Source organism: Ptychodera flava, chromosome 16 (assembly GCF_041260155.1).
Source record: "Ptychodera flava strain L36383 chromosome 16, AS_Pfla_20210202, whole genome shotgun sequence".
Taxonomy (NCBI): Eukaryota; Metazoa; Hemichordata; class Enteropneusta; family Ptychoderidae; genus Ptychodera; species Ptychodera flava.
This window is the reverse complement of record NC_091943.1, coordinates 29,683,380-29,755,468: the sequence shown is the minus strand read 5'-3', so window position 1 is coordinate 29,755,468 and position 72,089 is coordinate 29,683,380. Positions and strand designations below refer to the sequence as shown.

At 38.1% G+C, this 72,089-nt stretch overlaps 4 protein-coding genes across 7 annotated transcripts; 1 reads left to right on the top strand and 3 right to left on the bottom strand.

Moving 5' to 3' along the window:
• Nucleotides 1-21,338: 21,338 nt before the first annotated feature.
• On the bottom strand, nucleotides 21,339-47,397 carry LOC139114509 (axonemal dynein light chain domain-containing protein 1-like). Of its 2 annotated transcripts, XM_070676294.1 has the most exons (26): nucleotides 46,708-47,375; nucleotides 45,588-45,757; nucleotides 44,980-45,092; nucleotides 44,588-44,708; nucleotides 44,353-44,438; nucleotides 43,711-43,767; nucleotides 42,952-43,060; nucleotides 42,274-42,348; nucleotides 41,622-41,716; nucleotides 41,310-41,402; nucleotides 41,079-41,145; nucleotides 40,904-40,941; nucleotides 40,251-40,371; nucleotides 39,465-39,733; nucleotides 38,271-38,342; nucleotides 36,714-36,798; nucleotides 36,114-36,296; nucleotides 30,227-30,278; nucleotides 28,643-28,859; nucleotides 28,038-28,131; nucleotides 27,074-27,264; nucleotides 26,524-26,620; nucleotides 25,988-26,125; nucleotides 24,874-25,095; nucleotides 24,305-24,417; nucleotides 21,339-23,569 (listed from the first exon to the last, which is right to left on the bottom strand). In XM_070676294.1, exons 1-26 carry the CDS (start codon nucleotides 46,865-46,867, stop codon nucleotides 23,131-23,133), a joined length of 3,477 nt encoding a protein of 1,158 aa, XP_070532395.1. In that variant the 5' UTR covers nucleotides 46,868-47,375; the 3' UTR covers nucleotides 21,339-23,130. The 2 variants fall into 2 exon arrangements, with proteins under 2 accessions (XP_070532395.1, XP_070532396.1); XM_070676295.1 differs by lacking the exon at nucleotides 38,271-38,342 and having other exon boundaries at nucleotides 46,708-47,397.
• Nucleotides 47,398-49,627: 2,230 nt separating this feature from the next.
• Nucleotides 49,628-58,587, bottom strand: LOC139114507 (cryptochrome-1-like). Of its 3 annotated transcripts, XM_070676292.1 has the most exons (12): nucleotides 58,386-58,587; nucleotides 55,834-56,053; nucleotides 55,255-55,449; nucleotides 54,632-54,750; nucleotides 54,078-54,232; nucleotides 53,395-53,538; nucleotides 52,554-52,721; nucleotides 51,694-51,834; nucleotides 51,109-51,260; nucleotides 50,484-50,716; nucleotides 50,011-50,136; nucleotides 49,628-49,907 (listed from the first exon to the last, which is right to left on the bottom strand). In XM_070676292.1, exons 1-11 carry the CDS (start codon nucleotides 58,552-58,554, stop codon nucleotides 50,039-50,041), a joined length of 1,794 nt encoding a protein of 597 aa, XP_070532393.1. In that variant the 5' UTR covers nucleotides 58,555-58,587; the 3' UTR covers nucleotides 49,628-49,907; nucleotides 50,011-50,038. The 3 variants fall into 3 exon arrangements, with proteins under 3 accessions (XP_070532393.1, XP_070532392.1, XP_070532394.1); XM_070676291.1 differs by having other exon boundaries at nucleotides 49,628-50,136; XM_070676293.1 differs by lacking the exon at nucleotides 58,386-58,587 and adding an exon at nucleotides 56,833-57,022 and having other exon boundaries at nucleotides 49,628-50,136.
• A 3,603-nt stretch (nucleotides 58,588-62,190) lies between these two features.
• LOC139113979 (uncharacterized) lies at nucleotides 62,191-62,979 on the top strand. Its single transcript, XM_070675452.1, has one exon. The coding sequence runs from the start codon at nucleotides 62,191-62,193 to the stop codon at nucleotides 62,977-62,979; it is 789 nt and encodes a 262-aa protein (XP_070531553.1).
• Nucleotides 62,980-68,778: 5,799 nt separating this feature from the next.
• LOC139114506 (perlucin-like protein) lies at nucleotides 68,779-71,903 on the bottom strand. Its single transcript, XM_070676290.1, has 4 exons — nucleotides 71,871-71,903; nucleotides 71,043-71,418; nucleotides 69,701-69,780; nucleotides 68,779-68,978 (listed from the first exon to the last, which is right to left on the bottom strand). The coding sequence occupies exons 2-4, from the start codon at nucleotides 71,375-71,377 to the stop codon at nucleotides 68,947-68,949; spliced, it is 447 nt and encodes a 148-aa protein (XP_070532391.1). The 5' UTR covers nucleotides 71,378-71,418; nucleotides 71,871-71,903; the 3' UTR covers nucleotides 68,779-68,946.
• Between the last annotated feature and the right edge of the window lie 186 nt (nucleotides 71,904-72,089).

Sequence of the window (72,089 nt, the reverse complement as noted above, 5' to 3'; positions counted from 1 at the left end):
ATGCATCAAGAAATATGACCAGAATACTTACGTCATCGTGATGTTGTCTTCACTCGAATTACCCGTCTGAAATGAAGCCAAACACGTTGCTACGCCCAGTATATAATGGGAATCAGTTGCCAGGCGAACATACAGACCTGACCCAAATGAGAAGTGGTAGACGTTCCGGTATTGGCGCACGAAGTAATACCAACTGCCAATAAATCATACACAGTATACATGGCAAGGTTTGATTAATAAGCTTTGCAACCACACCTACATCTAATCGTGGTTTTATGGTAATTTCTGCCAATACTTCGGTGGACCTCTGACGCCGAAAAGAATTATTTACCAGCCTCACGCGGAACTGATCACGCAATAACCAACGAAATACTTTTCGAACAGTGGAAAATGTTTAGGACGCCCTCAGTGGCATTGTTTGTTGAATCTGAGGTCTCGATCTGATGTAATCAATGATACGTGCGCTATCAGTTTGTGTGTGTGTGTGTGTGTGAGAGAGAGAGAGAGAGAGAGAGAGAGAGAGAGAGAGAGAGAGAGAGAGAGAGAGAGAGAGAGAGAGAGAGAGAGAGAGAGAGAGTAGCTTGTGGCAATATGTACAATGCATTGTTTTCAGTAATGTTCACATGCATATAGATAATTCATCATATTGTTATAAGTTGGGCCCTACCAAAAATGACAATTATATTCATAAATGATGACTATAACGTTGCTTTTCCTTTATTGTTAGTCTATACGATTCATTTTCGCACATTTTTACATTTCAGGAGCAATAAGGTGACGAAGATCGGACTGCAATCAGGTAGAAATTGTTTGAACATCTACATATGTTTCATCCACAAGATTACTTCAAATAACTTGACTTTGAGAAAGCTATGAACAGAAATGAAGTGTGTAGCACGTTTTTAAACTTTTACTGAACTTCCGTCATACATTCTCGTCAGTTTCTTTGGCAACGTTTCAGATACCATGAGGAAGATGCTCTAAATTTAGATTGCAGCTAGCAATTATTTATGTATTTACATGTGTAGCACCTTTTGACAGAATTAATCACAATACTTCTGTTTATTTCAAAAATAGCAGCAAGAAACCGTTCCTGTGCCATACTTTTTTGCCAGGAAATTGAGAAATTCACAAAATGCCAATGTCACATTCCTCGCGGCATACGTCAGCATCATCGGGGACCGGGCGTGATTACGGGTGACGCAGACGTCACTCATTGTGTGCCGAGAACATTCAATGTAATCTCGGCGATTTTCACAAAATTTTGGGAAGTGTGTTTCTCTTGTCGGGCAAATCTTGTGCGGACTTCGTTTATGAGTTCATCTCATGAACTTTCAAATGACGACACATCTACGATGAAATTTGGAACAAAATTGCGCAGGATTTTATTAATACAACGGTATGAACGAACTTGTACAAAGAACAGAATGCAGAACCTCAAGGCATGATAAATTACAACTCAAGGTCGTCCTCGATTTTATCTGTATCACGGAATGAACTTGTACATGTAATCGGGTACAGAGTCTTTGAAGACAGACTGATAAACACTCTGTTTCTCGTCTAAAGTACCTTCATGTGTATGTCCAAAATGTCATCTCGTGTACGGCAATAAAATCCAAGTCCTTAAAATGAATCTTAGATATCCCTCTCTTCTGGTGGGCTAAAGATTTCATAATTCAAGTTTTGAAGACGTGTACTTACTGCACAAATCATTATATCTGATAAAGTGAATGACTGAAAATGACGAGAAGTTGTCGGCAGTTTATTTGTCTTGTTCATAAAAATATTTTGAAATACAAGGTATTTTAGTGTTCTCGATTAAAGAATCATGATCTATTTGGTAGAGCTGCGTAGTTCAACTTTAAATACGAGTTTAGATGATACTTTAATTGGTGAATGTACCAAAAACCTAGTGTTCTCACAAGCTATATTTGGAATGACCAACTATTGAAAATCAAGTAATATACTGTAAGATTTACAACTAAGAAAAACACTTTGAACAATGCATCAATGGAAAGATATTGATGGTAGCAATTGTATCCGGCTGCTTTTGGCTTTCAAGAGTCCGGCATAGATATTGGGAAGCGTGACACGTATTGTGTTAGAAACATATCGAAAGATCAATTGTAATTTCAAAACACTGTACATGCATTTGGCGAGTCGGGTATCTTGTCGCGAGAAATCCAAAACTTGGCGTCGCTGATTGTTGGCAACTACTAATACTAAGATATTGAAAGCAATTCAAAACATGACATGGCAGTCTGGGTACACGTTAACACCATGCATTCTGAGTGGACACGTATGTCGTGCTCAGGTGGCCGTCTCTCCATAGCCTTGGTAGCTTGTGGTCTGGCATCCTGCTCTATCGCTGTCAATAACAACCGACAAATACAAACGAAGTTAATGACAGCCATTATCACGCTTTTCCTTGTTCGATTTTCGTATTTATTGAGTGAATTATGCTTACTTCTCACCAATTACCAGGATGTTTTCCCGATATGGAGACTACTGCATTGTAGTGTGAACAATTTCATTCTGTACAATCGTTGCGACTATACCTGATAGGCATAGGTTATCGTCTGCTCAGAAGGAAAGGAACTACATGCTGTAAATATACAACTCAAAACGGCACACCTGCAGCTGATATTTTATCGATGAGTCATTTTAAAAAATGCCAAAATCTATGACAAGTTAAGATATGCAATGCAATGTAATGCAATGCAATAAGTATTATCATTGTTTAGCTCATTTTCCCAGCATCCTTCTGTCCTTTTGAAATCTACTAGATGCGCAAAACTCGGTTGCGAGAGTGCCAGGATGTGTAATCTTCTAGTCCTTAAAATAAGTACCATAAAGTGATAATGATGTGCAGCCATTTTTGAAACCCTTTTCTTCAGTTTCGCTAATGCTACAGGTTGTTTGATAAAGGTTGATTAACAGTCGTGAGCTGCAATGCACCCAAGTTTAATTCGGGTTCGATGTGTGAAAGCTTGTACCGTCAGGAAAACACTCAACAACCCGAGAAGAAAATCTACACTTCTAAAATCCCACAAGTTCACCATCCTGCAGACAGTACTATTAAACTATATCACTCACCTTGTACGTGTTCGCTGACATTATGCTTTAAGCAATATTTCTGGCTAACAGGTTCAGAAACATGGTTATGGACGCCAAAGCCGTACAACTTTTCACTCCATTGGCAGAAGATGTAGGTTTCGCTGTTGAATTAAAGATAAACCGTCCGTCATTACAACAGTTATATAATTTCCTTTGATAATATGAGATACACGTATTTGCCTCTTATGAACGATGTCACAAATCACCAGCACAACATTGAATGTGTTATTCATTTCAAGCCATAAAAATAATACTCATTGGCTCAAGATATTTTCATATCCGGTGTTCATATACTGTAGCTAAAGTTATGCCACATTTATTTCTGTCTTTCTGCTAGTCCTTGTCTCTACCTTCAAAACCTCAAAACGGCAGATCGGATGAGAATCAAATGTACAACAAGATTTTTTTGAAATGGTAGGAACTGATTAGATATTGGATGGTATGGCTTGCATAATTAATACTTAAACTGATACGTATACGGCTCTTTCATGTCGATTGACTTATAATTTGTATACTTAATTATTTTTAAAATTTAACTATCATCAAATTTGATCATCTTTTTAGTGACAAAGATCATAACAAAACATAGACTTATTGCAAGGAAATACAAAGGTGTTAATATACAGACAACAGGGTGTTCTGCTTTTCGTGAAGCAAAGAAGCATTTTCGTTTGATATCTGGCCTACTTTACCTCAATAAAATGTATTTCAGATGACTTACGCTGTCATTTGGTGCCGATTCCTTTACAGAAAATCGTTTTCTGGGCTGGGCAAATCTTTCAACAACCAAACCCTACGTTTACATTCATGTTCGGCGTATGACCTAAGGCTGCGTTCACAAATAACGATTGGGGGGGGGGGCTGGAGGAATCTCGATTGAAATCTTATTTTTTTTCAAATTCCCCCCTAAGTACCCTAAAAAATTTTCAAATACCCCCCCCCCTCTATATGGTCAAATTTTTTCAAGTCTCCCCCACTATCACAGGCCGCATATTTGTAAAGGATGTGAGCGCAGAAAAAATTAACATGTATTGCGCCGTTCTGCTCACAGGTGTTCAACACTACCTGTATTAGCACTTTGTATAGTCATATTCCCAAGGCAAGTTCTTTAATGCATTAGTTATTTTTTAGATTTATTGGTCTAAAAGCCACTTGAATTAATCCAACTCTGGCCAGGTCAATTGCTCCTGTTGAAGAGCACACAAAATGACAATCATGAGAGAGTAGGAAAATTGTGAATTCTGGCTAATTGGCGTATTGCACAGTGACCTACCAAAAAATTGTTTCAAAACTACAAGACCTATATGAATTAGATGCTACTCAAAATTGACAATATCGGAAGGTGAAATATTCCATGAAATAAATGTTTTAATCTCTGAAATTTGGGTGTGATAATTGCAAATTTGGTTAAAAAATAAATAATTCCATTTGGTCACATATTTTTTCTTTTAGTCTTTACTATTCAAAGTTTTACTTCTGTATCATTTTATAATAAGAGTTTGAAAATTTAGAAAATAAAGCATGGTGACCCCATCTTTTTTTCTTTAATATTTGATTATTCTCGTATGCCAGAATTCAAACATTTCTCTGTTCTTCCTTGTGTTGCTCTCTGGCCTGATCTTATGTACAAGTGAGTTTCACATGAGTGTCATTTGACCAAAACTCTTCTTCAAATACCATGTACATCAGAGTCAGAGCTGTCTCTGTCACTGTTCAGGTATGTAGTGACAGTGACACTGCAGTAGCATGGTAGTATCTGATAGTGACACTACCCGTAGGCAGTAGCTGTATTAACTTTGATAATTTGGCAATATTTTTGTTCAGTTTTACAACTGCGTTCTTGTTCTACTCCCTACAGCATGTTGGATTGTCCAGTATTCAGCTTGCTATCACAGCCTATGTATGTGTACCATGCATTTGTATCACTGACAACTGACTGTCAGTCTGGACTCCAATTAAATTATCACCAAATACATAATTATATATACAGAATTTGTCGATAAACTAAATATTGTGTGTTTGAGCATGCTGTAGGGTGATAGCAAGAAACTGTAGTTGTTATATTGCATAGAAATATTGCAGAAATCATTAACAGTTGCAGCTTCTGTCCTGTTACGAGGCTCAAGTTTGTTTTTTACGACAAATAACACGTTAAGATTTTTTCGAGATAAAAGTCATGAAATGTGACAAAATGGTTCTAGATTTTGTTAAATTAATTATTACTAACATTACAACATTTTGATGACATAAAAATGGTATTCATTTTTCATTGAATTACCTACGAAAACTTGGAATTGGAAAATGTAAAACTCAAAAGGGACCCAAAAATTTTCAAGTCCCCCCCCCTACAGGTAGAGCAAAATTTTCAAGTCCCCCCTCCACTACCCCAAAAATTTTTGAATCCCCCCCTGAATCCCTCCAGCCCCCCCTAACCATTTTTTGTGAACGCAGCCTAGCTTCATAGGGTGATCGCTAGAAATTTAGTGACAGTCCCCATAAAACATTGAAAAAGTTCTAGAGCGGGAATGAAATTCGTCTACGTAACACATCACTTCATTCAAATTAGGAATGGTAGCTCTCTCGGAGGTTGTCCAATTGTGAAACACCCAGTCTTGTTTGACCTAAACATATAGATTTAACCCAAGCCATATTTGGTAGGTTCGGACTATAACGGTCAATTAATGTGTCCACAGATACAGTTTCCAAATGTCAACTTTGTCATGAACGGAATTTCTTCGGATTTTATTCAATTCTATTGTAAAAATTGTCAATTCCTGAACCCGGTAGTGGAGAGTCAACAGATGTTAAAATACCAACTCACTGGCTCCAGTCGGTTCATTTTTCATCTTTGTACTGGATGATTGTTTATGCTGTATGGTTGGAGTAGGCTTCTTCGTAGCTGAAATAAAAAAACCAACACACACACAAAAAATAAAACAGTGTCGAATAGCCATCCGAGTTCTACGACAAATCTATATTCTTACTACTTCAGAGCAAAGGCAATGCAAAGCACAATAGAAATATTTAACACTGATGTGATCACTGAAAACGCTCTGCTGAATGTAATCCTGTATCAGTCAGGAACATGGTCATGCGTGTTGATGTTGCCAGGTATATCATCTTTTTCAGTCTATTTTTTAAATTTATGCATTTCCTGATAAACATGACAAAAATATTATATTAGTGTTTACAAGATATTTTACATTAAAAATATCTCGCATAAAAATTGATGCATGGAAACAGAGAACGAATATTAACATTGTTCTTGATGACAGAATATTTGTACATGATAACGTGTATGCAACCTTTCGTTTTTATAGATTCTAGAATAAAATTCCACAATCTATGTTACAATACTAGTAAACTATGACACTAGAGCTATCGTGATACATACGCCGAGCCTTGGTACTTTCTGAGTAACTCTCTTCTACCAACGATAGTGAGATCAAGAGCGCCGCCAATACTCCAACAAGAAGATTACGCCTAAAATATGAAAAAAATGTATGTAAAAAGTCACGAAAGATTTTGTTTCACCGGGGGAAGCAATTCGCTGGCATGATTTTATGTACGTTAACTGGGGAAGTAAAAAACATTGAAGGTTGATGAGCTGGATTTCCTAGGAAATTCTCGAAATTTCGAATTCTCGAACTCACCATCCCCCGACAATTGGTCTGTTACCCTGGACTTACGGGTCTCGAACTCACCATTCTCTGACAATTAGACCGGTACTCTAACCATTGCCCCACGCTGCCTTCTCTTCTATACTTAAAACACAAACCGACGCGGTTCAGATTTCAAGGATTGGCATGAACTAACGACGGTACCTAATTCATGGGAACATTTCGGCTATGTAAAATACTCCTGCATGCTATGGCTTAGGCTAAGCCTTACAGATATCCACGGTGTATAGATATCAATGGTAGCTGTTGCTACTGTTGATAATCCATGGATACCTATGTCTGACTCAAAGCAACACTGAAATCTGATTTACCGGGTATAGGCTTGAATAATAAAATAATCTTATCGCTTCAACTGAGCATACCGAAACTGTTCTGTTCAGAAATAGGAGAGTGGCATGGTGCATGGCGCCGAGATCCTAATATAAGAATGAACCACCGTCAACTTCAAGAATGCAAACCCTTGGAAATTAACTGGTTTCCAATTTATCAGCAATGAACCGCGATGATCGCATTTACTGTAATAATCCGCGATATGCATGAAAAGACTGCTCTTTAAAGAAATTAACTTTTTAAATAAAGTCAGTGACTACAGCGCCTGTTCAACCACCAGTGTTTGCTCGGAAAAGAAGTATAACATTATAGGCTTACACACCTCATCGTGTCGTAGTCGTGAGTTGTTTGCGTTGACCAAATGTGACCAGCAACTGTTAGTAACCAGTTCCAGACAAGAGTGGTGGCATTCAGGTTCTCAAACCGAATTTAATAAGTCTGCTCCCCGGGTCTGCTCCCATTACGCCCGTTTTTTTACATTTATTACAGTGAAAGTAGCGAAAGTGGTTGGCTGATTTATGCTATAATTTCACCAAAATGCCGTCCAATTGGTTGAGTTTACTTTAGTGCAAGTCTCATTTCGTTATTTTGTGAGCGGCATGTAATCTTTGCATCCACACAGACACCATTAACATCGTCAAAGTTTGATCACATTGAATGAACGCCCCCCTGCAGAAGTCGTTAATACATTTGAAACATAAAAAATACTTCTACATCGTAGTTATCTACAGTTTCACAGATGCAAAATGTTTCACATCTCATCTGAAGAAAGCCGCCATTATTTGAGTTTATTACAGTGTCGTTTCCTGTTCAATGTAAAAGTTTCCCACGCTTCACGAAAATTTGGAAATGAACACTTCAATGTTACTTCTATATTTGTTTTTGCAAAGTCCCAACTTGGTGTGTGGTCATGTGACCAGATGAAACATTTCTCGTCTCAGTTAAAAACCACTTTCCTTTCAGAAATGAAGAAAGTGCTTAGTGTTCCAAATTTATTTGTTCTGCGTCAGTAAATATTGTCAGATCTGGTTCCTATGCTCGTTTGTAAATATCGCAATTCATATACCGTCATTGGGCGTATTTGACGGGTTGACGTTAAGCGACAAGTGCTGTCGATTTCTGACTTAAGTTATGTGAAACTATGACTAAATGTAACGCATTAGATACATTAGAAAAATGACTCAAATATTATTTAACGTTTCGCTTCTGTGCTTTGCGAAGTCTTTTACAATTCAACTTACTAGTTTCGTCTGGTAGCATCACTATGTTTGCAATTTTAGATTGAATATTACTTATTGTATGCACAAGGCATGTTATCTAAACGGAAAACAGTACTAATTTATTGCACCAATTTTAAGTACAGAAGTTTCATGACGTCACTTTTTGGAAGTAGTTTAGTTCTGAACGAAATATTATGGCGGGGAACAAGATACAATTTACTGTGGTCGTAAACAGTAGTGTTATTTAGAAACAATGGGAAGTGGTTTTCTTGTTTGGTTTTGACTTACTTAGCACAATTGAGTGTTATTATGTAGGGTGTTGGTTAAATAGTTTTTTTTTTAATTTTGAACAATGAGAGGAAGGTATGTCGTGTTGCAATTATATCTTACCACAGTCGCTTGTGGTTAGGCACGCGGCAGAATAGGATTGCAGTGTGAATTTAGACTCAGAATGGTAGCCGTCTATGTTGATTCATTGAATAAATTGGGCCTTTTTTGTGAGGAAAAACAGTCTGAACTTGGCCCCACTTGTATGTCGAGGCGATTCTGTTTCACAACTTCCACTGTTACTGCGTCAGTGGGATGTTCGCTATGCATCTAACCATGACCGACTTTGGATCTTCCGAACAACCTCCATAGGGTCCATTTATTAGCCGTTGATTGTACCACTTACATTGAAATACCATGTGAAAAATACTCTGCCTGAGAAGTGTTTTCACAAAAATCAGCCTGATGGGGTTTCCCAATGACAAAGGTGTGCGTGGGCGAAATCTCTAGTTCTTTATCATCCATTTTTGTAGGTATCAGTAAATCTTAGGCACTGACAATGGACAATGGGCGATAAATCAGCTACCCTGTAAATATCATAGGCTTACCATAGGTTGATCGTTCGTGGCATTTTTTTGATAACCTGCCAGCATTTGATGTGGTATTGTATGCAAAAACAATACTTCGAGCGATTCCTGACAGACATGGTTTGCCTGAAATTATTTAAGTCAATCGAGGATTCCCATCCTTTGTCTAAAGTAACAGTGCGTCAGTTGGCTACGCTGCAATTCTACTCGATGACCGTGGATCTATATAGGCTGACAGTCACAGAATTAATTTCCTAATTGTTGTCAGTCGACTGATTTTCATACCCATTCGCGCATTGCCAGCTCACTCGTCAAGCTCTCTTTCGATTTCAAAAGGAGGAGAAAGTGAACAGTTCTCATTGAACACGGTTTCAAGAAAAACATTTGGCATTGGTAGAAACCTGGAGATGTCTGACCTTTTAAGGACCAGCTCTTCCGAATCGCCGCTACCCTTGGGATTTTCACGGCCCACAAAATTGACGTTTGTGCAATGGTATGGCCTATAACGTATTTCTAGAACTGGTACACACATGGGCATTCAAAAAGAAAACGTTTGCGGTCTTTGACACATTTCATCGCACTCACGGGCCGCCCCTACTGATATGCAGCGTCCTCGGAAGGTTATATCTCATTGGTCGATTCTTACTATTCACAGCAACTTAGGGAAATTTTTTTTCTATTATTTAATTATAACGGTATAATTCAGCCATCCAATTGGACATCAACTTCCTCCCATACGCAGAGACGGCATCTTCACGCCATTTTTTGATTACTTTTATAAATTCACCACGTGTGGAAGCTTATTATACAAAAGGGGAAGACAAATCAAATTGTTCTATTTTAAGGCTGCAAGCTTTCACCTTAACGTTGAGTATACAACACATCAAGTTCAGGAAACTTAAATTCTGTTTCATTTCCACTGTTTTCCTGATATCAATCATATAATGTCACAAGAAATCCTTTCACGAAAACGAATAAACGCCAACATATTTTCCTTAAAATCGATTTTGGTGAAGAATTTATTCTGTTAATTTAATACTAAATTATGTTTCCAGTGTTTCAACCGTTGCTCAGTCTCCATTCATTGCTATTGAAATGATTTTCCAGAGAGTGAAGTGCTTTACAAGCCACTATATGTCTTTATTCTGTGATTGGTTCAACGGATATTACTGCTGATAGATCTTTGTCGTCGAAAACTTTGTTTCCTGTATGATAAACTTTGACAGAAAGAAATTACAATTTGGAAACATCGCCTAACTTCTTTTCCGCTTTAACGTACGTAACGTATAAAGTTTTTGGGGTCGATGTGTTGTTGTATATGAAAGTGATGTATCGTATTGCAAAAATAATGCGGTATTGAAACTCGTTATCTCAAAAGCCAGCTTAGTCTATGCCGACCTTAGCAGAATGGAAATGACACAACTAAAGCTCCATTAGCTGTAAATTTTTATTTTTCTGTGTTTTTATCACAGTTTTTATGATACCGTTCCTTGTTCCACCCCCTAAACCACGTAGTAGTTATTTGCTTTCAGTTTTTCAACCTAGCAATGTACTTCATGTAATGTCAAATGTCGTTGCCGAAAAGTGAATGTTATGGCGGACGTCGACCTGAATTCATTTTCAACACAACAGTAATCTGGGAATTTGTATAAGGCGAATACTTAGCATTTTCGCGAAATTTTCAGCAGAAGAATAAAAAAGTGTGACCAATGAAAAAGAAGGACCAATTTTAAATTTCCGGATGGGGAACAGCTGTTCGCTTACTTCCCTGACCTTAAGGGCAGGCTGTGCTCATGTTTTTGATCGTCATATGAAAGTATTAAAGTGCAATCAGGGAACGTTTTGTTGGATTTTTTTTTAAATTTTAAACCAGCATGCCAAGTCTGGCCGGTAGGTTCTGACCTGCCTGATACGTGAATTGTTTGTTTCCAAAGGTTTTATTACGATGCTATTATTTGCAGCCTTTATTTGGCTCTTCTCCAACTATAGCTATATTGCCCGCTGAGATTATCCTTACACAAAAAACATGACTGTGATGTGTGTGTGTGTGTGAGAGAGAGAGAAAGAGAGAGAGAGAGAGAGAGAGAGAGAGAGAGAGAGAGAGAGAGAGAGAGAGAGAGAGAGAGAGAGAGAGAGAGAGAGTCAGAGAGTCAGAGAGAGAGTCAGAGAGAGAGAGTCAGAGAGAGAGAGAGAGTCGAGACACGGAAGAAGGGAGCCAGACCGTAGTAGACAAGCAGAGACAGATATACTGCGGCAGTCGCTTTTTTAAGGTTAATCAGAAGTTAAAATGATCAAAGTACCCCAATTAACAAATGCACAATATAACGAAATTAATGTACACCTTGATTTTGTGAAATGTAAGTTGTTCATAAAACTGACATGCTGGAAAAGTTGCTACTTTTCAGAATAGTCGTCTACTTGGACATGTATGAGAAACAAACGATGTGATTTTTAAAAATTAAAAACAGCATAAGATCAGAGTTACTTCAAAAGACAGCTTTAATAGTCTTATTAAGAGAAACACCCTGAAGACGAAATCGGTTTAGTCACCCGTATTTTCATACAGCAAACATTCGAGTCTATGGTTGTAGTCAGCTGACTCTTACAAGAGTCTCATAACCAATTAACATAAGTTAAACTTTTAACTTCACATTGATCTCTTCCCATTTCTTCGCAAAGGAAAAGGATGTCTTGTTGGGTACTTCTTATACCCTTGTAAAAATCACATATTCTTGTTACTGCAAAAGCTGCGGATTTCGGACCACATGTCAACTATGATAAGATATCTAATGGTGCAATGTAATGCCTCGTCCATCTCGCCTCATTTGCGTGTTAGGTAAAGATAAGCGGACACTGACACAGTTTAGCACTAATTACGAGTAACCTAGGGAGTCGCAACAGGGTTAGGGATGGAGACAATTGAAAATCAAGACCCGTTGAAAGGAGCCCCGGGACAAGTCCTCAGAGTCATTATTATATGAAACGTGATTGCAACTAATTTGGGATAATTGGATCTTGATATTTTTCAAATTTCTTAAAAGTGTTAGGTGCTTTATAGCTGAATGTTGCAACATTACAATTTACTCATAAAAACAAGTCTATAACTTAAAAAATGCAGATGAGCTTACATTTGCAGATTAAACCGATATTACTACACCATCCAATTATCCCAAATTAATTCCAATCGTTTTACGAATAGCGTCCACTAATCTCGACCAGCGAACCTCCATAACACTTTAATTCTGTTTTGTCTACATGTTCTTTGTAATGGTAGAATACTGAACTGTGAAAATAAAAAAATAAAAAAAAAGTCGAAGTCTGAAAATTCTTCATAAAATTGTTATGTTAATGAAACATCAAAGAACTACATCAACGGAAGGAAACATGGGAATATTTTTCAGATAAAAGTACAAATGTTTGAAATCCCTTTTACAACTTGATATCATAATGTTAATGCCTGTCTGCTGTTGCTGTAACACTCATGTTCCAATTGTTATGTGAAATGAGTAGTATCGAATGATGTACCATTGGACGACTTCTAGAGGCGAATCATGTCAAAGAAAGTGGTTCGATGGGCAGTTGAAGAATCAAGGTCGCTACATTAAACTGCGTGCCCTGTCAGGACTGGTCCGAGTCGGTGGTGGGGTCATATCGAAACTAAGTCGACACTAAGCTTACTGTTTAAGGTATTTGAAAACACATTGTTTCAGAATGTTTAAATATATTAACTTAAAAAATTAACGAAAAATCGATCGAAATCAACATGACGAATGATCATGGTCGATGCTAGACCGAAATGTTATACAGCGTGAAACAGTGAGTTCGTAAAGAAGGTACACTGGTTGACCAGGTTTATAGCGACCTCTAGAGGTAATATTGAGTTATTATTTTGTCATTCAATAGCGGGACACCGTACAGCCATAACTTCACAATGCATTGAACCGATGAGAACCCCGAAATCTCCTCGGTCCGTCAACCACTCAATGGCGCAACATGTTGTAGATGATGAAAAGTGCTGTTGCCATGACGATGGCAAGGGATGCTCTAATTGACGCACCTCCTGCTTCGGGCTCAGATTCTCCTTCAGATCTTGGAATGCGTTCTCCCGCCAACACTACGAAAAGAAGCACAAAGAATCTCAATACGAGAAGTTACAAGCGGAAACCACTCAAGATATAGGATATTTGATCTCTGTTCGTAAAGTTAACACATAATCAATCCATCTCTACTTTCTCGGAAACACGTCCGTCTCTACCATTTTAATACATCCGATTCGTTGATACAGGAGAGAGAGAGAGAGAGAGAGAGAGAGAGAGAGAGAGAGAGAGAGAGAGAGAGAGAGAGAGAGAGACAGAGAGAGAGAGAGAGAGAGAGAGAGAGAGAGAGAGAGAGAGAGGATGACTACAAGTTATCAAGGAAAAGTAGAGCAGAGTTGAGTGTGTCAAGATCACTAGGAATAGTCTTGTCGAAAATGTTCCTGAGAGTACAATTTTGTGCAAAAATGCGATATTCATTATAGCTGTGACGAAGGAAATATTTGTCGAGAAGTGTGAATCCAAGTATCATGGGCAGTCACTCCCTGTGTTTGATACAAAACGTTTACAATTTCTTTAAAGGGATCATTTGAAAGTTGTGCAACAATATGCGACGGTATATGTACTTGGTTCTACTTTGACGTCTGTTGACCTTTACGTAGGCACACTGCGTGGATATTGAGTTCAGGTGTGGGTTGAAACTGCTCTGGTATTCGCTATACCCCATACATGGTTAGAGACGAATCAACGATTTCTTTAATGATTTCTATAACACCAGTTTCTATGCACGTTTGACTTGCATAGAGGCGGTACACCAATGTATTCTACTACAGAACACCGCGGGCGGTTTACGTTAACCTCATTGTGTGAAAAAGAAAAACATATTGCTTAATGCGGACCTGTTGAGGCGTATTGGTGGAATGATTGGCACGTTCAACGTAGTCAAGCATCAAAGAATCCCTGTAAGAATCTAGTAAAATGTGAGCAAATAAATGACGGAAGAAAGAAACTAAAGCACGCCATGCCCATAGTGATGGCGATTTCGCATCTAACAAGTAAGATCTTGGGGGCAATAACTGAAGACTTTTACGACAGAAGAAATCCTAACCAACTGCACTGGTTATGGTGTAAGAGTTACTACCTATCACTTGGAATAACACAACTAAGTTTGTTGGCGACCTAAATATGTACCACTGCCAGTATTCTCCGCTGGTGACTTTATATTACTGACACTGAGAATGGATCCTTGCCATTGCAGGTTGACTCAAACCCCGTGATATAAACAGGTAACACGATTAGAACTAATTTGGGAGAATTTGATCTTCATATTGTTCAAATTTCTCAAAGGTGCTCTATAGCTGAATGTTGCAATATTGCAAATTACTCATAAATAGTGTGTAACTTAAAAAGAAAAGTAGATGAGCTTAAATTTGCAGATTAAACCGACATTACTTCACGATCCAATTATCCCAAATTAGTTCCAATCGTGTTAGGTAGACATAGGGATGTATCAACGCTGTTATGCCGTTCGAAACAACATCGCCACGCAATTTGTATATGTTTTGCGTTAGAGGACACAACACTCACACAAATGTCACAGAGCACATGTGTAGAATTCGGGTCGTATTTATTGCCATGCATCGCCGCCATGCTCATACTCGTCATGCACACATTGCCATGCACGTACTCAAAAGTTCTGCAGCTCTCCCTCAAATGAACAAGCCAGGCCAATATTTCACGTCCGGGAATTTATAGTCGGGCATACAAAAATTATACTGCTTGCATTGAATAAATCTTACGCAGAGTGTGTATACTGTGTACAATTATTATACGCATCTTGAGCGACATAGTTTATATGGCCAAAATTTAATTGTTGCATTGTGATCATCTTCATAGATAATGGTGTTCGGGTCTGAATCTTCACACAGGTGGGTCTGAGGTCGGAAACGTTAAGTAAAATATATATTGTTCAGGAAATACGTGGATCGCAAGGATTCATTCCTCACAGAAGTGTGTCGTTTGGTCAAATAGAAAAGTCTTCCCATAATACCTTTTTCGAACAGTCTGGTAATCAACTTATGTTAGATCTGTACTCTTATAATAAAAGTGTAATCTGGGATGATTCGTTTTCAGGGATTTTGGTGAATGCATGTTCTAAAGATGGCTACAACAAACACTCCAGCTACTATAGCAGCTACATCTATTTATAAGTTGCGTCGTTTCTTTGGCAAACTCTCTAGAGGAATCGCTTTTCGCATGCGTAGACGTTTTATCATCACGATATCTCGTAATTGAAACAATTTCAAAAGTCTCTGCATCTTTCACTCTGCCATTTTAAAGTTATTATGCTGCGATATATAGGCTCAAGTTCGACCAGAACCTGTTCAAGGGCTTTGTGCAAGTTAATCTTTCTTCTTAATTTTTTTTAAAAAAATCTGCATAGCATGGAACACACATTCACAAAGTGTTCAAGTTAAAAAGACTCGCTTACCGACTAAGGATCCAAATGGGAGAGATAAGTAATTACGAGGAAAAATCTTTAGGCATAAACGACAGATTACTAGTTGCAAAAAATTCCACTGAAAGAAAATTGAAATTAACGAAATCTTACCTGTCACCAACTGAACAGCAAACACACACACAGCGAAAAACATTTCAAGTTTGCCCATCGTAGGTCGTTTGGCTCTGAACTTGTTCAGCTCCAAATAGTGTGAATTTCAGTTCTTTCGCTGCAGTGCTTCAAGTCTTTCAGCTTCACAATTCTGTGTGCAACGCCTTTTTATTCAGTCTGGAAACCAACGGAATCAATAGAATGAGAATACCTCGGTGGCGCTGACAATAGTGAGGTTACCTCAAACACTTTCGACATTAATCGTGCCTAGCGGGTTGTAATAGAACATTGTTTGCCAAGGAGAATTCATGAAAATGTATTGGATGTAAGGGATCCTCTTTCAAACAAACTCATACCTTGCCCGAATCCATTTTTGTCGTGCCACGGAGCTACCTTCAGGACCCTGCCATTATATTGCGGGGAGGACCGATGAGTGTGTGGGGCAAAGGCGTTGGTAATTTCATATCAAGTTATATACGTTTGAGTATACTTAGAATTGTTCCAGCTTGGGCTATGGATCACCCAACGAGGAAGATGACTAGAGAGACATGATTTTCATGGCGATCGCCAGTCGATTACTGCAATTTCTTGCGACGGGTCAGCACCAAGCTCATCCGTGAAGACGTTCATCTAGGTCGCCTTAGCACCGTGGTTTTAGTGGGATCCATTATCCATTCACATCAGGCGACATTTTTATATCAGGCACAATTTTACAAATCGAGAATGCAGACCGTATAGCTGAAACAAACCATAACTTCGTAGATTATTCTAGGAGTGGTAGATTGATCTAATATAGCAAAAATTGACAAGCTTGTAGTGTTTATTTAATATAAGAATCAATTGAATCAAACACAGTATAGCTGAGAAGCTTTCAGGTCTCTACGCAACGGCAGCAAACCGATCAATTTTATACCAGGAAGAAAAAATAAATTGTTCATCGGAATCGCCGCTTCTACTTTGGCGTATTTGGAATTTTTTTTTTTTTGATCGCGGCAAATTCTTACTTCCGCATTACAAATATTTTTAGTACTGCCGCTGGTGGCGCCCTACACTTTGTCGGGGTTTTCGCGGGCACGGGATTTTGAATGAGACTTCCGACGTAGTTGACCGCCAACACGTTGTTGTGACGTCTGAATTTGGCGAATCACGACGCAAAGTGGGTCGATTTGGCCAGAAATTTCCTCGTTTTGTAAAGGTTAGTACATGTCACATCGTGAGTATTAATTTGATCGCCAACATTCGACGTGATGGCCAACAGTTAGTTCCAAAGACGCTATTCAGTGTTTGTCCTGATATTACGTTTGGCGATTTATTCAACAAGATCGTGACAGCAGATGGACGGTGCGTCCGATTGAATGAAAATTGCATCGAAAGTATAAAAATTTACGGTAATGACAAAACACATGGTTGCGTCGATGTTAAAGTACGATCTGAAAGATGACTATGTAACTTCACTCCGATCACAGTACAGTGTTGTTAGACCATTGTGTAAAATGTGTAGAGACAGTGGTAAAGAGGCCAAAACATGGGGCCAAAGTAAAATGAAAAAACTCAGATGCTAGGTCCCACCAGGACAATATTAAAGGACAATACTGAATTGTTGGATTTCAGTAATTTGCTGTACATTTCAGTTTTATTCTGAGAGAATGTTGAAATTCTTGACGGCGGAGTGACGTCACTTTCACCTATTGCTAGCGAGTGAGGTGAATTGGGATTTGACAGTGAACAGTGAACAATGCAGAAATTATGTGACAAAGGACAGAACTTAGTGTTTATCATTGACATAATGTTGAAACTTTGAATACTGGTGTAAAGGTTGAAAAATTCACACTTCAATATTTTGTTCTCACGGCAGTGTGATGCAAAAATGACGTAAAAATTTCGCAAGTTCCCGGATGTCCGCGGTCAAGAATACTCAGAATATGTTGTGCAAACACTAACTGTGAATGTAATGGCCTATGTTATTGTTGGGAAATATAGTATTGAATTCAGTTACCAGTATCAGTGTTTCTTGTCTGAGATATTTCTGGTAAAAAGGGAAACAATTATCTTGCCTTGTCTGCATCTGTGCAAAAATGCCAGAGAACCGCGTTTACCTTCGGCCTAAAAAAAAAAAAAAAATTTTCGCTCGCCGCTCCAGGGACTTGGTCCAAAAAATCCGATGAACAAGATTTTTTTTTTCTCTGGCCTTATACCAAGAAACTCACAGTTGATATTAAGAATGGAGACACAGGCGTACCATACCATACCATTGACTTCTACATGTTGTATACTTTGTTTACTGCTGGCTTTTAAATTTTGCTAAGAACTCCCTAATTTGTTCAATATTCATGATCAAGCAAGTAAAACAATTAGAAGAAAACATGCATAATTGCATAGTGATAAATGAAATAGGAACATCGGCAAACAAAATATTTTAATCGATTTAACGTCGGCAATTTGTCCTTACTGCTTTTGGAAACCATTGGCCTTCATATGGTTATTTCAAGGACAGTCTTTCAATCATTCAATACTTTTGGTACTGAAAGCAAGTTAAAGGATCGATTTATCTGTATTCTCAATGGATTTTTTAAAGTACGATGCTTATTCTCCTTAGTGTACAAAGCGTGAAAGTGTCCCTGGTTTTGCTAACCTCAGCCTTTGATCTGTCTTGATAAGCAGAGTGTTTCCAGTACTTACCCTACAGTGGTAAGTATTCTGATAATAGGTGGTCTTACAAAGTGCAGAAAATGCCAACCTTTGTGACGTCATTGTATTATGGTTGTAAATTCATTTTGACTTCTTGCATGCTCTCATCAACTGGGACCCCATGTACGCAAGCTAGGTCATTTCTGTTTTAATTTCCTTGACAGATGAGGGTGTGTTTGATTAAAAGAGGTTACACTGTACAATAATCATGCACGTCTGGTATGTATCCCTGTTTCGAACTTTCTGAACAAGTTTTGAGTTCGAAACGAGGGCTCGACCATAAGGTGTCTGGAAATGACGACTTCATCTGTGCGCCAACCACACTGCAATGCCAGTTTACCAGTAACCGAACATGATTATAGAGTATCACCGGATAACGCTTCCGAACAACAGCGTTTTTAGATTTGCCGCATCATGTTTTGAAACTGACGATGCATGTTTCGTTTGTTGGTCTCTTGGTAGAGTACACGGATACAAAAGGTATAACTGCAGACCAGAAGAAAGTTTACTAAACAAACAAAAAAAATACAAACTACGCTGTGCCCATTTTATTTTTATTTCAAACTGTTTTGTTATTTTGGCTCGTGAAGCTGAAAACAGATTTGTTTCTGGGGATTTTCTTTGTAGCTATGTTCCCTAAAATCCTTAAAAATTTTCAAAAAACACGCGGCTTACAGTGCACTGGTCCATGGTGGTTTCGTACCATGTAGTTTAACAAACTTGAAGTATGGACCTATCTTACGTTGAAATTAATGTCCTTAAATGATTACAAGGAACTGAGTGTATAGTGTATTCATTGACAATAAACATAATTGTTGCTGTAATAGTATCGTACAAAAGTGGTTAGAAAAAAAGGAAACTAAATAAAAATTTGAACATCGCATCACTCTTTGAAGGTATCGAGGCTCAGAAAGAAATCTTTCTTAAGTTTCCTCTCAGCCACGTCACATGTTTCGAATTTCTCCTTGCGACTGTCCTTTCAGAACATTTTCGTATTTTCGTTCCAAAGTGGTGACCACTTTCAATGTTTTGAACTTTTTTCACGAACACTATCGCTGTTTATTAACGGCTGCTGATATCAAACCAACTCGTATAAGCTTACTTGAAATCATGAACTATTTCACCACAGACAAACGGTGAACTATTTTTAAATCAAAGTGCAACCAAAAAGTTCTTAGAAGCGTGACTTGAAAATCGTTTCAATTATTCACATCGCTCTCCTTTATTGTTCTGTTGGCAAATATCGTCTGCAGTTAATTATCTTCACGGGCAAAACAGCATTTTCAAAAGTTTTCCAAAGATATGCATCTTTTGTTCTCTGTTATATTATCAAATGTTGACTTGTGATATTTGAAGCAAGCAAACGTTATTTAGGAGTTTTGATGAGAAAGTCCCATGAAAAAGTCTCTATGCCTCTGACGTAACTGTTCAATAGAGTCACCATCCCCTGACTTCGACCTAAGCTTGCGATTCTGACTTTTCAGATTTACTGTTTTCTGATTGTTCCTCAGCTCTGATGCTGTATGGAAAATTCTAATATGCAGGGTTTTTGTTTCCCTCTTTCTTTTTTTGTAAAATATTTCAAATGTCCTTGAAAATCGATCTCTTTCTTACCTAATGGACCAGGCGTTAATCTTGCGAGTCCTCGTTGACGGCACTCTAGTCGATCGTACAGTTTGTTTGCCTTACAGGTCTTTTTTTTCCTGCCGCCTTCGCGAACTGTTCGCTGTACAAAGTTTTAATTCTTTGCGTTTGATCGATCAAGGATCTTGGAAAAACTGTGATTGGCGTTCCCTTCTAGGAATCGCAGAACCACTATGTCACGAATTGATATAGCCTTCATTACATATATTCTAAATGAAGTTATCAACAATAATCCATCTATTACACAGATAAATATTGTGCATGTATATACAGGCTGAACACAGGGCAAATCAACATGCTATTTACCGTAGAACAAAAAACTACTGTGTTTTTATTTTTTGAAAATAGACTGGGCAAAAATTGCAGCCACCGTGTGAAATACATGCATTGGCTAAATTACAGGTTCATTTTGTTGAAGTGTATGCAATTACATGCTTCATTACAATTCCTTTTATACAACTATCACATGTAAAACCCTTGTTCTCACATTGATGTAAAAGAGGTCATTACATTTAATTCCTGTTTGCGCGCACTTAAAGTGTTGAAACGGTAGCAATTAAGAATTAACAAGTCGCCTGTGATGAAATAAGGTCCATGCAGTGAGCGACTGATAGTGAATAGACGAACGAATGGATTGGACGAACGTGGTATAGGATTACGTTGCCTCACAATGGTGTTCAACATAGGTTCAAGCATAGGCTGTTCAAGCATTCGTAAAACTTAATTCACATCGTCTTGAATCTGGAGGGCCTTTCTCACGAAAGAAAAAACAATCCGTTTTCAAAACCGAACTTTCCTGCAAAAATCGCCTATTCATCTTTCATTATGACCATACTGCCAGAGTAGGAAATAACTCTGTATGTGGCAGGAAAAATCTCTCTTCAGATGTGACCTATACATACAGAAACACAGTATGCTAGACATAAATGTCAGTACAAAACTGTTTTCCTCGGGCCGGTTATATCTTTCAAGTTACCTGCCAACACTCCCTCTATCCACGGGACTGTGTAGGCATATTGTTTTTCGATATTGTATAAAAAAGCCTCACTGCCTGGTTAGGAAGAGCAGGAAAATATATAAGATGTAGGTTTCACCCAGGACATAAACATGGCCATGGTGTACCATAGAAAAAATACAAACGAACACAGACTCATAAAACATTACATGTATGTTTCACTTTATTGTTTCGAGGTTTCAATAGGTTAATGCTTGGGATATTTACAAATCATTTCAACTACAGCAAGAATGTACAGAATTTACCAGTAAAGGCCTCTCTTTCAAAACACTGTCATCAATTCTTTTCATTTACAAAAGGATATAAAACATACTGGGGGAAAAAATACCAGTAGAAAATACATGTACATGAATATTGTAATGATGCTCAAACAATATAATACTCCTATTTTCCTTTTTTATATTTGTGCGAGGTCTCTGTTCATCATACTCTCTGTACCCTGTACTTGATTAATGATGTTTTCTTCAAAATCAACAGAAACAATGAATTTCATAGGATGTAAAAATTTCCTCGCCAAAGTAAACAGAGGCATACACAAAACACTTGTCAAAATCTCTTAAAATAATTCTGATTTCACAGAATCAAGTTGATCTCTCCTGGTGAATGAACAGTGATAGAATTCTTTTTCTTCAGTTTTACATTTATTTGTTTGATTTGACTCTGCAAATAATTATGACCATTTTACATGTAACCCCTCTTGATCAAGTTGTGGTAGAATTTCATGGTTTTCCCAGAACACAGAGGGGACCTGTGCACCAGAAAAAGGGGCGGAAGGGAACTTTCCTAGAACCAAACATTCACAGCCAGATGTTGGTGTGCCACTTTTCGCTTTTCTTGTCAGAGTTAAACACAGAAGAAAGTGCTGGTGAGATAAAGTGTGCTTAAATTACATCTTGGGAAGTGAGAAAAACAGCACACATATTTCAAACACGAAGGAATGTATAAGCATTGCTATGTAAATCAGCAACAATTATGATAGATTTTTTTGTGATCAGAAATGTCTTCTCTATGAATTGAATACATAGAGAAATTTGCTCTCTTTCCTATTTCTGTACTGTTGTTACCATTTACACAATAATCTCTCTGGAAATTCTCTTTCTCCGAGGCATTTTCTCATCAGATAGCGGCCTCAACTGCAATACCTCTTATGGTCTACCAGGCAGAAAACATTCCCTGGGAGTGTGTGATTTTCTTCGGTTTTCTCAAAAGACAAAATTCATGGATTTACTTTCAGTGACCCACTTAATAGTGCGGTGTGAAGCATGTTTGTACCTGTACTGAGGTCACACTGATCGCTTTAACACTGGTCGCTTTAATGCTAACCGGTTTCACAAAAGCTGCACTTTGGGGGGAATATGTTTTGTAATTCTGTCAAGGCAGAGTCCAAGATATACAGTACATGACAATAGAATGAAAAAAAAACCCTGCTGTAAGAACAATATCATATTGCCTAAGGGTGACCTGCTTTAGAAACCACCCTCTCCAAAGGCATACCATGAATGGGCCAGCGTGTTTCCGTGGAAATGTCAAAAACACTGTAGGTCAGAGAACTTTTGCCAGTGTGCCCCTCTTATCAAATTTTTTTTAGGTCGTTATTCATTAAAAAACAAAAATCTGTTCTACTCTACCCACATTGCATTTGTCAACAACAGACACACAGAAAGTACAGATCACAATGAAGTTTTGCATTTCAAGCTTGATTTTAACCACGTTCCATGTATCAACAATTTGTTTTATTGCAGAAAACAGCTTAAACATAATGAATGGATTCCTGTGGACGGATACATTAGAATTTTTGGCAACAATATTGTAGAGATACCTAGCCACAAAATCCTAAAAAGTTTCACAAAATCTCTCCTTTGCTAATATTCATGTGAAATAAAATATCAGTCGAGTTCTTACTAGTACAGGCATACTATTCTCTCCAAAGTCAACCATTAACTCTGTTTAGACTTTTTAGATGTCCTAGATGCCCTTGAACTTGCGGCAGATCTGTTGGATGCCTGTGAAGGTGACCTTGACTTCTCTCCCGTGGACTTCACAGACTGTGACGAGGTTGGTCGTTTGGCGGACGATGGCGACGGAGGCGGCATGTGAGTCGGTGTTGCTGGAGCCTTCTCTTTCTCTTTCTCCTTTTCCTTTTCCTTTGTTTTGGTTTTTCCTTTTGGAGATTCTCCCTTTGGAGGTTCTTCCTTTGGTGGCTCCTCTTTCTCCTCAGGCTCCGGCTGTGGTGGCTCTTCCCTCTTGCCCTCAGAGGTCTGCGGGGGAGTTGCACTCTTCCTTTCGTACATTCGCAGTTTCTCCATGGCCACCCTCAGGTCCTCTTCCAGTAAGACGGCCTTTTCTTCAGCGTTCTGAGCCCTTTCTTCTGTGTTACTGTGTGTAATAATAATAATGAAAGAAGTTTTGAGAACATCGTGCACATCTATACAATGATACTGACACTTTCTCTCATCAGAATACCCTTCTAATATATGCACATTTATAAGAGGAAAGTTAAAAGTTGAGTAGAATTTAAACTCTCTAAAACAGACACCTATCAATGCTGAATACTGTTGTAGTTCAAACTGATGTCCTTAACCCTTTGAACCCGGCTCGGACAGAAATGTCCGATGACGTCATAGAGTACCAGGGGGTCAGGGTGCAAAGGGTTAAGGTAGCATGTGCCTCAAAATTACAAGACCTAATGACCAAGAGCTTCAAAACAAGCCCCACAATGCAGACCAGAAAAGAATTGTACGAAACATGAGAGTACAAATATCTGTCCCTGAGGCGCACTCTACCTTAATTGAAGAGTTCAAGAAAAGTCCTGTGATGTTACACTATCAGTACTGTCAGGCTCATTTCATGGTTTGACTTGATTCATATGGATCATTCAAATAACACTCTGCACTCCATACAGGCTCATGGTTCAACCAATCCAACTGAAAACTATGTGCTACACCAAGTCACTCACCGCTACAGTTAGTGGACACGAAAGTTTACCGGTCTGCCAAAACTGACCGCAAAGAGTGTATACCCTTTGCAGACTCACAAAGAAAACATAAGCTATCTCGACAGATTCCATTACACAAGATTCATTTGTTTTACAAGACAAACATTAAGACTTACAGCAGCTTTTCTTGTAGCGCTTGAACTGCAGCCAGTGCCTCATAAGCTCTGGTTGTGTTGGGAGTATCTGGTCTCTCTCCATCTGATTTCAGAAGTGCTTCCACATTGATCTCCTAAAAAATACACGTGATAAGTGAGTAAGAAGATGTAAATGTATGCATTCCGAGTTTCTGTTGTTTCATCACTGAAATTCTTGTTGTTGAAAGTCTTGAGATCATTCATAAATGTAGCAACTGCATACATACTGATCATGATGATAACAGGCTGTGTTTCTGTTTGGTTTTAACATGTAATCCAATCTACCCTAGACATCATAATCAAGATTTCATTCTGGCTACATCTAGTGTTAATCCCTAACAACATTAAAATGATCACAAGAATACTATTCAAGTATTTATCCATAATAACCATGGAAAAAAACAAACACATACACACGTATGTACAGAAGTTATCATTTAACAATGGGACTCTACTAGTATTACTTGAAGGCACACAAACAAAGGTCAGGTCAAAAACACAAGTCTTGATGTTGGGGGCAGTATAAATTTGAAAGAAAATTTGCCGCTCACTTTTGGTGTGATCACCCGCTCTTGATCCAGTGACTGTACTCTCACATTCTTGTCATATCCGATCATTTGCATTTCTGACGTGTTGACGGTGTCTTCCTGTTTGGGCTCGGTTGTCGTAGCAACTGTCTGTTCTGATGGTGCTGGAGTAGGAGCCGCTGTGCTTCCAGCCTTTTCTTCTGCCTTATCAGTTGTTGGTGTGGGAGCCACTGATGGATCTGGTGTCTGTACAATGAATGAATGAATGAATGAATGAATGAATGAATGAATGAATGAATGAATGAAGAAAAAAAAAGTTTGTATATGACACAAATACCAGTGGTTGGTTCTTGTTTTTACCAAGAAGCTGTTTTCTGCCTCCTCTGAATTCTAACTTTGTTTTCTAGTGAATCTGAGATCCTTCAAAGATGACAGAAAAATGCTATATTTGTATTTATTTGCTAATGACAATCATGTGCTTTATTTCCATGTCAGACGAAAATCCGTTAAAAATACGGTAGAACGATTTTCATCGTCAAAATGCGCATTGATAAATTTAAATCACTGTTATGCGGTTTATCCATTTTTGAAGCATAATTTTCTAAAAACGGGATATCCTGTGTAATACATGTAATTTTAACATTTTTAATCCCAAAGTTGTCAATTTGAAAATAGTTCCGGTTCACTTTCAGTCAAGTGATGACTATGCGGCCCGTGACGTCATCGTTGAGTTACCATTGAATCCTATGGAATGTGCGAGGTTCCATATGCAAGGCATGTAATAAAGTACATGCCAGACTGATCAAAGGTGTCATCGGACCATGTGGATTTCACTATTCACCATTTTCACATTTTCTAACTAGGTTAAGATTCATTCTAGACTGAACAAAAGTGTTCTTTAACCTTGAAATTCACTAGCTTCAAGTTCATCCTTGCTAACAAGATCACTAATGCACCCTAGCCGATGGACTGTTGGAAGGTTTTACTCTATCTATTTCACTATTTGTAATTGCAGAATCATTCCAAATAGCAGAACAAAGGTATGGATGTAGCTTGACAGATCACACAGTAAAGAATGTTGAGTTTCTGAGCATGGCAGAGGGTTTTTTAAACACACACGCTGAGACTAATAACCAACCTCATCAGTTTTCTTGTCCGAAGCTGACATTGCAGATTCGACCTGTAATACTGGCTTGTACAGACCAACCACTGCAGCGCCCCCTATCAGTTCTTCCAGCAGCAGAGTAGCTGTGTGAATCCATTCTCCACATTCAACCTGACAAAAGACAGAACAGCATGACATGTTACAATTACTGATACAGTAATATTGAACATTAGGTTTTGCAAATGCTGGACACAAGTCTATTGAAATATCAAGCCTTACAAAGTTCAACTATTTGATGTTTGTATAACTTACGTCTTGTGTGGAGAGAGAGAGAGAGAGAGAGAGAGAGAGAGAGAGAGAGAGAGAGAGAGAGAGAGAGAGAAACAAAAGAAGAAAGACATACTGACAAAAAAGGACGATAATGATGACAGATTATGTACATAATAAGACGAGGAGAAACCCAGCCTCCCCTATACCGGTATAAGGAGACACCTAACAACAACACCCTATGATATAATTCAGTTCAATGTGAGGGGCTGAGGAAATTACTGAGAATTGCTAAGATTTACCTTGAGTTTCTTCAAGTCTCTGTACTCATGCTCTGCATCATCCATACCCTGCTCCTGTCTCCTCTGCATCTCCTCAGAAACGATGCCATTACAGCAACTGAGTGATGGATAGACAACAAATAGGAAAACATAATGAACAAATGATAACATACATTGAAGCAATAGATATTTGATAGTCTTATGAAATTTCACTGAAGGCCATATAACAAGAGAGAAGTCTTTTGGTTTTTTACGCTCTGAAGAATATGAGAAACGGATGCTTTGCGATCAAAAGCATTTGGCTGATTTTGGATTCATCAACAGAAGTTAAAATCGTTTGAATTTTCTTTTTCCCTTTATCAATCTTTTTCTCGTTTTTCTCAATACAGTTTCAATCTATCCTTGAAAACTGACTGTGTGATATACCACAGCCATTTCATGACTCAATTGCACAACATGCATTCTTCACAATTTCACTGAAATTTTCTCCTGCCGGACCTAACTATGTCTGAGAGTAGAAGTATAGGGCTGCAACGAAATGTGATTGTAATATTGGTTAACAGTGCCTTACCCACTGATGTAGTTGGTGAAATTTGTCAGTCTTTCAAAGAGTGAGTTTGCCTTCTCTCTGATTTCTCCAGTGGTCGAAGTGGCGGCCATACTGCTCTCGATGGCTTCTTGAGGGTTCCCTTCCTTGTCAGGGGCTAGACGTAGCAGCACCTGTATCATCCAGTGAACCATCTCAGAGTGGAGAACATGGACCTAGAAAACACAGGGCGAGGACTAGTCAGTGCAGTAAGCACAGGGTGGCACATTTCACTTGAATATGGGATTGAAGTTACTGAACATTAAACAACTCGGAATGGCGGCTCATTGACACAATAAAGGGACCGAAATCTGTGGGACAATGAATGGTATAAAGATAACATTACATAATATAGCAAGTGTACATTAATATCATTTGATAAGTTTGGAAACCCTCCTGCCAAAGGTATACGTTGCTTAAAGGGAGAGGGGTCGTCAGAACTGAGCGTGTGCAACTTTCTTGTTTACAAACAATGTATTTTATGCATGATATCTAGATGCATCATGTCAACATATTTGCAACATTTAAATTTTTAGATGTTCATTGTTAACAAACATGTTTTTACTTTCATCAATCGCCCATGTATCTAAGTCAGAGTGTTTATATCAGTCGGAAGGGGTCCCTGGCAACCTTTGAGCAGAGTTTCGACGGCCCCCTCCTTTTAACAGAAATAGTGTATCCTGACACTGGTAATCAAATCTGGTCAGAAAAGATCAAGTTCTATAGATTTTACCTATCTCTTAACAAAACAGAACTTGCAGGAAAAGACAGTCTTCCCCTGAATTGGTCATCAATTGGAAAAAAAGATTTTTGATAACAGCCAAATATTACATAAATCTAAGCATCCATACTACATATGCACAGAAATCAATAGGCGTTGTGAACTAGAATATTACACTGTTCTCAGATGTTTGTCTATGGCAACTCAAGTTGGCAAAACACTCTTTACCTGTTCAAAAAGCTTGGAATCTTCATTGTCCACACCATTGGTTGTTGTTGTCAACCACTTCTGTGCAATGCGGAACACATCATCCATTGTGATTCTGAAACAAAGTCACAGATTAAGTCACATGATTTGTTTTAAAAGATACGTGTACACACTCACCATTCATTGCTGTGAATAATGAACATCTCTATGGTAGTTTGCAATGGTTCTACGTAACAACTGTGTCTGTCGTACAGATTTATTAAATCTCAAAAGTCATCCTGTTTACATTTGACCTTTCGACTGGGCAAGATCTCTTGATTCATTGGTTCAAAAGATGTGTGGTCTGGCTCATTTGTACATAACAGATGATAGTATTTAGTTACAGTGTAACCCAGTGTAACAGGCTCATTACTGGAGGATTGTTGATTTGAGACTTGTGCATCATGTTGTGCCCTTAGGCAAGGCACTTTACTTCAAACTGCTTCATTGGGTAGTGGGCACTGGGTACCTTATCCTGTCATTGGGCTTTTGTCTGTTGGATGCTGGAGTAATACAATACTAAAATAAAGTACTTATTTGGAAGATTTGCCAACCTATAGGGAAGGACAAGAAATTAAGTGACTTACGGATTATGAGGTTTGTTTTCATGTCGATCCTCTTCCTTCTGAGTAGATCCAACGATGGAAAGTGTCTCATCAATGACTACGATCCAGTCTTCAAAGAGGTCATACAGACGACCCCATTCTGACTCTGGGGGATAGGGGGCGCCGTTCACCACCTGGGTCAGCTTGGTGTCCCACACTTCCATGGCGTTTTGTAAAGTAATGAAACCTTTGGCAACTCCTGGATGCAGGCGAAGAAATAATGATAGAATTCAGAGAAGGTAAAATTTTACGTGTGGCATTAAGTCATTGGACCCCTTGAAGAGAAAGTTTACCATTCCTGCTGTAATATTGGTACCTAGCTAAATCGTTCTACCGTACACCTGCATATGCACATTGTATTGTCATACCGGTAGATGAATTTAACACAGGACACACTTCAGTGATAAATGATATTTAAACTCTAAATTCCCACAATTTTTCACTCGTAAATGACTTGTGTAGGCTCACCGAGAAACTCTAAAAGGAATGATCACATGATAACCCCTTGTTTTTATGAAAACTACGATTTGAATTTTTTTCCCAATTAATACAGAGCATGGTAGTCATGTTGAATTAAGGACATTGGAAAATTTGACTACACTGGCTGCCTATTAGTTCTCCTATCCACTACAAAGTTGTATCTACTTGCTTCAATTCAGTAACGGGTACAGGACCGCAATATCTCTCTGAACTTCTACACCAATACACTCCAAAAAGACAACTCCGCTCTTCCTCAGATTCTCGACTTCTCAGTATTCCAAGAGTTTTCACAAAGACTTTTGGCGAGAGATATTTCTCTTACATTGGCCCTGCATTATGGAACAAACTTCCTTCTGACCTTCGCCACTCCAGCTCTTCCCTTTCTTTCCGCCGTTCCCTCAAGACTTTTCTCTTTAAACAGTAGTTTAACCTTTTTCGTTTGCCTAGTCTCCAGTCCCAGTGATTCAACATTTACTCTGATACACTGTATTTTGTCATTATTGCGCCTAGAGCTCTGTTCAGAGATTAGGCACATTACAAATGTACTTTAATATTATTATTATTATAATACTGATGTGGACCTGACTTTACTGGCGGAATTGCGGTCTACAAATTAAAGGTATCAGTCAATCATTAAATTTAGGATATTAGTAAAATTAGGGATTCACTGCACCTGTCGAAGCCAAAATTTTACAAGGTAAGCTTCATTGCTTAATGATGAAAGAAAATTGATTTTTAAACTAGAACAAAAATCAAATAAAGAAATTTCAGCTCCAGGTTTTGAAGTGTGTGTGGCCTTTAAATAAATTTCTTCATATTCTTCTCCTTATTCAAGATTTATATTGGCAGAGAATGACAATATTATATGATCATAGACAATGATTCAAAATTTCACATTATAACCACATTAAATGGTATTGATACATTTTCATCCAGAAACATTCAATCATGGAAATTGTGTCTGCTGCAAGGCCTCTTCTCTGTTCGTTTTAATAGCAGCACATTATGACACTGAAACACTAAATGATATCAGTTGCACAAGCCACCGTTCTAAGAAACACCTCTGAGATAAACGAGACAACTTACCATTTTCACCGTTGACTCTGACTTTCAGAAGACTCATCAGGGCTTCTACACTCTGTCAAATGAAAAATGAAACAATAGGAAGGAAAAAAACGTGATTATAAATAACAAAACATCAATGTATGAACATTTCTCCTTTTCAGGTTCCAAGAATTTAACAAAATTAAGCTTTATTGATGGTACGGGAAAATACGACAGTTATGTGATGTATGTAATGACTTTGGGATGGGGGTATCTTCACCACTGGTGTGCATGATACAAAAAAAAATGCCAATTTTTTTGTTTTCGTGTTTTATTATCGACATTTTTGCTTTCACTCTGCTGTGCAAATGTATATTTCCATTTGTTAACCACCCCCACCCCCACCCCTACCCCACTTTGTATATTGGCTTGTGGCCTTGAAATACAAATAAACGTCCACTATGAACTGAACTGAACTGAATTTTCAATGCTATCTTGGATAAAGTGAATCTGTTTAAAACACATTCTTTCCTACTTTTGAAAATTCTTCTTTTTTGATTATCGTCACTTGACTAAGCAGTCAAAGGAAATTCATTAAAGTGAGGTTGGGGGTGTCCCATCTATTTCTGCGTGACCATCTTGTTGATAACCATTATGCCTCTTCCCAGAAATTGGTGTTGGATGTTGAGTACAAAATGTGAAGCAAATTTATCACTTAATGCTTGTTCATAGTTCACCAGTTTGTAGCTTTCAATCCATTGAAAGACTTTGCAAATAAACTTTGGTTGCATTCCTACATTTATAGGAAGCTGCTTTGGTCAAGGTCACCAGTTTTGGTTCAGATTCATTTAAAACTTTGGATATGCATATGGGATGTTGGGATATGTTGTGCATAGCAACAGACCTGTTGTATGGGTCCCATATGCACAGTAACAGACAGGACAACCCCGTCCCTTTAAAACATTTCATGGTTTGAGGAGGCATGGTGATGTGTGGGTAACTTCCATTTGATGTGAATATAACAGACTGTTCCAGCTTATTCAGAGATAACACTTTTGAAACATGAATATAACTTTTTTGTATTGCTGTATTATATTATATTACAGTAACATTTTTTCTGGAACCGTGCTCAAACACACAGTTATTGTCAACAAATTCAACAAAAGCCTCATGCTAAGACATGCAAAAAATAAATCTCATTGCATAAGTAACAAAAACAAGCAAAAAAGGAAGATTAAGAAAGCAAACATAAAAACAGAAACACTTGTTACATTCTAAGTCTTCACAAAAAACTTTCTCTGAAGTTTAGTTTATGCATACATGTATGATATGCGAGGTCTAAAACTTTGATAAAAAAAATTATAACACTTCTAATGAAAAAAAGTTATGATAACTACAACTTAAATCTGAACAAAAATTATAGAGCACTATTAAGTGCTCAGTAAATAGTATTTCATATCATAGAAAATTCTGAAATATTACAATTGATTGGGTGAATGAATTTTTTAAAATTTAATGTTGACTTATGTCATGGAACTTTTGAATGACATGGATTACATGTACATGTACAAACTCCTATGTTTGACCACCAAATGTTCCTAGTCAGCTGTAATATTAATGTGACCAATGACTATTAACATGGCAATACATCAGTCTCGACGCAGCTCGCGATTTGGCGGTTAATTTGAACTGCGCACTTTTTCTGCGCAGGTTGCCAGGATTGCTCATGGCGGATTGAGCTGTACGATCATATAAGTGGTATGAGTTAGGAATCGTTGGAATTCTGGAACATCTGTTAATCTGTCTGTATAATTCAGGCAGTATGTGTTAAAGGAAGACGTTGCCTTTGTGTGGACGATTGCATGATATTTTTACATACGACATCGACCTATTTTATATGTCTACGAATGTAATACGTTGATTTCCAGCTACTCGTTACGTACCGATTCTTTTCGAAATTGGCAAAACCGTCCTAGACAGCGATTTACCTAACCATTAACAGAAATGTCTTTTATCATCCTTGTGCTACGAAATTGTGGAATATGGAACCGGTACATCCATTAAGACTTGTAAAATTTTGCAGTAAAACTCTGCCTGTACGGTGACTGGTTTCACCTATAGAGCTGCAGGGCGTGTGGACGGAAATGTTGGGCGACAGTTGATTTAGCGCCAGCGCTCCGTTTTCCATATCGGCGATTGTTCCTCTTTAGGCCCCTAAATTCCAAAATTTTCTTGCCAGACCGGGTTCGGACCTTATTTCGCACCTACTCGCCAAAGGATGTCCCGATGTTTGTTATTTTCGCTGATAAAACTCGTATTTCGATTGACATGTGGTAGATCCGCGTGTTCAGCTGTGTTGCCACGTCCATGCTTAATATTGTCTTTTTTATGAGCCACAAAGGTGAAAAAATCTTGTAATTGTTAGATTCAGATCATAAAGCAGATCATAAAGCAGCATGATTTCAAAAATAGTGTGCGACCTTCATCTGAGTATGGGAAGTAAGGTAAGATTTGATCTTGTGACCATTGAGGGCGCTTCTTGGCTGCATCGGTAGGTGAACTGAGTGCGGGAACTGTTTTGACGAATTGGCATAGCCGTCCCAGAAAAAGAATGCGGTAAGGAAGTGGATTATTTGGTCAAAACAAAATCTGTTATGGGTTCAGTGCATTTTCGACTCTGGACACAAACGTTTTGCTGCTTTTTACGGTCGATGAATAGATTATATCGCATCGATACGATCGCGGGTTGTCTCCCATGCCTGCCGATTTTGGGGGTTCTTGATGAGGTAACCATTGATTTGACCAATGTAGTTATTTATAATGTTCTGTTTTCAGACTGTGTTGATTTAGAACGCGAAATGAAATCATTTAAGGTGAAAAATTCCACGACTAACGAGGACATGTTGAGTGCAAAAATGGCCGCCATATATTTGAATTTAATGTATGCAGACCCCCCACGAACGGCAAATGGATTCTATTGTTCTCGCGGAGCTGCGTCGCGACTGTATGGAGGGAATAAACGTTTTGACACCTGGTGTTACACTGCTTAATTTAAGACTGCATATTTGTGCACTTAATATGGACATGAAGTGTGGATCTAACATGGGGAGAACACAGGCATCGGAGGGCTAGACTTGGAGTAACATGTTATCATGGATGGTAACATTGGATGGATCACTTATAGAATTTTATCCAAGGGAAAAAAACTGTTTTAGGTAAAAGTGGAACAACACAAAATAGCAAAATCTAGAGGAAAGTTGGTGAGTTAAAATTCAACTTAGGAATAAACAAGGACACGGGACAGTTTCAAGAAAACTTTGCTGTTTTCAGTTTGTGTTTCCTAAATCATAACATGTCCATTTTGAAATCACTGAAACTGATTTTAACTCACTGTCAGATGAGAGGTCACAAATCTGCATAAAAAATTATTTCAGAATAGCAAAGTAGCAAAGTTTTTTGAAACTTGGGGTTTTTCATAGATAGTAAACAAACTGAAACATGCAGCAAACTCAGAGAAGGGGTGAACTGGACAGATAAAAAACACAAAAAAAGGGACAAGAAAAGTCCAAAGCACGGCAAACCATGCCCACGTCTTGCTATGTTACCTGCTTGACATCCTGCATTGATGGTGAAATGAGACATATGAAATAGACACATGGAAAAAAATAAAAGATGTCGTCAAAGGCATGCAATGTTTAAAGTTGAAGCGCAGTATCTTAGCAGTAATATAGAGCAGCATTTAACTTTTACCACCATTTTAAGAGATTACCAGGTACGTTGAATAAAGTTACAGTTTCTGAAATGTGAAATACGGTGCATTTAAAGGAGTAGAAAAGTGCAAAATGTATTTAATTCATTATCATTACATTATAACATCTATCTTTCATCTGTCTGTGATGGAATATCTGCCCGCTATGTGAATCTCATAAATGGTAAAAAAAATTGAAAGCACATTTGTTTTCAACATTCAACAGGATACACCTCAAAATGGCTTTAGATAGCATCACTCAAGTTCAATGACAACTCAGTACACAATTTTCAAAACTTATTCTTAGCAAAGGCAAGTATGTATGACAATCATTACCTAGGACGTTCATCTTATTGTTACAATAGATATTAATTAGGTATCTGATGAAACACGTGTTTAATGATAGTTTATGAATACGGAGAGGAGATTAGCATATTAATTAAGACTGACACAATCTCATAACTACTGACAGAATGTTAATAAATGTTACACAAATTGTTTGTTACACTGTATTAAATATGTGAAAGTTTGTAGTTAGTAACTTGGTTAGATGTTACAGTAAACTGTGTGCACTTTTTATGAGAGGAATTACTTGAAGAGGTTTTTAGGTTATTAAAAATCATTGACAATAAAAGGGAGCTGACAGATCATCATATCAGAGAGAAAACAGAAAAAAAAAACAAATGCGTCGAAAAGATTACCTCTGTATGCTATGCGAATGCAGAAAAAGAAATGAAAATAAATTGCAAAATGAAAAAGCGAAGCATTGTTAATCTTGCAGGATGAAATAGTCGGCGGTAAACTGCTCTCCAACAATGCTAGGTATTATTATTGATGGAAAAGCAATTCACAATCAAATGGGTCTTCCTACTGGATAAATCCCACGGACATGAAGTATGAGGGTGAATGATGATGTAGGCATGAAATGATTTGTGAAAAATGTAAGGGACTCTTGTTCACTGAGAAACGTGAAGGACTCTTGTTCACTAAGGGTAACTTAAAATCAATAACATTTTCTGTCAATATAGGCTAAAATGATTGACTGATGGAATACAGGATGGAAAAACTGTATGCCATGTACATGCAGGTGTGAACAAAAATACAGTGCAAAAAACATATATCCCTCCCGGGTTTGTTACTTCATATTTTGGCTAATATGAAGCTAAACACTATGGGTATGAAATACTGAACGGGAATGAAATGATGTGAACTGATAGGTGTAACTTACTCACTTTCATATCATAATTAATAGGTGTGTGTTGTGTAAGGTGACTACATGGACTGTTTATGACAATGCAGTCCAGTGTAGGACTTCTATTGGCCAATTCATTGAAGCAAATGCATTCATCACTATTGATCATAATTACTACCAGAGTGGGTATCACGTTTAATTCTCATTTCAATGATGCTGTTGTCATAACAACCAACATCATCATCATTATGATCATCATCACTGTCTTCACCATCATCATCACTATCATCTTCTCTTTTGTAACCATCACCATCAACACTGTCATTATCATCACCATCAACATCATCATCATCATCATCATTATATTCATCATCATCATCATTACAACCATTTGCAGTAATAGAGCGTGAAGCCACTGCAGTGAACTGCAATAAAACTGCTCACACTAATTAGTTTCAGCTGTAGCCGTGGCCACTTTGGTGTTGAACAAGGCTACTTGATAAAGACCAAAAAGTCTGCTTGTACAAAGGCAAAACTAGCTCTGTCTGAGGCTCGAGTTGTAAATGAGAGTTTACGATTGGCACCCTGTGTTCAAGATTAAGATACACTGTAACATTACCATGCACTGGTCCATGTACAAATCTTTTTTATTTCAACTTCCCCAGACAAACTGTCTGCATGGGACATACAATGTGTCAACTTTGCCAGCTGGCTACAGCTGAAAATAATTAGTATGAGCAGTTTTTATTGCAGTTCACTGCAGTGGCTTCGCGCTCTATTACTGAAAAGGGTAGTAACATCATCAACTCCTTCAAACTATCATCACCGTCATTTCCTCCTCCTTATATCATCAATCAATTTCATCACAAACATCAACATTATCATCAATATGATCGCGACAATCATTGTTATCACTATTATTTTCATGGTGAATATCACTACATCTATATTTCTCACATACTGATTAGAAACTTCCATCATTACCTTACCTTATTCATTTTCAACATTTCATTGTGAGCGGGAAATTCACCGCCATCTTCAGCCAAATGACGGCTGAATATTTTCACTGCAGTTTCTGTCCACCCTTCCATCTGTTTGTTAATCTGATACAGATTATCTTCAAAACTCAAGAGTATGTCTCCACCAAACTTTTCAACTTCCTTGTTTATGGTCTGGAAAATTCAAAAATATATGCATTTTGAATTTCAAATCTAGCATCTTCTATCACACATCAACAGTATGCACGTACACACTCTTGTTGGAGAGATAACAGGGATCAAGTAATATTTGATAATTAGAAGTCAACTTTGAGAAACCCTGCTAAACAGTACACAACTCTATGTTATTATCAAATTTCCAGACATCATGCAATTACCTCAAAATCTGTACTGAAATGCAGTATGGGGGAGTATATATTGGCTGCGCAAATAATAGCCACTTAAAATGTGTTGCAGATTAAAGAGATAAACAAGCTGAGGAATTGAGAAATTACAGTTTGCATATCTGATAACATGGACAGATGGAACCACTGGACCATGACTGAAAAGGGGGTCAAAGGTCACTTTGATCAATCAATTCAAATGGCTCACCTCTTCCCAAAGGCGGATATCTTCATAGAGTTTATCCACAGATTCCTTGACAGGTGGCCTGACAGCATAGTCTGGTGGCATACCACTGGAGAAGGAAAAACAGTGATTAGCAAAAATGAGGAAATAATAAAATGGAAGAGATTTCAACTAAAGGAGCCATGCACGTGTTCCTACCTGTCTCCCCTCCCCTCCCCTCCTGAAACATCCAGGACACAGTCGCAACTATTGGGAATGAGTTAGTTTCATGGTAGTACCCAGCATGCAATTTAAATTATGCTTCAATACATGCTTATGATGACCAGCTGATTTCCATGGAATGTAAGGTGTTGTACCTTTTCCCTGAATATAGTTTTGCTAGGATTGTTTAGTGATGGGAGCATGGGATAGCAAATTATGTGAATCTGCTTTTAACCCCTGCATTTTTGATATTGTTATTTTTACAATAACCCCTCTGAAAGCACCACAGCATGCATTTGTGGAATATCAAGTTGAGTATGAAATGCAAAACTAAAATCCTTTCTTATATTTCATATATCAATCAGAAATGCTGAAAACATGCAATTTTGACCTCATTGATCCTTTGACATAAAATTTTTCATGCACTAAACATTGGTTTTTCGATGATATTTTTGGATGCATACTTAATACTTCATGTTACATGAAATGCTTGTTTTCTCATGCAAATTCTCTCTCATAATCATTTTACCAGCAGAATTGGCTATGTTCATGAACGCAAACTCATTCTATCTTTTTTTTTTCATGGATGCAGAACAACCTAATGATGATAAATTGTCAATTTCACATGCTTTGTTTGGACACGCTAATGTCAATTTCTGTTAGACCAAGTCAAATAATTTAATTTCTAATTTTTCAGTATTCTGTAAGTCTAAGTCATAAATTTGGCTGATGTCTCTGTATATGATTTCCATATCAATTAAGAATATCAAGCAACTTTTGGCAAAACTGTAAAAGCGCTCAATGGATGCGACATGGAATGATGAAAATGGTTTCTAAATTTCTACTTTGAATGCAAGTGTGCACCACAATAAAAGCCACAGGTCAACATATAGCTTACTGGTGCTTAGCTCATGAATGTTAATTTACATTTACATGTATATACCATATTAGTTCACACAATAATTATTGTCACGCCAAATGCAACATGGTATAAGTATAGCACACCCCATTAGTGAACATAGCTTACAAAACACTATGAGCACAAATTGTAGCATTGTTAATTTTGGAAACAACCATTTATCCCAAGGTGTTAGATCACTGCAATGAGGAGGGACAAAATGGCTCCATTCTCCCGTTTGTTCACAAAATGGAATGGCCTCACTCTGGGTCATTTACTGGAGGCCATTCCATTTTGTACTTCAAGCCAGGGAATGGCTTTGTCAACACAATGCAATGTGTAGAGATGCACACTCTATGCCACAAGCTGTTTTTGTCTTGTTTTAGTGTTGTTGTGTCTTCAGCAGACAGCAGCCTCTACACTGTAGAACATCACAGTAGGAAACACAACACAGAGGGCGCACATCACAGCGGCCACCTCACCTCATTGAAGAATGCCTATAGGAGGTACTGAAAGTATCTGGAGTTTGGGACTGACTGGGCTCCATAGGAGAGCTTGTATGGGTAAAATAAAATGTAAAGCAACAAAACATGAATAAAAGGAGTATGACACATGAAAAGCAGTTCTTGGTGTTCATGGTTGACAAGTTAGGGGGTCATAAGAGCAAGTAATTGTGGTCATGAAATTATCATGTGATCAAAATCTAACCAATTACGCATTTTTTATACGATGATAAATGAATTAATGTTGACCATGGATTTTACAATGACATGATCACAGAATGAAAACGAAAGCACTTTTTGTTGCTTTCATCATCATTTGTTTGGAGGCACATAACACAGAACAACTTTCCATGTTTTCAACATAAAAAAAAACCACAAATAATAACATTTCAGCTGCTGCAAGTAAATATTTCTGTGAAAAAAAAGAATCTCAAACAAAAACAAACGCAAAAATATGCAACTTAATATCAAGTAAAGGTGGCTGGGTAGGTTTGGTCTATCCTTGCAGGAATTCAAAATAATCTCATATTTGGAAGAAAACACTAAAAAACAACTTAGCTTAATGATGTAACTTAAACAAAATGAGCATAACTTGATATTTTTGTGCCCGAAAATAATGGCAACTTCTACTATTACATTTAGGAATATTTTGATAGAAGTACTAGGGCTGGTACTTCGCTCTGAACCCATTTCACACATCACATGTTTTCTACATACATGTACTTATTGGATGATCTGCTGATTTACATTTTTACAGGAGAGAGTGTGAAGCTAGAAGCCACACATCGCTGTTCTTCTCTGAGGTAAGGACACACTATTTGTATAAATATTAATAAAATGAGGAAAATGAAGTACAGTTTCAAGAGTCATGGAGTACTATTGTTCTCCACTAGATGACTTCAGTATTCGGCTGCCATGGAGTAGTAACTCCATTATTGACTCAAGTAACATCCAATCATGAAAAGACTTTGATATGACATAAACACTATTGTAGATGGCAGACATGATAGAAAAGATATTGACAATTTTGTATTCATTTTTATTCACACTTTCCTGATGGCTTTTTGGTATATTCTTGATGCTGCTCTCTTTTGTAAATCACTGATGCTTGTGAAAAATTTAAAAATTCCACCAGGAGGTCAAAAACAGTGCTGAGGTGATTTAGAAACTTACATGACATTTTCTGTGAATTCTTCGATCCATCTTTCGATGCCAGCCCTGACCTGTTTCAGCCTGTCCCTGGACGTCTTGTCGCTGTTTTTCAAGTGCTGGTAGAAAGATGCGATCAGGTCGCGGAACTTATCCACAAACCCTTGCAGCGTCGACATCTCCTCCGTGTCCTTGTCACTGAGAACTATGGTGAAATGTGTGGCCAGCTTAGACCACGATTTCTCAGTGACGTGGATTCTTCTAGCTGTAGCCAAACTATTAGCCTCAGTTACCTGTGAAATAACAACATCATATACATTTAGTTATGGATGAGTGAACCAACCAGCTTTACATATGCTGAGTTAATTATCTTTTGGAAAGGACGTTAGACAAAGTCTTATACATTTACAAAATATATATGCAACAACATATATATATTCTTGACCTGGTTATGAATGTACACCTGTCTCGTTGAAACGTAACTACCTGGTCATAGCATACTGCCAAATCACGAGACAGGGTACAATACATGTACTATCCACCAAACAAGTTGTAAACGGCAAAGTGACAGTCATTTTGAAAAGGTGTGTCATCAGAAAGCTTTTATTATTTTATATTAAAATTTCTGAATAATTTGAATCAACGTAGGACTTTCTTGAAATTTCCTTTCAGCCCCATACAATACAAGAAATATGTAAAATCTTTCTTGAGTCAGAAAAGAGCATCTTTGAATCAGACTGTATAATACTGGGTCAAAGATCATACTGTATATGATTCAAGTTTTGCAACTGTGTTCAGAATGAGTTTTACCTTGAGTGCAAGACTGTAGGAGGCATTGCTCCATAATTCTCTCTCTTCTTTAAGACTTGTCACCTGCTGCTCAAGACGTTTTCTCTGCAACTCGTACAGCTCATGGTACTCAGCCAATAGTCTACAACATAAACATTGAAAATTGAAGACCTTTCATTATGTGGGAAGAAGTCTTAGAGTATCGAAAGTGGTGTGAATTTTTCCAATCTGTTGGTGCATTTAAAATAACCTGGTAGCTATGATATACAAATGCAACACTCTTAGAATGCAGAAATTTTTTGGACATAAAATGTTTGCAGTTTACACATGTACAGGCTGAGTTGACAAGCTGACTATGCTGTGTATCTCAACATGCTTTGGGGAGCAGAACAAGAAATTATGGTTTACATTAAAAACAAAAATAGTGAAAAAGTCATAAAAGTTAGCATTACTGGCCCTTTGAAAGTACAGCACAGTCCTTTCAATTATCTAGCTAAGTTGAACCCTCATAAAAGAACTGGAGTAAAAGGATTAATTGTCAACTTTCACACCACTTTCAATCATGAAGATCTACCCTGGGCAATAGCAAGAATTGCATTATCCTATAATATAGGGATGAGAGTTGTGAAATGTTAAAATGGACCAAATTATGTATTTATGGAATAAAAACTCACCCTGCATTCTTCTCTGACTCAGTGAGAGCTGATTTCAACTGAAAAATACAAGGAAATGGAAATCATTGTAAGCACAATATTTCACACTTTTGAGGAATAAAATATACATTAAAATACATATTGAAAACAACAATACAGAAAGATATCAAATACTGAGATAGTCTGTTATACTCACATCTTCCTGTGCCTGGGCTGCTTGCATTGTTACAAGTTTGTCGTGTTCTCGCACATCTGACAACTCACTGGAAAATAAAACACGGATTCAGACAGATGTAAGAAAACAACATGCCAGGTTATGACAGCTGAACTCAAATGTTATGAGAATATGCTTATTATTAACTCCACCATTGGCTTCACATTGTACAGACAGATGTGAGGAGGAAGATTCATGCTAAAAGTTACTCACCTGGTCAACTCTGATATGTTGGTTTTGAATCGCAGCAGCTCTTCTGTCAGTCGTCTGTCTAGCGCCCTCTGTGCCATTACTTCTTGGTGAAGACTGTAAGCCAAAAGATGGTTCATTTTAAAACACAGTTATAAGAGTAGCTTGAAATGATTAAGGACAAAACTATTGTTTCACCCGGTCAGATTTTGTTTAAGTCATCTGGAATGTCTGGTAATATGATGAATGTGGTTGAAGTTTGGTTGAAGAAATGAAAGTTGAACTTGGTAATGGTGAACATTACTGGCGGTAACTGCAACTAATAATTGACCATACCTTTTAACCTGTCTAGGTACTTTGTCAAGCAGTTTGCTGTATCTCTCACGCAGGTTGGCTAGTAATGAACCTCTTTCAGCACACTCTACACTGACCTGTTGAGTGAATAATAGATGGAGCAGGATGTGGTGAGATTAGTTGAATTTGGAGAAAGAGAGACAGATCATCATTTCACATACAGAAGACACAAAGAAAATACCACTTCCAAGTCCCGATGAGAACTGTGGAAGACATTTGCAACCGAACTTCAACTTTCAAGAACCTGCAAGTAGGACTTTGAGTTGTTGACGATGAAGAACTGCATATTCAAAACATCAAGATCAATGCAAAATCTAGCCAACGTCGAGTTTTCTCCGTCTGCGCCACTCTTCATACATCCTCTCAATACATGTACATCTTCATTCAGGTCTCTTAGTATTTTTACTAAAATCAGACAGGTTTCAGAAGTGATGTTCTAATGATAGTACTCATATGCAGGTACATATTCCCTGTTCGCCTTTACGTGACTCTTCCATTTCCACCTATTGTTGACTCTTTAACAATCATGGTTTGGTCCAACCCATTGTTTAGAATGATGACTGTGGACCTGTACACAGGGTAATCGGGTGATAGGGTGAAAATATGAATACCAGCGGTCGGACTGTGGACTTACCTGTCTGATAAGTTCATGAAAGACTATGTTGTAGATGTTCTGCTCCTTCTTGATCAGTTGAAGTAAGTTATGCATCTGAAACAAAAAACAAATTACACTTGTTATGATTTTCCCACAACAAAAGATCTTAACAAGACACAGCTACATGTATATGATCTATCTATTGTGTAACTGGCAGACTTGTGTTGAACTTTTTAAACGCTGAATCTATTACATTGTGTAGGATTATTCATATGTTAAACAGAAGCTTCATAAGAATTTGTTTTTTCCTGTACATGCTGTTTGACTACTTGCATTGTCATGGTGAAAAGTTGTGTCCATTCAATCTAGGTATTTTTATGATTACAATTCATTTTGGGAAGATAGGTGACAAAACAGAAATTTTGTAAGATGTAATGACTTATAATGACCCGTCAACAAACTACACTCTAGTCCACAATTTTACAAAACGAAATGCTATTGAAAATGATCTCTATTGTACTAGTTGCAGTACATCATCTTACTTTGACTAATTTTGAAGGCAAGATAAATACCCTACTCATTGCAAATAATCACAGAATCAAATACACATGCATTGTACATTATACAACTGAGGACCGCTTAAAATGATTTCTTGCAGTAAAGCAATAGCACCTTGTTTGCTTTCAAGGTTTTGGTTTTTTGCCTACAGTACGGTACCTGTGTTGGTCCTCTGACTTCTAATTCTTCATCATCAATACCAGCTTTCTGCAACATATCATCCATCACATTGGTCAGCTGTACAACTTCATACCTGCTGGCAGGCTTCCTGTATTTGACAAAGAAGAACAGAGAGAACTGATGGTAATGGTATGTCACCAGAAAAGACGTTTTCTCTGAATGATTTATGCATTTCTCTGCATCGGAACAGAGGCGCAGGTTCATCACTTTGGCCTCTTAATTACTTCCAGGGAAACCGTGTCCTGCATGTATCTCAAGACTATTGTATTCCTAGAGAATACAGTATAGCATTCAGAGACTGAAAAGGATCTCCAACTAAGAGTATCTTCACTGTATTCTCTTTCAAAAGGCATGTCATGGTCATCAGGAGTGAAGGATCAGATCTTGAACTCAATCATATACACAAAGGGGACATCAGCCATATTCAAAAATAAGTGTTATCTTTGCCAGTAGACAAAAATACATATACACTAATGTGCTGCATTGACTTTCATGATCAACAACCTTCAAATACTTTGAAAACATAACATATCTGTGTTACAACCGCTAGTAGATATACAGTAATCTTAATTATTTCATTGCAAGTAAAATGTGAAGATTGCACTTAATACTTTTTCATAAACCCAATAAAAGTTTCATTCAAGGGTTTCAACTAAAGCTGAATTCACAAACTGTACTTGAATTTGTCTCGGATTCTCTCAGCTCTCAAAGATTTCAAGGAAGAAAATTGTTACTTACATAGACGGAAATATTGTGAGATTCTTGTCCACATCTGTGACTTGTGTTGTAAATTTCCTGAAAAAAAAATGAGGCAAGTTCATGAATTTCCCCTTACCATATGCATGATAGCAGTCTTTATACTCTTGGTTCGAACAGTTCTAGCTATCTCAGTTTTAATTTTTCTGATTTGTTTGAGTAACTTTATCTGCAGCTTTTGACAGACAATGTTCAGATTCAAAAAACGGTAAAAATTGTTGTCAAATTCTGGTTTCATTTGAAGACTGTACATGTGTTATAGTACGCTTGAAATGGGCCAATCTTCATCATGGAAACAAAGGGATTTCTAAGGGGGCCTCTCATAGCTTTTGAAGCAACCAAACCCCCTAAAATTATGTTAATTTGTAAAACTGTCCCGCGTAGTGCAAGCCTTAATCAGTCTTGCCTGCGTATTAAAGCACAGTCTCTCAGCAAATGGGGATTGTGCTTATGGTCAGAATACGAAATATAGAAAACGTGTGCAAAGGGTAGCTTTATTACTTCAAAAGAAAGTTTTGGAATCACCAAGTGGTGAACAAAAAGGAAAACTTTCACAAGTCTAATTTCCCTAACAATCTCATGTTTAAACTGAGATGATTAATTCTTTTTGTGATGTACACTTACTCATCATGGAATTCCAATCCTTGAACTCCCTTGGATTTGACTATGTGATATTCTTCTGGTATCAATGTATCTGGTAAACTCATTCCCTGAAGAGAGAATTCATTCACGATGCTGAATTAAAATCACAAATCAAACAGGACAAAGAAAGTAGAATACGATCTCCGCTCTAGAGACTGACCTGTCAACCTTGACTTTATGACCTTGCAACTGAGGAAGTAAAATGATGAACTCTCACCTTTTTCTCCTGAGATGGATCTTTGAATTTTTCTGATGCCCTGATGGAGCTCTTATCAAAGGGATCATTTGGCGGTGGTCTGGGTACTTCTTGGGTGATGTCGTACAGAAATGAGATGTCCCTGTAATAGAATGACAAAGAACGTGATCAATACAAAATTTCAATCAATAAGAAGGTTACAAAGGAAGATATAAACTCACACATTAGGGCAAATTGCCAAATATGGTAATTATTATGTTTCAACTTTCACGGAACTTTTCATACAATAAATGTTACTGATCAAAATACTTTCATTTCTCATTTGTTTGTATACTTACATATGAACATATATTTGATGTATTTAATTTTCATAAAATTTTTGCTGAAGCCATTGCTAGTGACCTTTGACCTACCTGCCAGCACCAGTCCATGATTGTGGCTGCTCAGTAAGGTGCTGGAATCTTTTCCTTCTGTTTGGAAAGTTCCAGACATTTGCCGGTGCTGCCATTCCCTTGGACGCTGAGGACTGGAAATCAAAAAGAATTTCATAACTTTACTTGTCATAAAACTGACAAATTTGAACAATTTGCACACATTAACCAGTATGGTATTTCCTTGTGTACATGTATATCAAAAAGACAACAATACACATATACACATACAAATTTACGGTCTTTTGTATCACAGTAAAGAAGAGTTACTCTCTTGCCTGTGAACTGTTTTACAGTTCCATTTCCATGGTTTTAAAACTGTGGAAACTTTATTGTAACTTTTTCTTTTCTTAAACTTTGCTGCAGGGCCAATACATTTACATTGGAACTTTAATAATATTTTCGAAACAAGCTGTCAAAGTTTGTTGGCTGTTCAATCAGCATTTTGATTTTGTTATATCAGAACGATACAGTTCTTTGTGCAATTGTCACTGTTTAATAGCGCATTCAAGTATGTCTGTGAGAACATGATTAATTGCTAGGTAGATGTAGATCAGTCTCTTTCTGGAGGAATGCCAGAAATCACTTACTTTTGTTTTTGATGGTACTGCAAGCTGATCTGACGTTGGCTGTGGAATCTGTGTCAGAGCCAACAGTATGTCTTCTGGTATGAACTCACTCTGTAATGATGTTGGCAATGGTTTTCTCTTATCAATGGCCCTGTCACTGGACTTGAGTTCTGGTAGAGGGCTTTCCCGATCTGAAATAAAGCAAGTCACATACATTATAACCCACTGCTAGAAAAGCATACCTACAATATGAGTTAGCTTTCACTTTTTGCCAAACCAAGCTCAAAACTAGTCACTCCAATTATAAATGTATGCACCTACATGAACATGTATACTTTACCTGTTGATTTTATTCATATTATCTTTTACTGGAGATAATATCATAAACAGAATATCTTATAGTTTAGAATGGTCAGAGCTAAATTGCAGACTGTGCACTGTAGAAATTTACATGTATATGTAGTTTTGCATGCATGTATGATGTACATGTACTGCATAATGTAGGGATGACAGGTAGCTTCTGTGCATGGACACTTCACCCAGAACCTTGGGAAGAACATGGAACCAAGTGGTTTTGGGAAGAAATGCTACATGCTATGGACGGAGGAAGCATTGGAAAAATGGTTTTGAGACAAATTGACAATGAACCACTTCTCTGTGACCACAGTTTAAAATGTTGTCACACAGAAGTGGTTCATTGCCCCTATGACAAAGATATAAAAGATATCATCGCAGGAGATATCTGTACCAGAACCTGACAGATGAGTTAACAATGGTTTCTATGTATTTTTATAATTGAAATGCAAACTTTAGAAAGGATTTGAAAAGGAGCTGCATTTGGTGGATGTAGTATACTAATGGAGGAAACTGGAAATACACATAGTACCTCGACGGTACTACAGTGTACATGTACATGCTATGGGTATAATACTCTAATCACAATCTGTCCGGGTACGACATGTCTTGTCCTATTTTGCTAATATATATCATATTAACATAAAAAATGTTATAAGGAAGGATATTTCTCTCTTTCGAAACCGCACCAGATTCAGCATCTGTACAGTAAATATTGTTTGTAAAATTATCAATGACCTAGGCGCAGTTCATGCGATTCAAATAGAAAGACTGATAAACATCTCACCTTCCTCTTGTGGAAGAACAATCTTTGTGATCTTTGGCTGGTTCGTTCCTTCCTGTCTGCCGGAATCTGTTCTTGCCGTATTTTGATGGGGACTCCCCGGAGGAGGGTTTGGAGAGAGCGCCAGCTCCCCTCCGACTCGTTGAGTGACTGCTGTTGACATATTCACGGTCTGAGGACGGACAGCTTTTACAGAGAGCGTATTACTGACTGAGAGTGTGCAAGCTCTGCGCGTATGGACGGAACTTCAACGAAAAGACAGCAGAATGCAAAATTGTTGTCACGGCAGAAACGTTAGAGTTGCATGATTGGAACTGTCCACGTTTACATACCAGAAGGCCTCTAAACAAAGTATCGCACTATATTCGTAATCAGCGATTCCCTTCACAGTGTGAGCAACAAACAAGGATGGATGTGGAGCAACACGGGGTCACCTGAATGCGGCTTCCGGTTTCACGTACACCTGACTTCGCGGCCACTTTCTTGGCGATTTTGCAATTAACTCCTTGTAAAACTACCGTATATTGCGGTCGAGATGTCGTATATGATTACTAGCTCCAAAATCTACCATGAAGCTTTGTCTCTACCGAGTTCAATTGTTATCGTTTTTCCTCTTCTTCCATGAAATTGCCTGATAATCCATGCATAAAGTTTGTTTTGTTGTCAAGGTTCGGATGTTTGATTGCTCGTTATGACATTTCTCCAGGGTCAGCGGTTGCTAGAAAGCCCGCCCTCTTTGGACAGAAAGTTAACAAATGAACATCGCTTCTTTTCCCTCATACAGTAGGTGATTTAGTGACTTTTGAGTTTCTTTTCATTATTTTTCTCTAGTAAAGAAAATACATTTTTCGCATTCTTTTCCCAATAGGTGTGTTTTGAAATACAAAGTATTCGGTTTGCCAAAACAATGCATTTTGTATAATATAATGTGCAAAGCTGTTGATTGATGATAAATTAATTCTACTCTGGACAATAGTAGTATGGACATTCCACATGAAGAAGATGTGTTGATATGTGGAACTCTACGCATTGTGTCAATATTTGAGGGACAGAGAAAATGAATGTGTATTTTACAGACTCATTAAGACCACTGGAAAAATCATTGAAAGACACAGTTAGTTGAGCTTTGTTATTTGGATATTCTCTAGCAAGCAATAATGCTATGAACAGTTTACAGAGTGGCACCACTGACCAAAGACTATGAAATAAATTAAGTTATAATTACAAATAATTTTTTTCGCATATTTTCCTTGAGTTAAATTTAGTGTTTCATTGGATGACGATATCATATCACTTAGCACAGCCACAGTGTCAGTGGCAGCCAGTCTCTGGCATTTTGTTCGAAGAAATATGGTGTTCATGATTTATGCAGACATCTTTGCACCTTATTTGCAGATCTTCACAGAACAGACAGGACAAGAAAATACATTTAGTTAGACTCTCTCACAGCCCTCACTACACTGATGTGTCAACAATTGTCTGGTTAAGTCAGTTCAAAGACGACTGCATCACCTTGCCTGCTATCCCAGGTCACTGAGTTTGCAAATGTGCTCTCAAAATCCCAAGAAATGACCACACTGTGACTGATGTAGCCTGTTTCACAAGCTGACGTATGGCTAGCAAGACTACATTGTTCCTATGCCACAGTACATAGCCAGAGATGGGCTGTGAAAGTCTATCCATGCCAAGCAGGGTCTGCCGGTGGGTCTTGAATTTTTACAACGCTGAATGCTAAGCAAATTGGTATCCACTTGGCCTGACACTGTCCTATGCAGTGATATTTATTTCCAGTCATCTAATCATTGTAAACTAGCTTATGGATATGCTGTGAAATCTTAGGATGGAGGTGGTCAAAGTTTCGTAAATTTCCTTGCATTTCAAGATTTGGCATTATTTATTCTGGAATGATTCTCCCTCCCTCCAAATTCTTAACTTTCTTCCACTTTTCCATGACATATATTTTATTTTAAAAAAAGAGCAAGCATAGACTTTTTATGTTTCACCTAAGCTCATTTGAATTTCTACTTTTGATCACCCTCTCATCAGATATTAAATCTGATTGGCTTACACATATCTGGAATTGGAATGCAGATTCCATAAATTCGACAGTGTGACCTGGGTGGTTCTTTAATGTCTTGGAGTATTATACACAGAGTGCCTTTCAAATTTTATCCAGAAACTGGTTTACAGTTGTCCTGTAGTATCTCAGAGGGAAGATGCTTGGAACGCAACAGTAATTATAATTAAGAGTCTTCTATTTGATTTCAGATATTTTTTGATCCTATGTGCTGGTACAGGTTGGACTAAAATTTGTATACTGACTGAATGAGCATAAAATCTTGAAGGCCCATGAGCTGCAACTCTGCTAAATTTGTCTAACCTCCAATTTCCTCAGATATTCATTGCAATCTGCAAATTGAACGATATAGTCATTAACTATGCCTCAACAACGTTTGCTTGTGGCAGAATAGGCAAGAAATTGAACAGATTTTTGTTCATTTTAAATTTCCCGCCATTTTCAAAATCTTGCCATGTTATGTGAAAAACAGAGAATTTTTGTCAAAGTGGAGTGAATCCCTTTCCCGTCCTTTCAGTGGGTTGCACCATGTTGTATTTGTAAAGATTCAAATGTGTACATGCAGCATTTATTATCGTGTAGTTGCATGCAGGCGGCCATATTTAGTGTGCGGCAGTCGTTTATTATTTGTCTTACTGAAACCTTGCCATGCAGTCTCACTCAGTGGAGTAAGAACATTTCTATGAACTAATTTTAATCCAAATATAAAATCATGAAAATAATGCCAAAAGTTGCAGCTCATGTGCCTTTAAGGTGCACAGTGCAACGTGTGTATAGATTTAATATGACTACCAGAGAGATATATAGTCTGGGATAACATTTTAAGAACGTAACACAGCATGAAGATAAATTGCAAAAGTGTATTTTATTGAAGTCAAGATAAATTGTACTCATTAACTTGAGTTGGCTAGTGTTATCTATGGAATCTCATCTTTAAAGCTTACATGTACATTTCAAAAACAAAACAGAAACAAAACCATCAACAGAAGAATACGTTTACGGATCAATCTCGTTCAAATGAACTCTGTTCATTTCTTTGTTTTCGTTGTGAACTCTGTGATCTTTCGTGATTTCACGGCAGCTGCTTTTGGTGAGCGTTCATCGGATGACTTTCTCTTCTTGGCATCTGAAATGATTCAAATAAAATGGGGGGGGGGGGGGGGGGAAGCTTACATGAACATTTCAAAAACAAAACAGAAACAAAACCATCAACAGAAGAATACGTTTACGGATCAATCTCGTCCAAATGGACTCTGTTCATTTCTTGGTTTTCGTTGTGAACTCTGTGATCTTTCGTGATTTCACGGCAGCTGCTTTTGGTGAGCGTTCATCGGATGACTTTCTCTTCTTGGCATCTGAAATGATTCAAATAAAATGGGAACCTTCAAGTTCTGAATGTTTTTTTGACAGTGTAAGAACTGTAGTTCTATGCACGAAGATATGGCTTATGTTCTTGAAAAATAAATATTTCGTATTGATTTGTATCATAGTCCTTCACAAGAAACTTAGAATTAAATGGATATAGAACACAGCAATCTCCTTAACTCAACTGAGCTCATTTGAACAAGCCAAAGTTTACGGCCATTGCGGTGAAGGTGAAACAGCTGTGTAATTTCTTTCACATATGTACAGTTGCAAAGAACTGTGACCCCATTTTCCACAATCAATAGAGATAAACATAGATGACATGTGTATTTCTCACCTTTGACCTCACTTGAATCCCCATTCTCAGATGATGCATTTGCATTATAATGACTGTCACGTGCCTTCTTCATTCTCTTCATGTTGCGTTCTTTCACTACGTTGTGATCTACAATAGGTCGTGGGTAATCCTGACCTATCAAACACCCTGCCTTCTGTTGTACATTCAGTGGAGCTGTCCATGGCTCGTAGATAAATTTGCTTGGCATCTTCTTGAGAACAGGTAGATATTTTCTAGGAATAAAAACAAAATAATTAAATTTAACTGTGTGAGGGCTCTCTTCCATGAACAAGTCTGGGCTCTACTGAAGGATACCAAAAGACCTTGCAGTATTAAAAGATCAGTTGTACTAGGATGTCATGGTACAGCCATTCTGTGCACATCATTTGCCTGTGACCTTTGACCTATATGTTATATGATCAACAATCACTGTGGTGAGCAGAAGTATGATTATGAGTATGAAGGTACATTTGGTCAACATATCATATATATACTGACCTCAACAATGCTGCATTCCTTATTCGCACATGCACATTAAAATCTATGGGCAAAACGAGACCATAGCGCATTTAACAACAAATGATACTGTAAAGATTCCTCGTTAAACTCTGTATATTTGCCATACCGAATATACTCTCCGTCTTTATCATATTTCTGTCCAAACCCAACTGGACTGTAGACTCTGAAGTATTGATGGAAGAAAGCACTGGCAGACAGCCACATCCAGTTGGCAGCATTGACGCTCCAATCAGCATCCAGTAACAACTCATCAAACACCTGCCATTGTAGAGGAGGAAAGAAATGCATATATGTTAATGGTGCATAGACTTTGCTTATGAAAGGTAGCTTTCCGAATATACTGTCGGTATGTTGACATCGTATACTACTTCACTGCTGGAAAATACTGATGATCAACAGCTCATCACAAGACTCCGAAGCTACAATGGTAAACTATTTGTCTCATGATATATTTGCCTACCACCTTGTATGTCTTGTAGACTAGCTACAGTCATATATTTAGGCTCACTTTTTCCCGGAGGTATTTTTCAAGGGAATCATTCTTCAAACAATATCTGTGCAGCTACAAACAGACTACGATTCTTCTGTCAAAACACTGACGCACCTTCATTTTTAGAGTTCATTTACAATTTAGACAGTTTGCTTTTTGGGGAAAAAAAAGCAACTTTTGAGTGTTTGCATCGTGTCATACCTTTTGCCCTTCCTCCCAGCTGATCCATAGATCTCCTCTGGTCAGGAAACATGCCACGGAATGTCTGGCAAGATGGTGGATCCACCCTTCCTGTCTCAGCTGTGTCATGATGGCATCGATGTATGGGTACCCTGTTCTACCCTGTCAGAATAGTTGACAAAAAGACAAGTGATGTCTCCGTAACTTCCTTGTCGTACAGTGAACATCATCGGACATATGGCCACAATAATGATCTCTAAGCATCTTGCTCATACAGATTTTGCACCATCAACAAAAGTCAAATGGGAAACCAGAAAATTTAACTTGCTCTATAAAGTTGGAATCACCACTGAATTTGAATTTTCTCAAAACAGGTACAATGTCTGGCTGAAGTTAGTCGAATTAAGAAATGGGAAGTTGTCGACCAAGCATGAATTAATAAAAATCTATAGCCAATAAAAGTAGCTGCTAATGTTATATAAACAATTTGGATAAATGAGTTATCGTTATTGAACTCTGTATGGATTCATATTTGCAGGACATACTGATATCTACGATTTCTATTTACATCTCTAATGTACCATTTGGTTCCCCATATCAATTCTCACCAACAGAGAGGGAAAGGGTCATAAAACTATGTATGGTTTTAGTCAGAGGTCCTCCTTGGCAAATTTAATCTTCAACAAAATGTAATTTGTATTGGTCTCCTGGTAGAATGGTTTCAGGTTTGGTTTTAGCTAAAATGCCAACAGTTGAACTTGTATTTCCTGATGCCAAACACTCTGGCCTATCTGATGTCATGAAGACTCATTATTGCGAGATTTAAGGCTTTCACATACAGTGTCTCAATCACCACTAGGGGGCTCTGTCTAAATTCTCACCTCAGCCCATGCATTGAGGAACTCTGTGTTGTTATCCCAAGGCACTTGAAGACATATTGGATTACCCTCCATTTTGTCAAAATTTGGTGTACCCGCTGCAGCTGCATAGAAGAACTCTCTCCATAGCAACTGACCTGTCAGAGATACTGGTGGCTGGGTACATTTTGTCTGTAACGGGCAAGAAAGAAATGTTTCATAAATTGAAAGAAATCAGGGGTAAGCACAACCACTAGCCTAAGCCTGTATGCTAATACCTACAATATTTATGGCCGTACAAATATCTTTTCCTTGTACTAGCAAACTCTGCAAGTGAACTTGTAAGCTGTAATTAACATGTTGACTGGTGGGACAGTGGAAACTGAGGCTGGGCTAGAAATTTTCACTGGCAACTACATGTATAGCCCTTGGGTTGGTAGATCTGAAAATAGTTTGCACTCCCCTGTAATAATGCCACGCTTTAATCAAAGGAATGTGTGGATTAATTACAACTCTTTGGACTTTAAATATTACAAGTACAGGGCAATACCTGTACAGTCATAATTCTGAACGGGATTCTTTTATCGTATCATAACGTACATGTATATAGATATACATGTAGTCAGTCATACGGATAATCACTTGATCTGTTAAGTTTAGGACACAATTTGGTCATGGAAGTATTTATGTTTGTAATTGATCTCAAAAAATGACGATTCAGCACGATCGACTTACGGATTGATTTTTCAATGTCAATGCTTAAACTTGCAAATTTTTAATAGTGAGAGTCATTCACTGCATGACATATCATCATTTGAGTTCAAAGTCAAAGTTAACTGTTGGTAGACTCGTTTATTGTCCTCACCTTGTTTTTTAGTAAGTCATCGAGAGCGTAGTAGAATGTACGTGCTGACAGACAACCAAACTTCAGATATGGACTGAGAACTGTGGTGCTTGGTTGAAGTGCATTGGGGCGTGTTTTAGGTTTGTCAAATGCACACACCCAAGACTGAAAGGAAGAAACCATGCAGAGTTACTGAATTTTAAGAAGGACATGTTTATGTCTGCAGTGGGAGTACCCCCTCTACAGCCATAGATTTTCCTCCTAATGTATGTTGTTATGCCTATACGAATAGGAAGATACTTTAGACAATGATATGCTTAAAGAACATAATTGAGCAAGTCCAGTAGTCAAACACAGATCTGGACAATTAAAGTTTTTGTTGCACTTAGCAAATTTCCCACTTCCTGGTCTGACTGACTGTTGAGAGTATCTACTTTCATTGTATGAAATGTACACACTGCATGACTAGCAAACTAGACAGCAGGACAAGCAAACTAGACTACATGACTAGTGAACTAGACTGCAGGTCTGGCAAACTAGACTGCATGAATAGCAAACTAGACTGCAGACCAGTAAACTGGACAATAGGACTAGCAACTAGACTGTAGGACTTACAAACTAGACTGAAGGACTACTTGACTTGCCCTGGAGACCACCAAATACTAAATGCATTAATTTTACACTTCTGTCATTACCCATCATACCTGATTCTGCAGATGGCTCTGCATTCTCTTTAATGCCTCTGTCTCACCACCAGGATACAGTGTGGGTCCAACTTCACTGCTATCTAGCTCTAGATCTTCCAAAGTTGGAACCCCATACTTCTCATCATGATTGTCATCAACTGGCGTGATGCATCCTGGTAGATATCAACAAAAATGTCTCTTACATTTATACTTGATTTGCCGTCAGGTGTTTTTATAATCTGGATGAATTGATGTTTCAGACATATCATAATTATGAAAGTGCAGATATCTTTTGAAAAAAATTGTAAAATACATACAAAATGTCAATGTTCAATAACAAATATTGCAGTTCTTGATCAAGGCAAGTCCAAAAAGAACAGTGTTAACTATTTTCAATAATTTGGTGACTACTAATGAATTATAGTTTTGTATTGCATTTCATAACACAGCATTTTATTTTTCTCAATATAATTAATGGCATGATTTTCTTCATTTTACTATTCCCTATTGAACAAAAAAATAAAATATAAACTTTTTTCTTTCAAACAACATGAGAATGCTGCCAGTCTTACCCTTCAGGGTATTTTCTGTGATGGCAGGTTGTGGCTGTGCTGGGGGTCCAAGCTTGGAAACCAGTGTCTGTAGTCGTTTGTACTGAAGAGGTGGCTTGCCTCCATTGGCATCTATTATTCTGTTGGGAATCCAAGAGATTTCAAATATTGAAATATCTTTCCTCAAAGGTATGAAATAGTGTTCTTCATCTCAAACATAGAGACAGCAACACATTACTTGTCTTTTGAAGCTTCATAACTGTTTATGTTGCCATAGCCAGTTTGCCTTAACAGTTATAATTATCACAGGAAATTAATTAGAGAACAAAAACAATTTTTTTATATCAAAGTAAGTAACATACCGTTTTGTTTTTTTTTTCAAATCAATGCAAGTAAGAAATAATGTCTGACTTTGGATAAAAGTGGGTGACACAAATTGTCTACTGTGTACAGTTGCGTGACAGGTGGCTAATGCCTGGTGAGAATGGACTTTTTACAAGGAGTTATCAAACTTCAAAACCCATTTTAAATTTCTGATTACTTTTTCTGTCTTCATTTTTCTTTAACAACTTGTCTTGAGACTGATAACAAGAAAGCTAATAAGAATACTGATTTCACTCAAAGATAAGAAGATCCAAACTTACCTTTCTAAATCATACAGAGTGTGCGAGATCCTCTCATTGACTTCCACACCACAAGATTTCGCAATCTTTTTGATTTCTGTGTCACGTTGGATAGCGTAAGGTTCTGTATCTAATTCAAATGTTAGTCTGGTAATGTTCCATTCCTTGAAGATCCTAGGGAACACCTCTGAGGGCTTTCCTTTCAAAACGAACAACCTGGTGATAATGGAGGAATCAGTGAAGTACCGACTGAACTGGAATCAGACATTTTGACATGACAAGAGCGTCTTCTATATGAGACAACTGCAAATCAGGTTCTCCATGATGGATTTTGATTTTTGGTCAAATCTGTGCATAATAATCAATGGCGATACAAAATGACAAGTAAAATTTGAATTTAGAAATTGTTGTTCTGCTAGAAATTAGACAAATACTAATTAGGGGAGTAGCGGAGATTCAGCATAATTCTTTTAAACAAAATTCTGTCATGACATAATTGAAAATAGGTTGCTCAAAGATAGATTTTGAACAAAATGAATTTTGAATGAAAATGCAAGCATCCAATATCTTTTATTGAATCAATAAATGTTAGTTTCCCACCTTGAACCAATTTTCTTTAGACTTTCATCTAGGTCTTGAAGGGATTGCAGTAGAAATCTCCATCTATTTACACCAACTTTTCCCGATTTGACGAACCATGGATCCAGTATGAATATTGGTCTCATTTCTTGGCAGTTCTCACATGCTGTTAGCAATGCAGGATTGTCATGGAGACGGAGACCTTTGCGAAACCAGTGTAAGCTTCTGTGCTTTGCCATTTCTATGGGAGGCAAAATGTAAATCATGTACACAAGTTTTGAGGTTGAATATCATGATTGACATTGAAGCTAATATTGCATTATTTTTTGCCTTTACGGCAATGCGAAACTGCATGAATTTACCATAGTGAATCTGCATGTTCACAGTAAATGGAGGGACTATTATTTTGTGAACGATATTAATTTTGACAACCGGGTGTGGTCAGTGCAATTCCGGGAATGCATGTACTGTGGGGTACAAGCAAGTACACTACCAGTCTTAAGGGGGACAACCATTTGATTTCTGGGGGTGGGATGCTGGAGGAAATGGGTATGGCAGCATTCTTTTCCCGCCACTGTTGCAGCAACTTTATTTTTACTATTTTCTGTAATTACTGCGTGGACATTAAGACATCACTGGATCAATGTTTTTCTTCTTTTTTCCCAAAAATCCTTCAACCCCTCCCCCCCGGAAATCAAAAGTTCTACCCTAACTAAGCGCAGGCCCTCCATGATGTAGGGACTGTGTGCAGAGCGCCTATTTCTCACTGAATTCTTGATTATGGTAACGTTGGCTAACTGATCTGCCCACAATTGACGGCTAGCCTCCCGATGTCTCGTTCCAAATAGTATCACCGACGTTTGGCTGACATTTGGCTGTCATGTACTTTCACGGCACAAACGAGCAGGTTTCAGTCGCATGTTTCAGCAGTGGCGATTGGAACTATGGAGGTAGAAAGAAAGGCCTCCATGTTGGAAGTTCGGAGCCATAATCTTAACGCAGCATCCAACGAGTACTTACCTGCAACAAATTACACCTTAAGTGTACAAAGGTGGCTGGAATTTGCTAACTCAAACGGATATACGAAGAGTAACTGGGCGATAGCTTAGCCGCACTCAGTGAAACACATAAGCGATGTGGTTATGTATCATCGAATTTGAAAACACAAACTTACGTAATCTAACCTGCACTACGCCACCAACGTTGATATATTGAATTGTTTCCTTCTCTGCAGAGAAGAGGCACTCGCCTAGCGCCTTACACTTCTCTCACGGAAAAGGGTATCCTTGCGTGTTCCCAAAACAACGGAAAAAAAGTGATTTTTGGGGGGTTCATCATCTCGGCCCGTGAAGCAAGAAAAAGGGATTACTTTTTTTGCAACAGCTGATCCTTCAAAGGATTACAATACCCCATTGAAATCAGTTAAATAAGATGTATGTTGCCCAGACTGGAGGTAAGCTGGTACAGACAACAAACTAAATATTAGACAATACCATCGCTTTATACAACATTGGCATGGTTATAAGTGTATTTGCAATTTTCTCACACACTCTAAGATTTTATAAATTCGGTAGTGTTTTCTGATTTATTTTTTACCTATATTGCCTATAATAAGGGTGTCTATTTTGTTGGTTATTCCCAGATAGGCCTAAGTGCTGTTTTGAAATTTCACTGTAGAAGTATGGCTACCCAGACTTTTCCTTGAGTGCTACACGGGACCTGTCAGGCTAGAAAGTGACACTGTTATATTGCCATTTCCTTGAAACTTTCAAAATAAACTCAGTCAACTTCAAGAAGCCTTTGGGAAAACTGTACTCATAAAGCAGTCTCACTAATGTAGATTTAGAGACAACATAGCGATTTGTTTTTTTCTTGCTAAAACGCCAACTCAGCTGTTTTTCTTGATGCGTTGTTTTAATTATAAACAAATCATTGTATATCTTCATTGCTATGTTAGCCACTCTCATCCATTTCACCATCAGAAAGTCATTTTGAAAGTAGTGCTTTAAAAATGTGCACTGGAAGGAAATAACTATTATCTTAGCCCCCTAAATACTCATGAAAAATCTTATGAAGCAGTGCGAGTTGCAGGAAACCACCAAAGATTTTATTGAATATTAAAACGACGTTTCTCAAAAACGCGAAATGCCCACACGTCTGCTAGCATCTCGGGACTTCTGATTTATGCAAAAGCTGAAGCACTTTTAAGAATCTGTAGTTTTACTATTTCCTCTTTCTTATCAATATTATACAATTTTTGTGATTCTTACAGAAATGAGATAATAAATTTCACAACACTTTTTGCAACCTTACAAAAACATACGGACGCTTTAATCTGAAAATAACATGTCCTAGTTGCCAAACACCAGTATCATTCGTAGTAACCCTTACACACACGATCATTTTTCACTTTCACCTATTGTCGGTGTTTGTAAAATAATTGACAAGTAAACTACGTAAGGGGTGTTTCCTGAACGGTTGTCCGGTATGTTTGTCCAGTACGTCCAGACGAAGATAAGTTACGCACTTGTTCCATAAATTTTCAGCTTGTACAAAAGGCAAAAAGAACGTACCATTAGTGTCAGGGATATCATTGCTTATCTTTGACCATATAGTCTGTACGATGTTTTTCCAACTCGGTGCTGGCAGCAAGTCCGTCAACGACAAACCACTGGTCACCGGCACGTCAGAGCAAATACATAGCAGACAAGCCACAACAAACGCTGTCTTACAGACCGCCATAACTCATGATCGCAGAGGCTAATGTTTGTATGAAATGCTAAATCGATAGATACAGTAGCTATCTACGGATTGTGTAAATACAAGCCACTGATACCACAATCACGTAAGATGTGAAATCAGCTATGGGAGGATTCTACGCAAACCTTGCTTTGTATGTAAATTACTCATACACTTTGTGCCAAAGGATATCATACTAAGTATGGTGTGGTAAGTCAGAGGGGTGGCCAACTTGAATCAGACGATTGATTCGAGATTTAGCCTGAAGAGTGATCACGTATTAGACACTACTTTCAGGTATTTCGAACAAAAACAAAATTTCTAGAGAAAAAGTACGAGCTGTTAGCTCGAAATTGACCTCTGCATACTATTTCCCGCGCTTCCAACCAGGAAAACTTCCTCAGTGGCCCTCTCGCCATTACAGCCCTACTCCACTACGAAAGCCGCCCCATTGTCTCACTCTCACGCGACACGATATTCCCTCCAGTGCGTAAATAACCAGATCCCACCTTTTACGAAAGTCGCACAGGGCCATCTTACTTCATTACTTCGTACTTCAAAATTTCAACTTGGCTTCTCACTTCAAAACAATTGAGTACATTTATATCAATTATCAAACGTCTATAAATGCACAGATATGCTAGTTTTATATTGGAAAACAGTTGTTTATATATTTCTCAGAGACCATGTATTACTAAGTGAATTAATATTATCAATGAAATCCAAAAATCAAATATTTTGTTCACACATGTGCTTTTCATCTGCCACTTCAAGCAAAGTACATTTACATGAATTATCAAACACATAAAAATGTACAGTTATTATTGTTTTGTAGGAAAAATGTTTATTATTTGATATTCTTGGATGAAGTACATCTACCAAATTTTGCCTCCTTACAGTTGCGCAAAATTGGTGACCCTCCTCAAAGGCATGTGTGAAATTTCATGACCCTTCAATAATGATGGCGCCAAAAAATTGTGACTCGCCTGTAATTTTTGTCCAATGTCTTAAAGGGGGATTTCAAAATTAAAGCAAGTCAGAAGGAGTGGACGGGAACTGATTGTGAGTTTGTTAGGGTGGCATTTTAAAAAATCTTAGAATTTTTTTAGACTCTCCGGTCCCCCCTCCAGAGGTGTTTGTAAATGCAGCTTCACCTGTTTTTAGCTCACATTTGACATTGTACATATACCAAAGAGAGCTAATATGGTGAGTTGGTGGCGTCTGTACTTCTGTATGTATGTATTTTAGTATGGATGTGTGTGCGGATGTATGTCTGTCACATCAAAAACTACACAACCACAGCACCTTCAATCTTATTATTTGGCGTACAGGTGCATCCAGGGTGTATCAGTGTCAACAATATGCAAATGAGGGAAAAGAAGGAAAATAAATCCTGCAAATTGCTTAAACTCAGTAAACAGGCCAGATTTGGTTAAAATTTGGTATGCAGGTTCTTCAAGGTGACTTTAGTGGTGAAATTTTCATATTTTTATTTTTGGGGCAATTTTTGCCGTTTTTGGTAAAAGATTTTCTCCTCTGAAGCTGCCGGTCCAATTGTTTTGGAAACTTGGTATGCATGATTTGAGGGTTGGCCTCTGTTAAAAGTTGTTCAAATTGTGGTGAAATTTTCATATTGGTATTATCTCCCAGAGCTCATGTTGATTGCTTTGAAACTTGATATTCTCGATTGAAGCGTTGACTTCTGTTAAACGTTGTTCAAATTGTGGTGAAATTTTCATATTGGTACTTTTGGGGCAATTTTTCGTATTTTTTGTCAAAAAATATAGACTAACAAATCTACAGAAAGTCAGGAGAAATGTTAGGTTATACAGGTGAATTCAGAATAGAATGTAGAAAAGAGAAATAGAAAGTCAAGCTGTAAAATTGAATATCAAATAGTAATAAAGAAAGTCAAGAGAAAGGTTGATTTGTAAACTGATTTCGGAAAAGTATGTAGGAGGAGACATTGAAAGTCGATCGAGTTGTTAAATTGTATATACTAGTATAATATTGATTTTTAAAATTGAATTTAGTAATATAGAATAGTAGTAATTTTTGCATGGATTAATGCCATAGACACAGGATGGGTACATATAGCATGGCTGGGATAAGTACACGCGATGCTTGAAGGCCGCTTGTCTGAGGCCGACCCTGTTTGTGGAGGTATAAAAGAAAGAAAGATTACTGCACGATAATTCAAAAACCTACAAAATACAAGATCCGCTGTGAAATATAACTTTTCTCTTCTCGTTTTGTTCCTTTACATAATGTGTAGGATTTTTTCCCATTCTTTGTGTTGTTTAGCGTGATCGACGCCCCTTTGATCTACCCAAATCGTGACAATATTGACTTTTTGAGAATACTCTTGTCATTATTTGTCGTAAGCCCTTTTCGGAATTCCTTACCTCCTGCATTGAAGTGTGATTCATGTGTCCTTGGAATATTCCGTTGCTCATTGTGTGTGTGTGCATGGACATAAATTATGCTGGGCAGCCTCGTAGACCGGGTGAAGCTAACCGGTATTTAGGGACCGTTCAGTTTTTACGGCCGGGGGGGGGGCAAAATCCAGGGGGGGGGGTCATCGTAATTTTGGAATCTGCAAAGGGGGGGGGGTCATCGCTTTTTCACTGGTAGGAAAGGGGGGTCACCACATTTTCAAAAACATAATACCAACAATAAGTTCACTTTATGCCATGGCCACGATCAACCCTCTTTACCAGCGGGCCGCCTTGGGCGGCCCACTACAATAAATATACATTATGCATTACCCATGACCCTCTTAACGGGCAGACGCCTTTGGCGGCCCACTCCAATTAGGTTTACTTCATGCAATGGCCATGATCCGACCCTCTTTACCGGCGGGCCGCCTGCGGCGGCCCACTACAATAAATTGGCTTTATGTAATACCCCACGGCAATCTTACTGTTAAATTCCCAATTGAAGCCGCGGCTTGTATTAGAAACATTTTTGAGGGACCCCTGGGATCACGCACTGAATAATGGTAATGGCCACGCACCTTCAGCGGCCCTGTCCAGTAAAGTCTACTTTATGCAATAGCCATGATCGACCCTCTTTACCGGCGGGCCACCTTTGGTGGCCCACTAGAATAAAGTTGACTTTACGTAATGGCCCATGACCCTCTGAACCGGAGGGCTGCCTTTGGCGAACCACTCAAATAAAGTTTACTTTATACAATGTCCATGGACATGAGTTGTCTATGGAAATGAAGTTAAAAATTGCCTTACAGTCGTCCTAATTAACAGACGTTTCAATGGATGTGGCTGAGAAGTTTGTGCACTGGCATCTCTGCTACACGAATAAAGTGCGCCGCATACCGGAGTTCAAATCCAAACCATGCGGGTAAATTTGATTATGGGTTTTGGTTATTTTTCAGGGGGGAGGTCATCAATTTTTTTCCTCTGACAAAGGGGGGGTCATCTTTTTTTCACAAAAAATGCAGGGGGGGTCTATATTTTTTTGAACACCGGCGACAGGATTTTGCCGCCCCCCAGGCCGTAAAAACTGAACGCTATCTTATCAGAACGGAGCAAGATACTGGCAATGCCACACATAAATGCATCAGTGTTGATCGAAGGGCAGCACATATCATTGACTCTATTTTGTTCTTTCAGAGTGAGAATGAATCCCTCCGAAGGATCAATTCCAAGAGGCATCCTGTGGTCATCATACAGATGTGGTTCGACAGCATTTGAACGATCAATTCTGACTCTAGAGGGCGTTAAGGTGTTTCATGAATACTTCGCCGCCTCTTACATGCCAGAAGGAGGTTCTTTCTTCGTGACCGACTTCATCAAAGACCCTTTGCTCGAATCAAAGTATAGTGGAGTAAAGAGCGTACTCGAGGGCAACTTTCCTGGATATCGAGGTGTCTTCCTGAAGGACATGGCAATTCATCTAGTTTTACCGGGAAAGATTCATTTCGTTCCTGATGGATACTGCCATGCTATCCTGATACGTAATCCAGTTAAATCTGTCACATCCCTGTACAGAAGTCTCTCCCAGCAAAATGTTGATGGATTGTCTGAAATTATACCCCACGAGCCAGGTTTCCGAGAACTCTTGGAGTTGTACCAATACATTAAAAATGTCAGAGGTAAAACGCCGATGGTTATTGATGCTGATGACGATCTGTTTCGTGACCCGGCGACTACAATGAAGAAGTTCTGCGACTTTGTTGGGTTTGAGTTCAAAGAGAGTATGCTTCACTGGAACTCTGACCGTCCAGAGGCCTGGAAAGGGAACGACGCCTGGTTCAGTACAGTACTCAATACCACTGGCTTCCTAAAAAAAGGAACACATAGTCCTTCCCAGATAGACCTGTCATCGTATCCAGCGTATGTGAGGGATGCCATACAAGATTCGCAGCCTTTTTATGAGAAACTGTACAGCTTAAGATCTCAGCCATGACATTTGTAAAGCTTTCATAGTGTATACGGTCATTTTAGTCACTTGAAGAGATGCAACCAAGATACAACCAATGACTGTTTACTTATAATGATCATGAAATAGCGAAAAAGATTTACCCTAATTCAGGTAACGCTTATGACACTAATTTCACTTTCATGGTAACCCGTAGCCAACTTTTGGTATCTTTGGTGGCTATCGTTTTAGGCCTACTTTGCATATGCGGTCGATGGGAGCAACCTGCTAATCACACAAGTTAACAAACGACTGTTAACTGACTATGGAGTGTCTGCTACATAAGTTTGTTGATCGTGTGTGGTACTGTCTGTCTATTAGACAAAACATGTGTACAAATAAAATCACAGTGAAGCAAACAGCCACAAATTGTTCATCGTTTCTGATTCCTTTTCATTTCTTAGTGATCAATTATTGGCGGCGATAGATGGACAGAACTGAACGAGACACAATATTCAAGCATGTAACCGGTATCGATGAACAGGGATTTATTAGCAAAATAACGGCTTTTTAATGAATACGATGATGTCAAGGGATGCATTCTCTACCTCTTGCTTTTGTTGCCCGCTTTGCGTATTGGATTAACCTGGGCATAGAGGATGTACCCCGGTAACATCAATTGCTGACCCATATTAACTCGATTCAGTATGGAGAAAATCAGATGTTCAGTCTGTTTCTGCCCTCTTGAATATAGGTTACGGTATTTGTCAGTATTACCAGTTGACTAGCTTTACTTTTGTATGTGCGTATCATGAAATCAATCAGTTATCACTGTAAAACTATAGCAGAGAAATATTGCCACCTGGAAAGTAATCAAATTACATATGTTGTCGAGTCATTTGTATTCCAATCTGCGGCCCAAAATTGTCTAAGATAGAAAGAAATTTAAAATTGATAAAAAAGAAAACATAAACCGATTTCTACCACTTTCCATATTGTGTTAAGCCGGCATAGAAAATATTTAATTAACAAAAATCGCGACAACAGCCGGTCGGCCAACCACGGTCTTAGGAAAATAGTCCTTCAGCGAAAGTATTACCAACAGCTTCAATATTTGGAACACCATGCTGAAATCGGCAGAAGGCTGACTTGGAATGGAATGGCTGTTTATCAACCAGCATTGTCTTCATTCTAAAATCATGTCTAATCATAGAAACAAATATACATGCAACACCCTTCAAAGGCCCTACGTTGATAAAATTAGATTGATGTAGATAATGGTTTCAAATATATACTATGTCTTAAACAAGGCAGTGCTTCAGTTATTATAGCTTGCGTTCCGCCAGCAAATTATTCTTGTACCACAGTCAAAATTAATGAACTCCTAATCACCTAAAAAATTAGACTACCTCCTCTCAGAAAAAAATGACACCCTGAGCACGCAATTGCAAGAGTAAATGTGGTATTTCAATTCGTTTAATATTTGTGTTAAAGCTAGGGTAACTAGGGTCACTCATTTACTACTTTCTGACATTTTTGAGGGCGGAAAGAGTCAAGGCAGGGAGGTTGGTTTACAAAACTGCATATTCTATAGCTCAATCTGCAGTTTGAGCTTTTTGTATCAAATCTTTAACTTCGCACGCAACTTTCTTCTTCGTCGTGGAGAGTTTGATTTATATTGGGCAAATGGAGTAGATTGCAACTAATATTTCTTAGAATTTGTGTATAGTTATGTTGAAAAGAGAGATTTTCCATAATTTGGCACGTATGAAATGCATCTATATTTTTAATTATAAACATATTAACAGAAACAAATTTGAAATGACCGATGATTCAGTTAAAAACAGTTACCTATGGCCAGGAAATTGTGATTTCAAGAAGGAACCACTCACCTAGGCTCACTATACAGGGTTATAGCAAGTTGAAAGCGATCAAATAGGGCAAAGACGGCATTGATTTATTTCCCCAGAACATAAAACCGTGACTCTAGGTGAAAACAGTGGACTGTTTTTTCCAACAGTTTTTTAAGAACAGAACATATTCCCAGAGCGTGGACGTCAGCGACCGCCTTCATAGAATAATAGCCGATTTCAAAGGACTGGAGTAGCTCAACGGACAACACCAGCGACCCGGGCGTTTAACACTCCTCATGCAGAAAAGCAGAAACCGGAAGAAATGGTATCGGCACGACTTTAGAAATCGCCGGAAAATTGCTTTCTTTTTGATCGCACATTCATTTTACATGTTGAACATGCGAGCCCCATTCATGTCCTTCCCAACTGGTGTGGATTTTAACTCATTTGCGGTGAGACGGTCATTTTATGTGTGGTAGGAAAAATTTTATCACTGGCAATCTCTTGATGTGAACGGCCATTAAGTCACACCCCTTGGGGAGTATGGGGAGTAGTGGTACTACCGTCGCATGTTGATTGTTGCATGAGCTGTTCAGTCAATCATTTCAATCTTTTGTTTAATATGCTACTGTCTCTTATATTGACACACACACACACACACACACACACACACACACATATATGTATATATATATATATGTATGTATGTATGTATATGCTTGTGTGTATACATTTATTTGTTTCTTTGTTTGTTTGTTATTTTTTCAACGTTCTATGATATTGTTTGTTTGTTTATTTATTTGTTTCTGTTTGTATGTTTGTTTATTATTTATTTTTATGCTTGTTTATATGTTCGTTTGTTTTTCGTTTATTTATTTGTTTATTTGTTTGTATGTTTGTTTGTTTGTTTTTCCCTGGCTCCCCTGTACTCTAACTACAGGAGCGATCCTCGATCTTCACACCAGCCTGGTGCCTCTCGGAATCTCCTTTATTGCCTAAATTCTCTCCTATTTATCCATTTTTGTGAATGTTTTGGTAAGGAGATGGAAAATAATTTAAATTTTGATCATTGGCTTCTGGTCGTTGGAACGCGTCATATCAGGGCGTCAGTCCCTCATGCTGGTATGCAGCTTGGCCGGTTAGGTGTCAAAATGATGTTAAATAAGAGAAATATGTGAATTTGAAGAATTTCCCGCGTCTTAGGACGCGGGTATATCGAAATAGGAGAAATAAAGAGAACGGATTCATACCGGCACGAGAGGAATGATAGAGAAATGACAGTCTGTTCCACTATACACCTGTCTGATTCCCCTAGGCTCGTATCATATCACAATGTTCCCTTGGTACGGAACCACCCGTCATACCGATATATGCTCCGTTGTCTGTTCCCTTCCCACCTGCCTGATCTCCCAGGCTCGTATCATATCAAGGTGATCCTCTGGCCTCGAGTCACCTGTCTTCATCAGTTCGTGTTCTCCACCTGGGCTTGTACACTTGACTAACCCCCTGGTCCGACTCCCCTAGGCTCGTATCATGCCACCATTATCCCCTGGGTTCGAGTCACCTGCCTTCGTCGTTTCATGTTTACCACCTTGGCTCGTACAGTTCCCCTGTCCCTGGGACCCCACCCCAGCTCGTATGGTACTTGTTTATCATCCCCTTGGTTCGAGTTCCCTCGTCTCTGATTCGTTATTCGATATTTCAACCTGGACTCGTACAGTCGATCTGTCCCCAAGAGACTGCTCCCCCAGGCTCGTATCATAACACCTATGATCCCTTGGGCTCGAGCATCCCTGTGCCATAGTCATACTGCACCATCACACCTGCATCATCTGATACCATTCCTTGCATGGTAACCACACCTGTTAACCTTCACACATTCCTTCTTTCTGGTGACTTCGGTCATTCTTCCTTCCCTTGATTTCATCCTGACCCCATTTCCTCGGGAATTCTGGTAATTTCCACACTTTTGGCATCGCAGGATGGATCCAACTTTGGACAGTTGACTGACCATAGCTCTCTAGGTGATGAACTTCCCCCTCTTTGCACTCCGCTTGCCCGACTGAAGGGTTCCTCGCCAAATTTTGTAGTATTAGCTTTTATACTTTATTTGCTTTTGTTTTATAGCATACTTTCGAGAGAAGTTTTGAAGTTTCTTGTATATACATGCAGTTTTCAGCTGGTTTCCTTTCTTTTGCAATAAACACTGCTAGTTTAATCATACAGCAGTGTGGTGTGTTTCACAAAGTGCACTCTGTGTTTTTGACACAGATGTGTTTTGTGAACTCGCCACCCTGCTCCTTTCGACCTCCAGATACCACCAGAGGTAGCATGTCCCCTGAGAAAACACAGTTCTCTCTGCCTATCAGCTCCTTCTCTGCACACGGCACACATCCTCAGTCATACTTTGTTCTTGTCACATTTTCATTCACTCAGTTCTTATTGTTCGCTGTGTGCAGACTGCCGTCAATCTCACCTCCACCCCTTTCTCCACCTTTCTCTCTTTCCTCTTCTCTCAGACAAGGGCGTCGGATTCCATCCTGACCCAAAATTTGTCGGGAATTCGGCATTCGGAATTTCCCACATTTTCGGTCTCGCAGGATTGACGGCAGTCTGCACACAGCGATATAATACTGTCATTGCTAATCTATCAGACAATTTAGAATATCGTACCATCTTTTAAAAGTATATCAAAGCGTTTCACCAAGTTTTGTTTGTTATAAGTATTTTCATAAAATGGTAGGAAAACAAGTGCGCTTGACCAGAGTTCCCTTCTTCAAGAAAGTATTCTTTATTCAACCAACGTTTCGGCAGTGCACAGACTGCCTTCTTCAGGTTACACTAAACGAAGATGTTATAACCAGGAAAGTCGATGTAGGTAAAATACAGGGGAAAATGTTAAACGTGGATTACTGGCCAAGAACGGGCTAAGAACTGTAAAAACTTAAAAGAAGACAAAGTGAAATTTGTGGCTCAAATAAATGAAAGTGTAAAAATGATACAGCATAATAAAAATAATTGTACATTGCAAATAACAGAGCAGAGAGAGAGAGAGAGAGAGAGAGAGAGAGAGAGAGAGAGAGAGAGAGAGAGAGAGAGAGAGAGAGAGAGAGAGAGAGAGAGAGAGAGAGAGAGAGCTATAAACACATCGCGAACTAATGTTGTAGTATGAAAGGAATAAAGACTGACCCCTTAGTAGTGAATCAAAGGTGAAAAGCTACCAAGCCCTTAGGTGTGATAAGAAAGGGAAAGAAAATACCGTCAAGTAAGACACGTCGGCAGTTAACCTTCTTTGCGAGTAATGCCATTTGGTGACATGGTGCCGAATTCAGAAATAACAGAAAGAGTTTTTTTACGTCTCTCCTGGGTATTGAGTACGGACAATTTACGAAGACCACTGGCAAGAAAATGACTGAAGCTTAAGTTATACGGCGACGGATGATGGTTTTTTGTTTCGGATGGGATAGTTGTGTTTGTGTACACGTGGTTTACATTCTCTTAGTTCCTAATTTCCCCAATATATTGTTGACGGCATTTTTGGCAGGTGATATACAGATCAAGTTGCGCGTGATTTACTCAATACTGCCAATTATTACGGAGGGGTTTCCAGTTTGAATACCAGTGACGGAGGCTGATTCTTTAACATGTTGACTGACATTGGTTGTATTTTATTGTATAAAAATTACTTTCTTGAAGACGGGAACTCTGGTCGAGCACTCTTGTCTCGCTACCATTTTTTCATGTTTTTGTTGTGTGCTCCTCTTTTTCCTCGGAAGACTTCAATAGTTGTAGCTTGACTAAGTCTCCTCTTCAGACTATAGTATTTTGAGGAAATCGAAACAGTCCTTAATCGTAGACAACTTTCTGAGTGTTTCTAGGTCCTTAGCGAATGGTGCAGTATTGAAAACATTTTCAACTTCGTACTATAGGAATTTGTTGGTCGGTTACAAAATCACAGCACACAGCTCACAAAGAAAACATTGTTCATACCACATTTTCAGTTCATGTCATACAGAACTTTACTGTTTTTTTATTTTTCTCTAGTTCACAGTTCAAAGTAGGCTATACTAGAAAAGTTAAATAGATGATAGATGTTTAAGTGTCCATAGAATTCATTGATCAGTCTAAGAGTGTTCCTCAGAGATGGCGATGCGTGAAAAAGCTAGTTGGGTGCTTCACTGCAACAACAGTGGTCTGTAAGAGACAACATTGGATATTATTCGGTATCACAGTTAAAGGGCCATTATTTGTAACTTTTGACCATTTTTTACCTCGGAAAATTCCATGTTGGAGGCTCATATTTGTTGCAAAATGTTGTTTTACGAAGAAACAAACATGATTAGTGATGTTATAGCCACATAAAACTGCTAATTTTTGTTCAAACGTGTTGCCCTTCCGAGCTCGTTTGTTGACGTCTGGCATGTACAAGTTCACGCTTATTGCAGGATCAAAACAACATTGCGTCGTGGATTGCCAGACATCTGCATGATCTGGCTACGCAACGTGCTCGGAAAATGGACTACGACGTAAGTACCGGGCATAAGTAATGAATATTTATTTTGAAATCGCTGTAAACGGCTCGCACAGGTGCAGAAGAATGCCTACGTTGCAATCCGCATGTCAACAGAGTTTGTATTTCTGTCCGGACAAAAATTGAAATTTTCGTTGTAAAATCACATGTTATTTAGTTGTAGGGCACGTAATGTTTCCGAATAATATGCGATTCTCTGTTATTTGACAGGCTATTCAACATGAGCCAGTGATCATTTCAATCAAAACTAACGGAAAAATCGCCAGAAGATAAAGCTAATGGAACTTTAAATGATCATTATCTGTGCAATCAATCAAAATAAGCCTATGTTATCTTAACTTTATTTTCAAGGGATCTATCGATTTATTAAGCAAAAAATACTTACTAGGAATCTCGCAGATGAATCCTTTTGGCCGGAAGTTGCAGTATTCATCATCCCATAATCCATCGTAACCACGTCTATACCTAACATAAACAAGCAACAAAATAAACTATAGCAGACGCCGATCTAGCATGTAATTAGTATCACATTGAACAGAAACATCCTATCCAAAAGCAAAATTTCCTTCAAATAATATTTTGTTAGCGTTAAATTTGGAGGCAAAAGATGTATGTACATTTACGGCCTAACGATGCCCGTCAATAAATCTGTTTTGTTCTCTCTCCGTTGCATGAGTATGAATATAAAGGGAGGCAAATGTAATGTATCGGAATAATTAAGGTAAAGTGCGACGAATTCGGACGCGCACACGCTTTAGAACGTTTCTGCGCAGATTTAACTCCAGCCTGCCGCAAATGGGTTATTTTGTTGCGCATGTATTTAACATCACATGTCATTGTTGAAATTGAGCTTTTACCTAATTTTTGACCCAGTCTCTTTTAAATACATATGACCTATAACCTTGTCATATTTTGACCCCCTAGGAAGCTGGTTTTATTCAATATGAGCGACAAAATTAACATTTCTCTCCCATTTACATGGCGCATATTACCCATTCACCTTGAGATATTGTAAAAGTAGCGTGGTGACACCCTTTTATTAAAAGTGTAAACAAAATGGTATTATGTCAGGAGTTTATTCGCCAAGTTTGGTCAAAATGACACCATTCAGAGCGACAGGAAGAAAGTTCGAAAATTATGTAGTGATGTAATTTCGATATCGTAATTTTGTAATCGATACTTATGTAAAAAATTCTTTACAAACATCATGAAAACTATACATACGATAGATTGGATCTTAAGTCTTGGTATTTATTAAAATTAACTCATGTGCTAAGCTTTTTTTAATTGCTTTCTTCAGTTTAAGTGAATTATATCATTTTTATTTATTTCTAACGACGCCATTTTAACGTCCGTTTCCATGGAAACGAGCGCAATGACCCCCATTCTTTATTTCATTTTCGCACTTGCTCAGCTTCCAAGAATATTTGTGCAAAGTTTCAAGAAATGACACCACAACTTAATTTTGACGTAATTCTTAGTATTTCACCTTAAAAATTGTTAAGGTGCCCTGGGGAAACATTTACCGTTCTCTCAACGATTTGAGCAACATAATTCTCGGAATGTACTTTTTCAATGACTCTGATATGTTCAATCGTTCTAAACGGCAGATTCTCTGAAGAAACACTTACTTGGATTTCTTCCTGGTTTAGTCACGTAGTTTTAGCATATCGTTCTGTTATAAGTTGTTTGTTTTGGGAGACATCGACAAATTCTGAGCAACTTACCAAAGCTGAACACAATCTTGCCCATCCTTGTCTTTGTTCGTATTATTGTTTGGTTCGCCGGGAGCCCAGTTTGTAAAACCGTTGCCGCATATCTCGATTCCATTGTTCCAAACATATGTACCTTCGCTATCAGCATCAGTGAGACCAATAAAAAATCCCCATGTTGGCTTGTTGATACATGGGGGGCCATCAAGCCCATTACCGGCGATGAAGGCCCTAACCATGGAATCAATTTGTGCATCAACTAAGTTAGCAAGGCTACCTCCACGTTCACGGCATTTCGCCTCAGCATACCCATAGTAGGTCATCCCGTAAGAGTTGGCATCTTCAGGCATTTCGCAATGCACCTCATACCTCTTACACAGACAGAAAGATGCTGTGAAGGAAAAGTTTGTGTCAGAATTGAGAACACTACAAAAACTATTTTCTGTATCACAATGCATTATAAGTAATGAAATATATATATCAACATTGAACAATCATCAGAGTTTCCCTACATATTGAGATGAATACAAATTTGCTCACATTTCTCAACTATATATGTCATGATCATGTTACATTTCCTAACACATAAAATATTGGGTATTTTGCCTCACACAACTAACAAAAGTTTCACACAAGTGTACGCTTCTTGAAAATGGACGTTTTAGTGCAGTCTATACTACTACTACTACTACTACTACTACTACTACTACTACTACTACTACTACTACTACTAGAACAACTATACGTAAACGAACACCATTTTTCACACCGATCTAACAAATAAAAATATTAGTTTGTAGCACGTCACAGTGTACCATAGTGAACATTTGATGCAGAACTTACGCACACAATCTTGCAACCTGTTATCCTGTGACGCGGGCTATAGAATAATGATATAAAACGGGAAGAATACATATAAATGCGCTTAATACAGCAACTCATTGAGGTAAAACATATGAAGGTAGCAGAGGTTAAAAGATTAAACAAATTTAAATGATAAATAGATTACTTTCCTGGTTGGATTCGAAGGAAGAAGACAGCGATCAAAACCGTTCAAATACA

Excerpts from the sequence above, each read along its gene's own strand:
- LOC139114507 (XM_070676291.1), bottom strand. The coding sequence starts at position 58,554 with ATGGCGGTCTGTAAGACAGCGTTTGTTGTGGCTTGTCTGCTATGTATT. Across the intron at positions 55,450-55,833 it reads CTAAAGAAAATTGGTTCAAG|GTTGTTCGTTTTGAAAGGAA; the intron begins GTGGGAAACTAA and ends CATTATCACCAG. Across the intron at positions 52,722-53,394 it reads ATGACTTACTAAAAAACAAG|ACAAAATGTACCCAGCCACC; the intron begins GTGAGGACAATA and ends TGCCCGTTACAG.
- LOC139114509 (XM_070676294.1), bottom strand. The coding sequence starts at position 46,867 with ATGTCAACAGCAGTCACTCAACGAGTCGGAGGGGAGCTGGCGCTCTCT. Across the intron at positions 44,709-44,979 it reads TCATGGACTGGTGCTGGCAG|GGACATCTCATTTCTGTACG; the intron begins GTAGGTCAAAGG and ends ATTCTATTACAG. Across the intron at positions 25,096-25,987 it reads CGGACAAGAAAACTGATGAG|ACACCAGATCCATCAGTGGC; the intron begins GTTGGTTATTAG and ends TTCATTGTACAG.
- LOC139114506 (XM_070676290.1), bottom strand. The coding sequence starts at position 71,377 with ATGCCTGAAGATGCCAACTCTTACGGGATGACCTACTATGGGTATGCT. Across the intron at positions 69,781-71,042 it reads CAAGATTGTGTTCAGCTTTG|GTATAGACGTGGTTACGATG; the intron begins GTAAGTTGCTCA and ends TGTTTATGTTAG. Across the intron at positions 68,979-69,700 it reads ATTCATCTGCGAGATTCCTA|ACCACTGTTGTTGCAGTGAA; the intron begins GTAAGTATTTTT and ends TGTCTCTTACAG.
- LOC139113979 (XM_070675452.1), top strand. The coding sequence starts at position 62,191 with ATGAATCCCTCCGAAGGATCAATTCCAAGAGGCATCCTGTGGTCATCA.